At 47.9% G+C, this 70,710-nt stretch overlaps 5 protein-coding genes and 3 pseudogenes across 5 annotated transcripts; 7 read left to right on the top strand and 1 right to left on the bottom strand.

The window, feature by feature from the left end:
* The first annotated feature begins 177 nt into the window (after positions 1–177).
* On the top strand, positions 178–4,620 carry LOC120661005 (annotated as a pseudogene).
* A 6,930-nt stretch (positions 4,621–11,550) lies between these two features.
* Positions 11,551–12,532, top strand: LOC120661004 (probable E3 ubiquitin-protein ligase XERICO). Its single transcript, XM_039939684.1, has one exon. It carries the CDS (start codon positions 11,702–11,704, stop codon positions 12,185–12,187), a length of 486 nt encoding a protein of 161 aa, XP_039795618.1. The 5' UTR covers positions 11,551–11,701; the 3' UTR covers positions 12,188–12,532.
* A 12,520-nt stretch (positions 12,533–25,052) lies between these two features.
* Positions 25,053–26,062, top strand: LOC120658891 (early nodulin-like protein 1). Its single transcript, XM_039937025.1, has 2 exons — positions 25,053–25,421; positions 25,541–26,062. The coding sequence occupies exons 1-2, from the start codon at positions 25,193–25,195 to the stop codon at positions 25,966–25,968; spliced, it is 657 nt and encodes a 218-aa protein (XP_039792959.1). The 5' UTR covers positions 25,053–25,192; the 3' UTR covers positions 25,969–26,062.
* Positions 26,063–26,830: 768 nt separating this feature from the next.
* Positions 26,831–27,862, top strand: LOC120658890 (early nodulin-like protein 1). Its single transcript, XM_039937024.1, has 2 exons — positions 26,831–27,117; positions 27,256–27,862. The coding sequence occupies exons 1-2, from the start codon at positions 26,919–26,921 to the stop codon at positions 27,675–27,677; spliced, it is 621 nt and encodes a 206-aa protein (XP_039792958.1). The 5' UTR covers positions 26,831–26,918; the 3' UTR covers positions 27,678–27,862.
* Positions 27,863–37,457: 9,595 nt separating this feature from the next.
* LOC120662720 lies at positions 37,458–41,163 on the top strand (annotated as a pseudogene).
* A 15,432-nt stretch (positions 41,164–56,595) lies between these two features.
* LOC120662719 lies at positions 56,596–58,126 on the top strand. The gene is made up of 3 exons (XM_039941807.1): positions 56,596–57,058; positions 57,155–57,225; positions 57,338–58,126. The coding sequence occupies exons 1-3, from the start codon at positions 56,596–56,598 to the stop codon at positions 57,539–57,541; spliced, it is 738 nt and encodes a 245-aa protein (XP_039797741.1). The 3' UTR covers positions 57,542–58,126.
* Positions 58,127–61,991: 3,865 nt separating this feature from the next.
* Positions 61,992–64,927, bottom strand: LOC120662718 (MYG1 protein C694.04c-like). The gene is made up of 5 exons (XM_039941806.1): positions 64,735–64,927; positions 63,494–63,519; positions 63,240–63,359; positions 62,789–62,860; positions 61,992–62,431 (listed from the first exon to the last, which is right to left on the bottom strand). The coding sequence occupies exons 1-5, from the start codon at positions 64,925–64,927 to the stop codon at positions 62,213–62,215; spliced, it is 630 nt and encodes a 209-aa protein (XP_039797740.1). The 3' UTR covers positions 61,992–62,212.
* LOC120662717 lies at positions 64,645–65,265 on the top strand (annotated as a pseudogene).
* The last annotated feature ends 5,445 nt before the right edge of the window (positions 65,266–70,710 follow it).

Below are 70,710 nucleotides of genomic sequence, written 5' to 3'. Positions count from 1 at the left end.
TATAAAGAATGAAAGAATTGATAATAATTATCACAAAGACTAATCTATCCATACCCCTCACAAAACATCCTCCACTTCCACTTGTAAGGCGAAATAGTTTGACGACACTTTGGTGGACCGAAAAATTGATGAATGCAGAATGATTCCGCCATCTCGAAAAAAGTTTAGTCACCGCGCCTTCTCTACCCGCCCTCCGTGTACCCGCCCACCCATTCATCGTTTCCCCCTGATCCTCGCGCAAATTATCAGCAACAAATCAGGGTTTGCCTTCCATATATTTGCCCGCTCGGCGATTTTGTTCCATATATGTTGCCTGGGGGCGGCGGTCTGGCCGTCGCACGCGGGAGCCGCGACAGCCGGTGCTGTGGAGCAGACGCGGGGCAGCGGCGGCGCCCGGTGCTGGGGCTGCAACGCCGAGCGCTGTCGAGCAGGCGCGAGGTAGCGGCAGCGTCTGGCGCGAGCGAGGGAGCAGGCGCGGGCGGCGGCGTCCGGCGCCTGGAGCTGCCGTGCGAGGTATTCTATCCATCCGATCTGGTCTTCGCCTCCGCACTCGACATGCTCCACCTCCTGGCCTCACTACCTGCATTCCCATCCCCTTACCCGTACAGTCGCGGGCTTCCTTCCCACGGCCTGCACGCATGGCCGTACCCCGACCTGCTTCCCCACGCCTCGCGCCGGCGCGCGAGCGGCCTCCTCCCCGCGCATACAGGAAGTCAGGAACTTGACGCTCCTCCTGCAGAAGTAGCCGCCGCCGTCCTCTCCGCCGCCTCCGGCCAGCAGCGGGTCCCATTGCTCGGACCTGTGGAGGTCGACCTCATAGAACGCGGCAGGGACGAAGCCGGCGTCGGGCTGTCAGCCGCCTTCCTGGAGAGTTAGTGCGTGAGTAGCTCAGCCCCCTCATCGGTCGGCCGGAATCGGAAGCCCGACAGCAGCTGGCCGTCACCAATCGATGCGCTTGAAAGCAAATCAGAGAAGGCGGAGGCAATGTGTTTGGTCCCACATTCAGTGACCCGAACTGCAGCCTGAACCTCGACGAGACCTCCGAGCTCGTGAGGACCTCCTGCAACACAGTATCGTGGGTTTGCAATGTTTGATGATTTCCCTATTTAATTCCGAAATATTAGATGGGAAAAGATGAAAGGAAGAAGTATCTAAATAAAATATCTTGTTAGTGGTTGTTTTTAGTTTTTTAATCCCTCGAAAGTCTAGAAAGGGAAAAATTACTAATCTTTGCATGAGACATTAAAGAATTGTTTTTAACTAATTAAGTCATTTTGATTCTTTGCCTAAACCAAAATTACATACTTTAAGCTGCCTCCAACGCTGTATATGTGTGTTGCTGAATTCTTTGTTACGCTGTATAGTTTTGTCTTTGATAAAATACCTGTTTCCTGTTAAATATAATATCATTATTTGGTATAGTTTAATGAGGTGTTTTTATTCCTACATATGGGGATTATTCCTTTCATTTCTGCCAACCTGTGCTATTCCCTGAAGGTGTGAACCAGCATTATTAAGCTCAGATTGTACATTTGCAATTACCTGCAAACCAGAATACTGTTGTCCTATGAAATAGGGACACTTAGATAAGAATTCCAATTTTAGATCTGTAAAAGACATGTTCCAATAGATCTATTGTGTTCTCTGTAATCATGTGGCATCTACTGCTCTGATGTTTGCTTGCCAACAAGTTGCTCTATTATGAATTTATACACTGAATGAACTTTTTCCTGTTTGATGAGATGAAATCTATCCATGAGATTACACGAGCTTTGGTTTTTGAAATATGTGTCTATTTTAATATTTTCATTTTACTTATGTTGCAACTGCCGACCCAGTTTTACATGGCATTGGTAAGGCATGATAGATACCAAGTTTTTGGACTTGTATTATTTTGATTCCTGCAGCTGAATGATTCAACCTAGCTTTTGTAATGCAGCTGTATACAATAACTACTGTGATCCTAACTGGACAGACAATATACTATAGCCACATCTACCACCATCTTAAAGCGAATAAATCCAGGGCAACCAGCAAGGTGACTACCTTAAAATTTGTGTAGATAATCTGCATCCACTTTGCATGGGTAACTTTCTTAATATATTGGGAAAATAATGCAACAATCTGTTAACAATTGTAACACTGCAACAATCTGTTAACAATTGTAACACTGCAACCACATATATCTTGTACTTTTGGATTCATTTATTCATAATGTCTCACCCATAGCTTAGTAGTTTATTACTGCTCTTCATTGCTGTGAGGCGCTCCTGGTAGGACATTGCTGTCAGTTGTCTTATTAGATTATTCTTAATGAAATGCAAACATTTATTTGTTTTCAGGCCAGATTCACTTGATATTGTCGCAGAACTTAAACTACTACTGTAACTATCTTCTAAATAAATTCTCTCCACTTTTTTGGGGATCCTCATGATTTTCAGCCTTAGAAGCATCAGCGAGGGGATACTTCATTACGTGAGAAGCTTTTGGGTGCCAGGGATGGTGGGGCATCCATAAACAACCACCAGTCAGATGCTACAATTCCTATTCCAAGCTCACCTATTTTATGTTAATACGAAATTTGCCGAACAATACCATACTCCATGCAGCCCCATCTCAGACTACTACTATATGTAATGTTCTTGAGCTACCTCAGACTGCTACTATATGTAATGTTCTTGAGCTACTAATGTTCAAACAATGATAGATGTATTATTTATTTTCTTTACTTGTATGGTACCAATAGGCCAATGGAGTACTCTTAAGTGGCTATTGTGCTAGATGATGCTGTTTTTTCCTATTGCTTGCCGACTAAGAAATATGCAAACAAACACAAATTGATCAGGAGCATTTAACTTTTAGTCGATTTTACAGGTCAGCTAGACCTTTATCAAGGAGTCCAGTGCTAACTGCTGGTACATGGTTGGGCAACAACTGTGAATCATCAAGGACGCCTCCACAAACGAATGGCCAAAGGGAACCTTTAATTGGTGAGATACTGAGATCACTACAGCACAATCTGCATCACCTACTAGAATGAAAAATGCCCTCTCAGTGGTAAGTTAATCTGCGACCAACATTTTACTTTATTTCTTGAGGTTGGAGCTACAAAAGTGTTTATCAATATAATTCAGGTACCATGGCTGGGTCTTCTGTTCAGCATGTGTCTCTTGCACCTTTTAGTTGGAAACACACATAGGGAAGTGCCAAGTAGAACTGTCATACCATGGGAAGAAGACTTTTACTGTTTTACTGTTTAAGGTAAGCTGATATTTGCTTACCAGTTTCAAACTTGAGGGTTGTGGCAGAACCCGGTATCCAAAGCATTTTACACCAAATATATTTCTGACATAAAAGACCTGTAACTTGAATGACGATTAACATGACTAATTAATTTGTTCTTGCATCGCAGGATGATCAAGAACATTCATCTTTCAGCCATGGCAGTGGAAGTCAAATTGGAAGCTTTCTTGGTTGGGCAATGTCAATAATCTATATGGGTAGATGATTGCCCCAGATTTTCTTAAATGTGAGTCACCACAAACAATTGAAAACTTTTCCTGTTATAACACTTTTTTATGGAAAATACATTATTGGCACTACATTACCAGGATGGTTGTGCCCCATAGTAGCAATAGTTCAATACTTCTGTGGGATGATGGGCGGAAAATGTCTATGTGAGGAAATCCTAGCCAATCATTCACCTACATTCCTATTGTACATCTTATTTTCTTAATGGTTTCCTGTTATCAATAGATAGTTGTTCTAATTATTGACCTGGCAGAACATATTTGGCAGAAGAGAAGGAAACATACGCTAATTTGCCGGAGGAGAAAAAAAAGAAGCGCAAAGGCAAGGGAAAATTATCAGCGTCGGAAGGCTGAAGCCAAAGCATTGCACACGTCTCATAAACGTCTGGTGCAGCATATTCATATAAGTTGGTATTCATTATTTTACTGAAAGCGCAAATATTAACATCAATCAATAGTCCCATATGCTCTATTGGGTTCTACACTATTTGTTGATGTTGTCGACATCATTGAAGCAAGATCTATCATTGCCGATATTGAAAACAATAATCAATGTTAATTGCTGAGGATGGTACTTGAGGCTATATTTAATGCTCTTGTATACTCATGTTTATCTTCACAACAAGCATTGTTTGGATCCATATAGTTTGCAGTAATTGGAGTGATACTGGTCGTAGAACTAGAACAGGTATACAAGGCTATTGGATTTTTAGCTGATAACTGTGGTTTAGTAATTATTGATCCAAGCTTTCATTTGTGTGTAGGGAATTGGAACATCCCGAACGAGCTCTCGACGCAGAACTAGATTTAATACCTTGGATCAGCAGAGTGGTTTCAACATATTGCACATAATATTCACAAGCTAATCGCAAAGTATGATGGGTCTGTTCATAGTAAAGATGGGGACAAAAGGGCACCTTGGTTTCTATTTATTACGACTTGGACCAACATATAGATTCGTTCCTGAATAATTAAATTAGGAAGATAAGTACAAAAGTTTTTTATCCTATGTTTTGTATATAAGTGATAGTTTGCACTTTGCATTTATTATTAATTGAATGAATGAAATAAAATTTTATTGTTGCCATCCTCCATTTCGTGTAATCAATTATTTTTATATAGTTTCTTTAAACACGTGCCGCAATCTCCACTAGTATACGGAAAAAGAAAAAACATTGATCGGACCATCAACTGTAGGACTCCCTCCGCAGAGTCGACAGGAGCGGGTGGCCGCGCAGAGGCAGCCCGCCCCGGCGGCGCGGGGGACACGAGCGTGCGGCGTGCGCGCAGCGGCGCAGTCTAGTAGGTTCACCGATCCCGATCTCGGACAGGACGCATCCCCCCGGTCCATATTCAGGTTCGGAAGAAAAGCGCGAGCCATGTCGTGGGCCACGTGACCCTGCTGCGGGCGATGGAGGGCCGGCCCGTGCCGTCGCTGTGGCGCGCCTGTCCGGCTGGGTGCACCGCATGGCACAGATCGGCCTTGTGGCGGGCCCCGGGGCTGATTTGTCACGTGCGGTGCTTGCTCCCACCACTTGACTATGGCCCTGTTTGTTTCTGCGGCTCACAGTCGCGCGAAACGCATCGCGAACGCGAGAAACACGATTCCAAACAGGCCCTATAGCGATACAAAAACGCAGCCCCGGTCTTAGCCAGGATTTCGGCCGAATGCAAAGCCTGTGCTCATGGAAGCATCTAAACACACCTTATATATGTTTGTAAATCAATGTACTGCCTTCTCCCAAAAACAGATTGACGTTCACACCTTATATGCAACACTGAGATTTGAACTCCAAATAAAAAAAAGAAGAGAGTCCTTGGCCCATAATCTCTTGACATGTCATCTATCATCGTAAATTCTTAATTGGTTATGGATCATGTTTACTTAAGTAACATACTATATGTCATTCTAGATTTGTTTTTGTGTTTTCAACATAGTAGTCCACAAAAAAAGCATTATAATGTGTACAAGAAGTTATCTAACTTTTATTTGGGACAGGCCGATCATGTGTGGTGCTTGCTTCCAACATTTCCCGCTCCATGTAATATGTTTTCTCATAGAGTTTAGAGCAAGACGTGTATAGTCACCGGGGGCAAGACCCTTTGGAAGACACGTGACCCGGCAAAAATGCAAAATTTTCTTTTGATCGGCAATCGATCCGGCAGTGTTTGGTTTGGGATGAAAAAAATTCGCAAAAACATTTTGCACCTTTGACCAGTAATTAGTAGTATTAGATAATTACAAAATCATCTGCAGACCTCCCGGGTAAATTCGCTAGACGAATCCAATAAGATCTTTGACAGCATGATTAGAGCATAGTTACTATAGCATTACTGTAGCAAATCATAGATTAATTAGGTCATTAGATTTGTCACGTAAAATTACACAAATTTGTGAAAAAGTTACGTAAATTGACTTCATTTAGTACTCCATGCATGCAAGATTCTCTTTTCGTGAAATTTTTTTTTAGGGGTAACCAAACGCGGCCGCATGGGAACTGTGCCTTTGTGGCCAGGAGCCTAAATCGATTGACCACCTCTTGCTAGGATGTGAGAGTGTTGGTTCAAACTATTACGGATCTCAGGGTATCAGGCTCTTTTACCCACACTGCATGGGGAGCTTCTAGACTGGTGGTTGACTAGCAGGAAGTTGGTGGCCAAATCAACTAATCAAGCCGTAAGGGGTTTGACACTTTGTAGTCCTCACCACTTGGAAACTTTGGCTACAAAAGAACTATTACTGTAGCATTATTGTAGTAAAATATAGCTTTATCAAGCTCATTAGATTCGTCTCGCGAATTAGAATCCATCTGTCTAAAAAGTTTTATAAACAGATTTTATTTGATATTTCTAATTGATAAGATTTCTTTTGATGTGACCAGCCCCATGTGTGATCAAGGCTTTGTCTAGTTCATTTGGCCAAAATTTTTTGAAATGGAATCTTGCTATTTCTGATTACTAAATGAAATCTGTTAACAAAACTTTTTGCACGGATGAGTTGTAAATCGAGAGGCGAATCTAATGAGCCTACTTAATCCATAATTTGGATTAAGTAGGCTCATTAGATTCGCCTCTCAATTTACAACCCATCAGTGCAAAAAAAATTATAAATAGACTTCATTTAATACTTCATGCAATCATGTATATGTCCAAATGCATGATGTGATGTTTTTGGTTTTTCAAAAAAAATGATGTGATGTTTTTGGCCAATTTTTTTTTGGCTTCTAAACACGGCCCAAGAACATCATCGAGGAGGCTAGATGCTGTATCTCTGCCGGCATGGTGGACATAACGGTTTTTATTTTACCGAATGGTTAGTTATTCTTTGTCTTTAGAAGTAGGTCGTTTTTTTTTCTCTTTTGTGGTCCTATAGTTTTTGGTAAGAAGTCGGGTGCGTGTGCTGTAATCAAACTCCCACTTCTTCTTAATAAAATGTTTGCCCAGATAAGTTCTCGAAAAAAACATGTATAGTTGTAACTTTGTCGGTGTGATTTATACATGGTATATTCGTGTGTTTTGAACTCTAACATACGAATGTATGCTTTAGAACTAAAAGCGCGCTTTCACCAAAATTTGAACTATACGACACACATCATGCTTTTACACTTTAGCATCCAAACTCCCGAAGCCATTGCAGAAAAAATTGAAAAGTAACACCAATATTTGAACTCTATGAGACACGCATTATCTTACTATATTAATTGGAGGCTCCTTCGAAGCATCCACGTGAAGCCACTTAGGATTCTAGGTGGACACTCTAAAAAAATAGACAATTCCTAAAAATTCCCACAAAAATCAGAAACATCTGGCCATCCATCTAACTACTCTAATCATAATAGTCATTGGATTTGTTATCTTTTTTAATAAATTACCCACCTCTGTCATTATAAAAATAGACTAAAGTAACCCCCTAAATATATATCTAAATTATCCACCTCTGCCATTTAAAAAAACATAAAGTAACCCCCTAATCTTCGTGTAAATTACCCACATATGCCATTAAAACAATAATGCAAAACAGCCACTAATTTGTGTGTAAATTATCCAACTATGTTATTATTACAAGTTTACGTAACCCCTAAATCTAAATTATATAATTATAATAAAATATTAAAGCATATCAATGTAAAATTCTAAATTAATATTTCTATCATTATGGTATTATTATGTATATAAAAATGTTACCCATGATAAGTGAGATAAGAACACTAATTCATAAATAAATAGTTTAATTAAATATATATATCAAACACACATGGAGATGTGATGCAAAATGAAATCTATTGCAACTATATTATGAGAAATATATATTTTATAGTATGTGTTAGAATATCCAATAGATGGGAGTGCGTGAGATAGATAATTATAATAATTAGTTGTATAATTTATTTTTAAAATAAATATAATTAGCCCGTGTGGAAGCACGGGTTGATAGATTAGTACTTTTAAAATTCTGGATCCAAAACTATTATACAAAAGTGGAAGACGACACTGAGATTTGAACTTCATGGCACGCACCATGCTTTTACACTTTCACACCCAAAGCCATTATAGAAAAGTAGAAGGTCTCAAGCTTGGTAGCACCAAAATTCGAAGTTTAGCATCATAAAAACAATTAAGTAAAAGCCGAAATTGTGGTACGGAGAATTGAACTCCATAGCATTATATTTTTTTCGCTTTAGCTCGAAAACTAATAGCAAACAGATTCAAAATGGTGGTATCAAGATCTGAACTCTGACTTCCGCGTTATGCTTTGATATTTTAGCATCGAAAGTAAAGGGAACCTAACACCGAGATTTAAACTCTAGGACACACATCATAAGAACTAAAAACGTATTTGCGTAAAGTGAAAATCCCGCACTAAGATGTGAACTCTGAGCATGCATATGTTTCATGTGCTTAGCACCAATCGCATTCGCATGCGAGTGAAAGAATAAGGTGCCACCAAGATTTGGCTGCACGTATCGTGCTTGTAGCTTGTTCACGCATCGTTCGTCTACCCCACCCGCCGTGTTCTTTGAGCTGGCAATCCGAACTCATCCGAATCTCCTGTGACGTGGGGGCCGATGACTCGCAGGAGATCACATTTCGTGCGGCTGCCTTGCTGTACTATGTGGCTCTCTATCCCCTCAATTGAACGGCAGGGCTTCCAACTTCTAAATCTTTCTTCAACAAAAAAAAAATGAAGGGTTGTTGGTTCACATGATGAAAAGCATCGCACAAAATGTCAAAATCCAGCCGCAATTAGCTAGATTGCTCTCGACTCTCGAGCGTCGACGCCGTGGAGTAGAGTAGCACTCTGTCCCGGCCAATCAGACTAGGGACAAAACGGCCACGAGTGCAAGGAGGACCCAGCAAGTTGGGCAGAAAGCGCAGGAGGCCGGGGGACCCTGGCCTGGGCTTCACGGTCCTCGGGTTCTTCTTCCAGGTGCGCTGCGTGGCGCAGCGCCGCCCACGTTGACATCACCGGCCGTCCACACGGCCGAGATCGCCGCCCAAATCTCTCACTTAACCAAAGTCATTAACCACCAGAAGCATCCGCCCACTAATCTAACTAACCTTAATTATTATCTGATGATCCATCCCCACTCCACCTCGTTAAACTAATCCCACCCCCCCTACCGCTACCGCGCGCGCTACGCGGTCGCTCTCCCCTGGCCTTGCCGTTCACACTTCACACCGCCACGCGGGTTCGTCCGTTAGCCCGCGTGGCGGGCCAGGCGCCGATCGCTCCGCCCGCCGCCTGCATGTGCCGGCCCGGCCGGCCGCCGACGAGGCAGTCACGCACGGCAACCTGATGGATGGATGGAATCATGGACCCGCTCGGGATCAGGTCAGGCCACGGGATCGCGCGGCGCTTGGTCGTGTCCCCCGCGCTGTCGGGCGCGCGCTCCGACCGCGCCAGAGCCGCTGGCCCCTCGCCGCCGGGCAGAGCGCCAGAGCGTCGCCGGTGCGCGCGTTTGTTTCCATCTCGTCGTAATCCCCGGCAGATGATACGCTGATCGCTGTGCTGCGGTTTAGTGGGTGACGCACGGTCGCACGGACGAGCACGCTAAGAATTTTGGTTGGGGGACAGAGTAGTGGTGCCATTTGGGGACCCAAAGTCAAGCCGGCGGTAGTCAAGCTGAGACGCAAACGCCACACCTCGGTCGCACGTACTCGTACTAAGCACCGTGCGAGGCTGATCGTCCGGGATCTCCGTTCGCCTCGGCATGCACCGCCCCTCCTGCTTCGATCGCGATAGCAACCGGCCGTCCAGCCGCCTTCCCAATTTCCTCTCCTCCGTATATCCGCGGTACGTGAGGCGCTTCAACCCGTCGGGTAGTTTACGCGCTCACCTCACCGCCCGCTCGCCACCGCGATGGCGCGGCCGCGCACGCGATGGTCGCTTCTAAAACACGGATATGTCAGGGGGCATGCGTATCCTATCTCCGATACGGATATGTGCGGAATACAGCCAGGATACGTATCCACGCCGTGTCCGCGTATCCCAGTTTAATTGGGTCTGAAACTCACGATTGGAAACGTCTCAGCCCATTATTAGATATGGCCCAGCCCAACTAACCATCATCCCATTCTTTTTGACCTACTGCCGAGTGCCGACCCCTCCCAGCTCCCAGTCGCCTCCCTCACGCAGCCGCCACCCGCACGCGGCGTCCAGACTCGCCGCCCGCCGGCGACCGGCCTCCACCCTCGCCGGCGACCATCCTCCGACCTCGCCGGCGACGAGGAGCCCCCGCGACGGCGACGAGAAGCCCCGCATCCGGCCTCCAGGCTCCAACAACAAGTCCCGCGACGGCCCCGCCGGCGACCAGCCTCCGCCCTCGCCAGCGACGAGGAGCCCCGCATCCGGCCTCCAGCAACAAGTCCCGCGACGGCGACGAAGAGCTGCGCCGAGCCGGCTGCTACGCTACGCCCACGACCCCCTGCGATGGCGAATCGTTGACTGCAACCTTGCTCTGCTCGTGCCCCCCTGCTTATGTGAGTTCCTCTCCCTCCCCAATCCAATTTAGATCTGAGCTAGTGCGCCCTGCCTTATTGATTTTGTCCAATATTCATCGTCCAGTATGACATCTCCAAATTTAGAAACCTGTTGCTATCATGTTATTTTGAGTGTAATAGACCTTTAATGTCTCTATGTCGAACTAGAATATCTATTTTGTAATTTATTATGCACTATTATTATTTATTAAAAAAATAGCTAAAACGTATCTGCATATTGGGTTGTTTGGAAAATTGCTGTATCCGTATCATGTATCTGTATCCGTACTGCTTAGATGGTCGCCGTCCGGGCCCCTCCCGTCGCAGCGGGCGTAGCGTCCGAGTGGACGTTCGTCTGGGGAGACGGCGACGCCTCCGGCCAAGTTGGTGCCGCCCGACGGCGACCCTCCCCGCCCCCGGCCGCGGCGGCCAGCGCTGCCGCTGGCTGGCTGGCTGGCTGCGGACGTGTCTGCGGGTTGCCGCTTGCGGCCGTCGTCATCCTCGGTCCCGTGTTTGGCGTAGAATCCACCACCGCGCAAGATTTCTCAAAAAAAAACCCGTCGCGTGGGCGAACAAAAGCGCCGCCGATATTTCTTTCATCTTCGCGAGCCGTGATGACGTTTTCCTTTTAGCGAAACTTAGCTGTGGTGACGTTTCCAGCTGAGAGTTCCCCGAGACGGTCGATGTGTGTGTCCTGACGGCTCGTGCTCGTGGAGTCGTGGTACAAGCTCGGCCCTCGGCAGACCAGACGGGGGTTTGGATGGGGCCTGAATAATTCGGATTTCCCCTGCCCCTCACAAACCATGCACGCATTATTGGGCGCCACGACCCAAAGCCGCGGGGGCATTATTGGCCGCCACGAACCGACACATGTGGGATGTCCCCCTGCCGATCGGACGGCCGGGCGCGCGCGGCCACGCGGATCCAGCGGCGAGCGCGCCAGCCGTCAGTGCGCGGGTTAACGGCGTGCGACCACCCGAACAAGATAGCAGTAGCGGACGCTAGCCGGGCCGGCGGCTATAAATCCGCGGACTCCCTCCCTGACCCCTCGCCGTGTCCATCCCCATTCCTTCCGTTGCCCCCCACACCCCCTCGCGTCGACAGCCTCGAAAGAATCGGAAATTACAGCCCGGTCCCCGGATCGGATCCCCCCAAATCAGCCTCGGCCTCGAGCGCGCCGCTCCGCCGCGATGGGGATCTCGAGCATGCCGGAGCCGCGGGACAGCCTGCTGGGGTTCCTGGTCTACAACGCGGTGATCTCGCTGGCGGCGCTGGCGGGGCTGGTGCGGGCGGCGCTGGTGTTCCTCGACCTCGGGGACTGGGAGGCCGACGGCGCCGGCAGCGGGGACCGCCTCGTGTCCGCCGCGGGGCCGGGGCCGGCGGAGAGGATGCAGAGGGCCCTCCTCCGCCCGGCGCGGCTCGGCCCGATCCCGGGGGTCACGACGACGTGCGGCGCGGCGGCGGCCGGGGACGACTGCAGCGTGTGCCTGGCGGAGTTCGGGGCCGCGGCCGTGGTGAACCGGCTCCCCTGCGGGCACCTCTTCCACCGCGGCTGCCTCGAGACCTGGCTCCGGTACGAGCGCGCCACCTGCCCGCTCTGCCGCGCCCACGTCCCCGTCCCCGCCCCCGCCCCCGCCGACGACACGCCGGGGCTTCGCTACCCGGAGTGCGAGTGATCCCGTCCGGCGCCCGGCGGACTTCCCCACCCCCACGACCCGCCGTCGTAGCGCGCCCGGCTGTGTGCTGCAGGCTCCGTGTGGCCTTTCCGTGTGCGCGTAGCAAAGCTTAGGAGTAGTAGAGTTGCTGTTGCTTTCCTTTTTTTTCTCATTTTTTTCTTATTTTTTTTGCCCCCATCTTGTTGTTTCTGTTGCTGTCGCTGTAGCGTGTAAATACTCCAGTTCGCAGCAGAGTGTGTGGAGTGCTCCCGCGGCTGTGGTGTAGCGCTTTTTACGAGCTCTGCTCGTGTACATGCTTCTTCCCCCCAACCAGCAAAATATCGAGGAAAAATTCGCCACCGAAAAGCCCAGCTCGTGTCCATGCGAATTGCGGTTGTGCTGCTGCTAATCTCAAACCGATATGCTTGGTGATCGAAATGGCTGTTTGTGCAAGACTGTATTCAGGATTTTTTGCAGAATTCGGGTAAAGAGATTTTGGGCTGTCTTCGCTATTCCTCCTCCGGAAAAAAAGGGGAAGAAGGTACGGGAATCTTGTAGCGGCGATCCGGCCGCCGAGCTGAGCATGGACGGACAGGAAGCCGTGGCGTGGGGAGACCGACAGGGCGCGGAAAGGCACCGCAGGTTGGGCGTTTGTTTAGGAGGCGGGGCAGGTCACATGGCCCGCGGCGTGGCGGAGTGCGCGCTCATCAACGGCGCGGGCCCCGCCCGATGGCGCCCGCGTCGCCGATGGCACATGCGCTCCCCGCCCCCGAAAGGAACCCCTCGCCGCCGCAGTACATGCACCCTGCACCACCCGGCGGGCTCTGCTATCCTATTGCGTAGTGTATCGGTGTGCGAATCGCCCTGCTCCCCTTGGCAATTCTCCCGACCAAAAGACATCTAGATAAGCAAAGCGGAACGGCATGCTGCCAGTGCAAGCGGAACAAATTTCTGGAACGAAAACCGTTCAAATTTCGTTCAAAATCGAATGGAGGACAGGTGGACAGTGTCACGGTAGGAAGCACCACCGTGAACGCGTCGGATGGGAGGTTCGGCTTTGTCGCGTCGCCGTGGCCTTTGTCGCGTCGCGTGAGGATTGTTTGCTTCCGGGTTGCGTTCCGAGGGGATTGTCTAGCGCGCCGAGCGAGCTCGCATCCGCACAGCGGGTCAGGTCCTTGTCGCCGGCGTCGCGCGCCACCACCAATTATGCGCGCGCGCGCGCGGACAAGTCTGTTGCGACGTCGGGTTCAGACGAGACGGCTCAGGTAGTGGTAGTAGTAGTAGGCATCACCAGTTCACCACCCCTGACCTCCCAGTAGGCAGCAGCAGCGTCATCCCGGAGTTGGGGTGGCCTCATCCAACGACGAAGCGAACACGCATTTGACTGCGGGAGTGTGCGCACGTAAGCCGCTAAGCACAACGTGCTTCGAACGGGAGGCCGTGCAAAACGCGAGGGCGGATGGGCGGGGCTCCCGCAGCCCAGCCTCCCTGTCTCGCGTCGGCACGACAGGGGAGCCATCGTCCTTGTGGCTAGGGCAGAGGCAGCATCGATCGTGTCTGCTCATACTGCGGCGCCCGTGCGCCTCCGAGGATGAATGGGAACACGGCTGGCGCGGCGGCGCCCGTCGACCAGGGCCGGGGGAAAGAAAACGAAGAAACACGGCCGCGGCTAATTTTGGTCGTCGTGTCTCAACTCTGAAGGAGGGTGAGCAACCTTCTCTCTCTCCATTTTTTCTCTCTCGCGGATTGGAGTCGGGAACGAGTCGCCGTGTGCCCGTGTCAAACGCCGATGACAAACGCCATGTCTGTCAGGAAGCAAGCCAAAGTGATCCGCTCGGTTCCGGGCTTTCCTAGATACGACACGGCAGGACAGGAAAGGTAGCTTGATCGATGATCGGTGCGCATGGATGAGCTCCTGTTCGGGATAAGATACAAGGGTCACCCACCCACACACATCATAGGCACCTAGATGCAGACAGCAGAAGGTACGCACGGGTGAGGTGACGAAAAGCGGCGATGGATGACCCGGACGTCGGGCCTATCTCGCCGTGATGACTGATGACCCCGGCCGCCGGCGACTCCGGTTCAGGAGGCGAGTGCGCGACCGTGATGGTCATTGCCATGGGCCCAGAGGTGATTTTTTTTTCCCTTGGTGATTGGTTCAAGTTGAAAAAGAAAAAGAACAGATGTTCCAATTGAAGAGATGCCCTGCGCTCCAGGGTGAAGCAAAGATGCCATTCGCTTATCTTCGGAGCTCTATAACGGTGAAACTTAACCCGACCCCTTTCAAAGTTTCTAGATCGCGACAGGGCAACACTAGCTACTAATACTCTAGCTTTTTGAGCTGCACTGCTTGTCTTTTTTTTTTAAACAGGTGCACTGCATGTCTGCAGGACGTCAGCCGTCAGGATTCAGGTAACTGTTCGTTGTGCATGTTTGTGCAGGGTGCATTGCATGTATGCACCTCCCCTGCCCCCCCCCCCCCACAACCAAAAAGGTTTTTTTATTTATTTCTTATTTTTTATTTTCGTTTTTTACAAAAATATATTTTCGATTTTGAAATTTACAGGAATATACCCCGGCCGCCCCGCTGCCGGGCGGCCAGGTCCCGGCCACCCGGCAGCGGGGCGGCAGGGGTATTTTTGAAAAAAAATTCGCGGAGAAAATTGCGCGCAGGTCCTTGGGGGCCGGTCGCCCGGCAGCGGGGCGGCCAGCCGTAATTTTTGCAATTTAGTCCTTTTCGCGAAAGAATTTCACATATGTGCTTTTTTTAATTTTTTGCAGAAATATACCCTGGGGTCGGCGCCGTAATATGTGGCGCCGAGATAACACGTCTTGGCGCCACAGATCACGGCGCCGAGGTGCCACGCACGCACAAGCAATCTAGTGAATCTTCGAACTTGTCTTTAATATTTTCGGACCTTTTCAGGAGACTAGAATAATGTGAACCACACATCAAATATAACGGTAAGAATTAAGAACTAAAAACTGCATTACACAATGTAAACCATAGGAATTACATCATAATACAATGTTAATGAAACACACATCAGACATGCAGTGGCATGGCAGAACCCGTTGCAACTACGGTAAACAGATTCTGAACTAAGCTAACATGTCTTAGGTAATTTAAAAAAACACAACAAACACAACGATGCAGCATGTCACTAGCAATAGGTAATCCTAGTAGCCGTACACCCACGTAGCAAACTGCGTTGAGCCTTTTCCGCAGTATCCACCCATTGCAGGTGGTGCAGGCGGTGGTGCCGGAGGGGCAGGGCCCTTCTCCTTGTGACAAGGGCAGTTGCAGTAAGAAATAGTGCATGGTTCATCCTGTGAAGCGGCAGCATTGCTGGTATCATCATCTTTGTCGACTTTGTTACCCTCGCTCACTTCCTCGTAATGGTTTATCTTGCATTCCAGATCAAAGATCTTTATCTGGAGGTACTCGATGAACTCCTGAACTGAATCAATTGGTGCAGGATCGACCCACTTGGTAAAACCACCGTTTTCTGGAACATCTGAAGACTGCAAAATAAATTTCATGTAAGATGTCTCAATGAATATAAAGAAATAAAACAACCGAGTATTACCCATGCGTGTGGGCATTTGAAGAAACGCCGACCGCCATCCATCCCGTTGGTGCACATCTGCACTAAGCAGTCCTCACCATGTCTGCATTTTGGCCACGGTTCTCTACGGTTATCGTATTGTCGAAGAAGAGTTTCATTGGTAAATTCACTCTTGTGCTGTGGCAGAAACTCAAACACTGGTACCTAAAGGAATTAGGTCCAAGAGGCCCCTCCCATATTATGGGGTCTCCCTTTCTTCCCCATTTTTCTTTCCCAAAACCGTACTAATTCTTCCCGCTAGACCCACCTCCAGACATTGGGTATACAATGAGCTTTGGTGTTTGAGTGCTGCCGGGAGTTCACAAACTTCGGAGTATTTATAGGCGCACAAAGGTCTGATACCCGGAGTGTGGAGTGTAAATGCACCTGAAAAGCCTACATGATAACACAGTGAAGAGGCTAGCTGACCGAACACTGAAAATGCTAGATTCAATTCTCGAACTGACTACTCGATGTATCTCTGTGCATCCAGAGCATCTAAGTGCATGCAGACTCACAGCACTGCATCGCTGCCGCTCGGTCGATCGTGTCTAGATGCCGCCTTCCCCACTACACGCCACAGACCTTCGCTATAGAATGACAGTTCTGTCATCCTCGCCCGATAGACTGCTTTGAAGGTGAGCTGGTGTGGTTGCCGTGTTGTCACATCTTTTTGAAATGGTGAAAGAGCACTACTATTGGGCTGTCGTCTTTTGTCACGTTTGTCTGGGCAAACAATGCGACATATGGGAAACCCGTGATCGCCGTGCTGAGCAGTGGCAACCTGTGATCTCATACTCGCAGCTAGATACACTATGGTCCCTATTTTGAGTTATACGAGCTTGTCACGAAGTTTACTCTGTATGCGGTAGTCGTCATCATCGTCAGCGGGATCTCGGCCGCTAACTCCTCCCTCACCTAACTTGTCCTTCATTAAATCACGAAAAAAAATTCGCAAGAACTTCCCTTATTTCACGAGCATTATGGAACCCACAAACATAACAAGTTCACATCAATAATATCTATAGAAACAAATGACAAGTAAACTACCATAATCATAAACAACCATAATTCGAAACAGTCCATAATAACAATAGAGAAACAAGTGCCAACAACTAACCACCCCTACCATTCCGACCTCTCTTACGTTGTGCGTGTACGTGATATGTAGGGTAGCTATGACGGTCCGGTGGCCTCACGTCTCTGGCAGGACGGTGTAACAAAGCCACAGGTGTATGCAAGATGAGATCATCGTCCTGGGCAGGCGTAGCAAACAATCGTGTAAAGTCATCGAAGGAGGCCGCGTCGTTGTCTTCAGACCACCCTATAGATCACAAAAAAAAAATTAAGCAACATTCAATAGGTGAATGCAATTCCGTACAAATTATACTACGTTCCCTGTGTTCCAGGTGGTGGTGGTGAATAGGAAGAAGCTCCTTCATATCCTCCTGGTGGCGGCATAGGGTGATACGAAGACGGCCCCGCTCCGGCTGGTGGCATAAATAATAACGTATGAGCCTTCGACAATAAAACATAAGCAAATAAAATTATGCACCACATATTTACCTGAAGTCCCTCCAGCTGGTGGCATAGAGGTAAACTGGGTTCCTTGAAATGGAGCCCCTTGCGAGGCACCTGGCCTTCCATAGGACTGAGAACCGGGGTACCCGTACCCTGTGTGGAGTCGAATTTAAATACTGCATATAAATATAAGGATCGGTAAATATCACACCATACCTTCGTACTGTCGGTGGTATAAGGGAAGCTGCTGCCATGCGGGACCACAAGGAACCGACGTCGACGCTTGCGACGATCCGTAGGAATCCTCATACTCCGTCCGCGTACCAAAGGCCTGAAGGATGCCTCGGGCTCTATCACATTGAGTGGTCCAGGCCTCGAGTTGTGCCGGCATGCTCATCGTAGACCCGCCATGAATCCTCATTACATTCAGTGAGCAATCTAATTCAAGCAACCTACAGGCCTCGAACTGCAACCAAAATAACTTAGTATACAAATCTTAAAAGATCGAAAATGCCGTCAACATTTACTCACCGCCCCAGCTAATGCCTCATCCCTGTGTCGTGCATAGCGATCCTGCGAAGTCGCAACATGCGGTTGTGTATGCATGTCAACATACGTGAAACGACAACGAGTCTTTGGTTCGTACCAAGTCAGGTACGCCCGAAACGAAGGCTCAGTGTGTGGACCGGTATCCTCAGCCAACTGCTCTCCTGCATCATCCCACGCAGCCACCCATGGTTGTAATCTAGTGACCCACATTGTCGAGAAAAAATGTCCAGCCCTTGATAAACTGCACGTTAAATAGAAATTAGTTTCACATTATTAGTACATGGGGACTTATACATTTTTGTTACCTATGATCGTGGCGCTGAACACGATCCAACGCTGAAGACACAGGGAAAGACTGACGTCGACCGAACTGCCTCATGACTCTATCCGGGCAGTGGGCCTCAACTGCAACGTCGTACACCAAAGCTGCAGTAGTCATCCATAGGCCCTGGTCCTGTGTGCACACCGAAGATATCCCAAGCGGTGCACGTGCGGCTATAGCCGAAGGACTGTATGACTCCCACACAATGTCTTCTGGGGTCAATCAATCAAATTCGGCAACAAACTCAGGATAAGACCGCGCGGGTCTGTACATGTGTCCATGTTTTCTGCAAAAATAAAAATTATGTGTCCATAAGAAAGGTATTGAGGGAATAATGTATGACCATAGTATGCATAGAATATAAATTTTTATCGGGTCCATACCTATCGAGAGTACCAGAGAGTCCCCATGGTGGGTCTGTTGTCCTCCGTGTCACCGTACATATCCGGCTTGTACGGTGACTGATCAATCATGGGACGACCGATAGCAATCCTCTCGTAAGACCAAAGCTGTAGCAGAATTGGGCACCATGATGGAAATCCAACAATAATAGATTCACAAACATACACCTAGGCTATGCACCTGAAAATTTTCCAGCGGAATACACATGCAAAGAGTATGCTACCACAAAATTTTTAGGATTTTTAGACAAACAGAACAACAGATACAAAATAAACTAGATTAAACACAACCTAAAATTTTAGCAGGGGTAAAATTGACATTTCACATGCATGAGTATTTTTTCTCTGTATATCTTGATTTAAGAAACCTAACAAAATTTAGTTTGTATTTTTCTGATTTTTCTATGATTTTTAATTGAATTTAGAAGAACTAAAAAAGAAATAAACTTTTGCCTGCCCTACCGCATTTGTCGTGCCGCGGGGGGGGGGGGGGGGGTGGGGGGGGGGGGGGCAGCGCACCGCATGCCCGCATGCCCACGCGCAGCTCTTTCTTGACGCGCCCTCCCGCATGGCTCCCCCGACGGTGTGGACCCCTGTTGTCATTGGATGAGAGGTAGGGCTGGTATTATACATGGCCATGCAGCCCGCAGCCTGTCGGCACGGCCCACAGCCCGGTGTTTTGGCCCGGCCCGAGCACGGCCCGGTGAAAAGGCCAGCCCGGTGATGGCCCGGCAAGTAGCCTGCTAAGAGAAAGAGCCCAAGACACATAGGCAAGAAAAAGAGCCCAGCTGACCTCACAACCCAACCCAACCTTATCCCTTCCTTGGCTCCCTCGGTGTCGGTCGCAAGTTGCGAATCGCAACTTCCCTCACAGCCTCACCACGCCGACGCCGCCCGCGCAGCTCCCCTCCCCCGCCGGCCGTCCCTCACACAGCCACATCCAGCGTCTTCGTCTTGTCCCTGTGCAGCTCCTCGCCTTCTCTCCTCCCCGCGCCCGAGCAGCAGCAGCGCCCCGCCGCCATGGCGACCGTCGCCATCTCCCGCGCGGCCACCGGCCATGGCCAGATCTGCGTCAAGTGCTTCGCCCCGCCCCGCCCCGCCGCGCCGACCATCCACGCGACAGCTCCGCCCCGCCCGCCGACCTTCGTTGCGGCGGCTCCGCCCCGCCGGTCCTTCGGTGCGAGCTGTGGCGTGCTCGCAGGCGGCACAACGGCCGCTGTGCTTTCGTGCCGGCCCGACGGCCCACGGGTCGTGCCTTGGGCCGACGGCTAGGCACGAGCATGGCCGCGGCACGGTGGCACGGTGAGGCACGACGGCGTGCCGGCACGGCACGGCACGACCGGGCCGCGGGCCGGGCCGTGCTGGCCCGATGGCCATGTATAGCTGGTATATTAGACAACAGATGGAAGCGGCTCTCCAGATTGTGGGCCCATCTCGTCAGAGAGGAGCACTTAACAGCAACTAATGGCAATGGCAACCACGAGAAAGGAAAATTAAAATAGTGGCAATGAAGGGAAGCAAAGAACTTCAAGGGTGTTTTGAGGGAAGTTCTATAATTTCTAGTGGCGTTGATGGCCGATCAAGTCGGCTGGGGTCCAAAGGCTGGCTTCCTAAACAACGTTTAGAAAGAAATTGCTGGCCTGTATATATGGTAGTACTACTAGTAGAATGTAAATATGCATGGTATGCGTGCGAGGGTTTCCATTTATACCCAAGACCCGAATACACGAGCCGGAGCCATGGCCGCCGGGGGGTGCTTGGGACTATTATAAAGTCTGCTGCAAGTGCCACGCCCGCGGCGGCGAGCGGCGAGCGGCGGAGCAGCTACGACTGCTGCTGCGTGTGCTGGGGCTGCGACGACGACTGCGACTGCGGCTGCGACTGTTACGGCGATTGTGACGTCGGATGGTGCTGCGAGATCTGCTGAGACTAGAGGCTCGTCATCGAGTTGTTGCATTGCATTGAATGAACGGACGGAGAATGCCAAGCGTACGTGCAACAACGATACGATCTGGCATTGAATGGACGACATCGTGGGGAATCATTTCGATAATAATCCGTTTGATCTATTTTACCGAGAAGATCTACGGTTCGAATCCGTATAGCTCTAATATATATGTTTTTTTTATGGATATCTAGCTTCTGTTTCCTTTAGTATAGTTTGTTTCCTTATTTGTTATCTAAGTACTTGTTGTATGGGCTCCGACGTCCTACCGCGTGTGTGAGCGTGGGAACTTGTCGGGCTCGCTATTTTTTCTTTTGAAGGGTGTTTGGCTTGATACTTTGATCCAGCAGGCGTAATGCTTGATTCTTCTTGGCGCATGGCTTTAGCTACAATAACCAGTCTAAGCAAAGTCTCGATTTAAGAAAAAGAACAGTTGATTAAATTGGCGCGATGAGAGATTATTCGGACTCAAGCAATTAATAAGCCAGGGCCGTGTCGTTTCAGAGCCCCTTTCACTCTGCCAGGAACTTTTACATGGTGGCTGCTTGGAGACATCACCATCACATTGCTCGTTCTGCGCTCCGCTCCCATGGCGCTGCCGCGGCACGGCGGGTAGCCATTTCCGGCAACAGGGTCACATGCGCGCACGGCACGCGGAAGGCGCGCAAAGGGCTCGGCGACTGCCCGCTGCGCCATCAGTATCAGACTATATCAGTGCCAGCAGCATGCTAGGCTATGTAGTGTAGCCAGCTCGCCGCGCAAGGCAGCTTCTTCGTTCGCGATGCTTCGAGCTCCTCTCAGCTTCGCTCCCCACCTGGTCTCTAGCTAGCCAGTACTCCCTGCGATCCGGCGACCACTCGTCGCCGGGATGGCAAGGACGGTGCACCTGGGGCACCTCGGCGCCTGCCCGACGTGGCTGCTGGCGCTCGTGTGCGTGATGGCGGCCCTGGTCCTGGCCGCCTCGCTCGCCTGCTGCCTCTGTCGTTGCTCCGGCGGCGCCTGCCCGCCAGCCAGCGATGGCCACGCCGCCGCCCAGAACGGCGATTTCTGCTGTGTGTGCGTCGGCGGCGGCCCCGGCGACGACTGCAGGGTTTTCCTTACCGGTAAGTAAAAAAAAAAAACTAGAGCTCAGCGAGAAACGTGTTTATCGGATTTTTCGAAAAATTCTCGGATTCGCCGTTTTGCTTTCGGACGAAATTTAGAAAAAAAATTCCTCAATTTGTGCAGGAAGTAACCTAGATTATTCCAAACAATTTAACAACAAAAACAAGTTACAACAATGCATATAAATGAGAAATATATAAATGAGAAATATTGCAACAACAGACAGTCTGTTCAACATGGCTGCCACCGCCGTCATGGCTTCCTGTGGAGTCGTGGAGAGACCGAGGGAGATGGGGAATACAATATGGACAAGGTTTAGTGTTAGTAGGCAGCGGGGTGGTCTAATATTAGCCTGCACCAATTTGATTTGGGCAGGGATTCGAAAAGGGCCGAAAATTTCGGACGGTAAGAAAAAAAACTGGACCCTACCGAGAAACAGGATTTTCGGTTTTCTCAGAAAATTCTCGCCGAGAAAATTTTCCCTGCGACTGCTACGACGACTGCTGCAGTGAGTGCTTCGCGGCTTTCCTCGGAGCGCTGATTGATTATTGATGATGAGGTTGAGGACTTGAGCATGCTCCTGTGCTGGTTTGTTGGGCAGGAGCTGCAGTCGTTAGAGCTCGTTGTCAGAGCATGTCGTGCTTGAAGCTATCACCGAAATTAAACCATCGCCTAGCTTTAATTTGGTTCATATCTCATGCTTGTTGCTGGACTCTGTGAAACCAATCTGTGTGTGAATTTCCGTACCTCATGGTATCTTTTGAATTCTGATGGACTGATCTGCTGAAACACTTGTGAAAAATCAAAGAGCGCAGCACATTACGTGTGTGTGACTAGGCAGAGTAACTAATGCAGCAACAGACACTTGAAAATGAAAAGGTCCAGTTTACACCATCGAACTATCGCAAAAGTTCGATTTACAAACTTCAACTACGAATCCGGATAACATAAACCATATAACAGTTGAAACCGGACAAATTTGACCTCTTAGGTGGTTTTCGAACATGGGTTTTTTCAATTTGTGAGAATTAAAAATATTCAAATTTAAACTAAAAACTTCATAAGTAATTTATTTTAAATTACGAAATTGGTATAATTTTTTTCTAAAAATGTAACCTCTTTATTGGCACTATACTTGTTAGTTATTCAGATTTAATTTTCTTATATTTATAATATTTGGTTGCTTGTAGTTATGCCTATTTTTTTTAAAATAACTGAGATTCAAATAGAGCAATAATAGATAAGTTACATTTTCAGAAAATGTTTGTACTAGTTTCATATTTTTATAATTTAAAATAAATTAGTTTTGATTAATTAGATCTAATTAGATTATTTTTGTACCAGTAGTAGCTGGTAGGGTTGTTGGTTGTCGTGCCACGCTGCACAACGGCACAAGTATGGTCGTGCACTCTTCGTCTCCGACTCTGCGAATGCAACGAGCTGCATGCGTCCCGGCCCGGGCACAGGCTCACAGCATTCTTGGTCGTCCAATCGAAGGCCGCGAAGCCACGAGGGTGATCTGCATGCTCCTTTGTCATGGGAAACCCTGATCGATCCCATACTAGCCTTTCTGAACGGCCACGGCCGGCCGACCTCATCCCTCTTGCATTGCATTGCATTGTGTCGACGAAACCAGTTGAACAGCTGCTGGGTCGGTGCGGCGAGAAATGTTGAAACAGGGCGCAAGAAAAAAAAGGTTACACTTGAGGGCCCCTTTCACTTTAGCCGTCCTGTCACGGCGATCTTTAGCAGACTCGTCGATGATGGAGCTTCAATTCACTATCACATGCCCGGCCACTTGTTCCGTGGTGTGGTATGGGCTGGTATGGCACTGGCGCACTGCCGCGGCATGCCTGATTCAGATTTCAGCAGCAGCAGCCAGCATGCAGGGTGAGGTTGCCATGTTTGGAAACGAGGTCACATGGACCGTACCCTAGCTAGCGCGAGCACCGAAAGCACTATATGGAGCCTTCGCCACAGCGATCGACCGTTGCTTCGCTTTTGTCTCGTCAGTTGTCACGACGACCTTTAATTACGAGCTACGACCATACGATAGTTTCCAAATCCAACCTCACCCTGGCACATCCACACCGAAGCTTCTCGGTCCGGGCGTCAGCCGTCAGGTTACGGCCGCGTCCACCGTCGGGGTCACATGCATGGCACTATGGCAGCGAACAAAGACGAAAAGCACAAGGGCTCGCTCCGGCCGATCGATCAACCACGCACACGGCTCGCGTCGTGCTCACGCAGTAGTTTCAGTTCCGGTTTCGTTCCCGTTCCGAGCTAGCTAGCGAGCTGAAAACCCCTGGCCTGCGTCCTCCCTCCCTCCAGCTCTCCGCCGTGCGCCTGTCACCTGTGTGATAGATAGAGCTCGACCATCGCGGCTCCTCCACAATGCCAAGGCTCCTCCGCCTCCTCGAGCCCTCCGGCGGCGGCGCGGCCAGCGACGACGACTCGTTCTGGCTGGCGGCGCTCCTCGGGGTCCTGGCCGCGGCCTGGGTAGCCGCCGCCGCCCTCCTCCGCGCACGACAGCGGCGCGGCTGGGGGGAGGAGGACGCGGAGGCGCCGCCGCGGGACCTGGAGATGGCCGTCCTCTGGGACGACGCGGAGGCGGCCACGGGCGGCAGGCTGCTGCTGCGACGGCGGCGCCAGGCGCTCTGGTGGCGCTGACCGCCGCTGCATCTTCTACTGCCGCGAACCGCGTCGCCCTTCGTGCGCATCCAATTACTGTGCGGCGCGCGCCGATCGACGAGTTGTTTGACAGCATGACTGTGTGGTCTAGGTAACCTCTCTAGCTAGTGGGTTAACCGTAGGCTGTTTACTTCGGTAGTGTTTGCGTTTCAGTTCGTCGGATGAACAAGACGGTCGAAAGTGTGGGTTCGGTGTTTGGTAAGTTGTTTTTTTTCTTACTGCTTGTTGCTACTGGCATGTGAATGGCTTTCCTCTTTCGTAATACCAAGTCATATGTAAGTGATGTGTTAGCAAAGTAACTAATAACGCGGTGAATTCTAACACAGTTACGGGTAGTACGACGAACCAGACTTCACAGTCGTGTATCCACATCTTGGTCGAGTAGGACTCGAATAATTCACAATCCATTCCCGATCAGTAAATCCCAACAATACCCGCAGCTAAAAAAAATTACCATACTAGCTAGCTGCAAATTTCACAAGAGCAGAGAGAAGCAGGCCATGGCAGAAGGTAGAAAAAGGCCTCCGGCCGGGTAGTAGGGTACAGTAGTTGTTGAAGCTGCTCTCGATGGCGCGTCTCTCACACGCAGAGGTCACGTAGGCACGCGGATGCTCATCACCTGCAGAAGCGCTTTTTGGCTTTGGCACACCAACCGGCCGGCCGGTTTGCTAGCCCCGTGTCGCGTCCCCGAGACCCTGCCCGTTCCGGCCGGCCAGCCGGTCAGTAGAGGTAGACTGAAACAGCGAAACCCTCTCATGTGCAGAGTTCAGACGTCGTAGTCGCAGCAGCGAAACCCCAAATCGCAAGTTCGCAACTCAGCACTGCTCGAGCTCGGTGGCCTGCGACGGTGAGGTCGTGCGTACGTGCTCGATCCGCCCGACGATGGCCTGGCCCCGCTCCGCCGTCCTCCTGCTCGCAGCCTCCTGCGCGGTCCTGCTCGCAGCCTCCTGTGCCGTCCTCCTCGCGGCCCCGGCGTGGCCGTCGCACTCGCGGCCGGCGGCGGTGTACGGCGTCGGCGACCAGACGGGGTGGGCGGTGCCCCCGGGCAGCGCCCCCGTTGCGCTCAACGAGTGGGCCGCGAGGCACCGGTTCCTTGTCGGCGACGTCCTGGGTATGTAACCTCCACCTCACGACGACGCTGACCAGCCGCAAGCCGGTGTCGAGCGAGCTAGCTTGTAGCGTTCTTGGTTCCGTGCGTGATCGATGCGGCGCGCCTGATCTGCGTGTCAGATTTCAAGTACGCCGGCGACGACTCGGTGCTCCTGGTGCGCTTGGGCGACTACGAGCGGTGCAGCGCGGCGAGCCCCCTGCGTCGGTTCGCGGACGGCGGCGGCGTCGGCGGCGGCACCAGGTTCGCGCTCGCCCGCCCCGGGCTCTTCTACTTCATCAGCGGCGCGCCGGCGCGCTGCGAGGCGGGCCAGCGCATGGTCGTGCGCGTCGTGGACGCGCACGCACGCCCCTCCCTCATCAGAGCCTCCCCGACGCCGGCTCCGGCGCCGGCCACGGGGACCCAGCCCTCCGGCGACACGCCGCCGTCCGGGCACCGTCGGCTCTCCCTCGCGCAGAAGCAGTTGGCGGCGGCGGCGATTGGGTTCGGGGCCGGATTTATTTTGATCTTCTCTATCGTATGGCTCTGTATATGTTGCAACAACAAATAGAACTTTATCCCTGTCTTTAATTTTGTGCTTTTGGTACCTGCTGTTTGTTTAAGACCTGGGATGAGTTCTCTGAAATTCATCTATTCATTTCTCCCCCTCTTCGGGTGAGTATGCAGTGAGAATTATACTTTTGTAATTTTTGTGATTAAAATTCATATTGTTATGGCAAATAATTCATCAGAGTCAGATCACGGTTTTGAAAGGAGAAAGAAGTGGAAGAAAAAAAAAGTAGATAGGCTAGGATGAAGGCGTTTAGTGATCAAGAAAGAAGTCATGTCACAAACTTGGTGCTTGATCTCTAGCTAAGTTGGGACAGGAGTGTCGAACCACTTTAGCTTGGAAAAGAAGAAGTGAATGAATTACCACTTTATCTCAATGGTGAAATTAAGAAGGAGAAAAAAAACCCGGGATATGTCTGGCAAGGAGGCACGCGCTGCTGCAGAAGTTCAAAGTTGTACCTCTCCCAACAGGTGCAAACCATGGAGCAAGGGGCCAAAGCGCTCGTGCCCCTGTTCTTCTAATTCCAGCTCTTGCTCTAGGCGGTGTAGATGCCCGCCTACGAGCAATCCAGCGCCATTTTTGGCTGTGGAAAACATTCAATTGCAAGCCGTCAGATTTAGAAGCGCCACCATTGGCGTTGACAGCTGATAGGCTCATTTGCTGCCAAAAAAAATGATGCTACTCTTAAGCCAAGAGGTTTTTGGTTCAATATTTGGTTTCTAGCTAGGCCAAAACGCCGTAATTAACCAGGTCCTAGGTGCACGGAGACGTACGTGCGTTTCGGCTCAGTTTCCCCGCAATTTCTCGCCCTCTCCGGCCCGCTCGGACTCGAGACGCGCCACTCCCAGCTGCTCAGCTCAGCACTAGTTGGGTGGTCTCGAGTTCGCGGTAGCCCTGCTCCAGTGCTGCAACGCCCGCGAGATCGTGTGTGCTCGACCGACCTGCACTCGATGGCCAGGCTCGCCGTCTTTGCCGCCTCCTGCGGCGTCCTCCTCCTCCTCGGCGCCTCGTCGGTGGCGTCGCGCGCGCCGACGGTGTACGTCGTCGGCGACGATGCCAGGGGCTGGGCGGCGCCGCCGCCGGGCGACACCACCCACGCGCTGAGCAGGTGGGCCATGAGGCACCGCTTCCACGTCGGCGACGTCCTGGGTAAGCTCCACCAAGTCCGCATTAATTCTTGAGAACGACCACTAATTCTTGAGCATGATCACTGGTTTTGAGCGTGATCGACGATCCATCGATCGATGGCGGCGTATTGATGATGTTGGCTACTACGTTTCGTTTCAGATTTCAAGTACTCGAAGAACGACTCGGTCCTCCTGGTGCGCCGCGGCGACTACGACGGCTGCCGCACGGCGAGCCCGGTGCGCCGGCTCGCCGGCGGCGGCGGCGGCGGCGGTGCCGACACCAAGTTCAGGCTCGACCGCCCGGGGCTCTTCTACTTCATCGGCGGCGTGCCGGCGCACTGTGAGGCGGGGCAGCGCATGGTCGTGCGCGTGGTGGACGAGCTCGGCGCTCCGACGCCCGCCCCGGCCCCGTCCCCGGGGGGAATGGACGAGGAGCCCGCTCCGCCGTCCGGGGACCGCCCGATACCTGTCCCGTTCAAGCTGTTCGTCGCGGCGTTCGTAGGGTTTATCAGCGGATGCTTCCTCGCAGGGTTCATCGTGTGGTTGTGTATGAACTGCCGCCGGCTCGTCGCCGCTAGCTAGAACTTGGATTGTTTTTCCTGTAGCTAGTGCGGTACTGCTGCTCTCTGATTGAATTCCTTTTGTCTTCAACACTTTCTGGTAGCTGTTGCTTCTTAGGATATGGTAGGTTCACTTCTCTGAAATTGTCTTGTTTTCCTACCTTTCTGCACTGTGTTTACTGTTTAGAAAAGGGTGCTTCTTCTCTGAAATCAGTGATCTCCAAAACAAAGGGGAAAACCTTAACGATCGCTGCACGACTAATTCTACTATGGCATTTCTACGAGGAGACCGTACGTTGCAGTTGCATGAACCAAATAATTAAATTTAAATTTTATGACTTATTTCAACTCACACTTTAAAACTTGTTAGAGCTTTTTTAAAGGGAAATTTAGAAATGTTGTTAAAACTTGTTAGAGCTTGATAATACATGATGAAGGGCCACTTTTTGAAATAAAAAAGAAAAGCAAAGAGAAATTGAGAAAACAAGTAGACTAGGTCAAGTACGGCGACGTCACAAACTTTGGATCAACATCCCCAAGGGTCGAGGTTTGAGATGTGCTATGTCAGTGGCGAAGCTAAAGCTTGACATCGGGACCCGATGAAATTCTAGAAATCCTATACAAATTATTGTTCATCACCGATTTTAATGCTACTGATCCCATCAAAAAATAACGATGACCCCGGTGACCACCATGGCTGGCTTCGCCCCTGTGCTATGTAAGGCGAGGGACCACTTTGGTTTTCAAATAAAAAAATGATGGTGAAGTATCATTTGGAAAAAAATGAAAAGAGAGAGGTAAACATAGTACCATCATTGCGAAAAAGAATATATGTGTACAGCCTTCTTTATAGCGTGCACCTACTATGCAGCAGAAATTGATGTATCCGGCTAAGAGTCACTCTGAAGCCTCGCGTCGCTTAAAAGCTGTGTAGTATTTCCCAATAGATGATGAACCAGGGAGCAAAGGGCCGAAGAGGCTCGTGCCCCTGTCCTTCCATTTCCAGCTCTCGTCCTACGCGGTGGAGATGCACGCCTAGATCAATCCAATGCCAAAGTGTGTGCAGTTGTGGTGTCAGTGGTGACACAGGGACCGGGAGTGCTGAATCTGATGGAAGTTGTGACAGAAGAATCAAAGCCTTTTTCTCTCCTCTAACAGTCACAAAAGTTCCCATGCATGCATCAACGGTGAAGCTGTAAAAGAAGCTATGGCGTTGTTTAGCTCATTAGCTTCATGTTGAGTTTTTTTATTTTTATTTGTAGTAGTATAGTTCAATATTTTGAATCAGTATGACAAGTACTGTTGGTGCACGACATGAGGTCGCTGCTGTCCCATTTCTGTTGATACCTAAGCTGATCTTGTCCCAGCTAGCATAGATAATTTTTTATTCAGATTATTGAATGTAGTTTTTTTTTTGCACATGTGAGGTGAACCTGCACTCCTGCAGCAGGCGGAAGGCAAGCCAGTAGGATGCAGATAGATTTGTACACCCTCCATCCCATAATAAGTGTATTTTTTTTGACTTCCAGACATCATGTTTGATCATTTGTCTTATTTAAATTCTTTGTTTAAATTATAAAATAAATAACTTATTATTAAAATATTTTTAGTGATATAATAAGTCAAATAAAATAAATAATATTTATTTAAAAATTTTGAATAAAACGAATGGTCAAACACGATGTCTCGAAGTAAAAAAACACTTATCATGGGACGGAGGGTGTACGTCGCAAGGAAAGCCATCTCTCTGAGGTCTGAGCATGGAACATGCTCACTTTTCAGCTGCAAGAGCGTGGCTTCTCAAAGGTGGGATGGGGATAAAAATCCTATCCAAACGGAAAAAAGAGTTCAAAGGCTACTACACTCCCAAAGTACAGCAGCAGTGAGCTACTGTCTACATGAAGACAGGTAATCTCAACACCTAAAACCTCGACCTAATGTGTCAGTAACTTGGTATTTACATAAGCAAGCAATCTTCAACTGCAGATGTTTTTGTGCTTCATTTGCATAGATATGTTGAGTGCTAGTGTGCTGCTGCTCCATCAAAACACTGCACAAAATTAGGTGAGACCAAGAGGCGGGGGAAAAAAGGTGACTGGAAGTTTAGCAAAAGTCCCAGTTTCAAACGTTGCAACCCCAGTAAAGCCAAAAGGTCCCGTCTGACCAGCCTCTGGCTTGTGGGATCGGACGGTCAGTCGGTCGGTCACATAGACGCTGATTGTTTCTATCAGCTTTTTTTAGCCCCTTCACATCAAAAAGAAATTTACTATTTATGAATATCAAATAAAATTTTTTATAAATTTTTTTAACATATGTGTGCTAATTTGCGAGACCAATCTAATGAGTTTAATTAATCTATAATTTGCTACAATGATGTTACAATAATCATTCAGTAATTATGGATTTATATATCTCATTAGATTCATCTCGCAGTTTAGTCTCATGACTCTGCAGTTAGTTTTGTAATCATATTTTATTTAATACTAATAAATATCAAAATTCTTTTTGATGTGACATAGTCTAAAATTTAACCTGTGGAACCAAACAACCCCCATAGATATATATCCTCCCACGCACAGCTCACAGGTTCAGTAGGTCACGCACCTAGCCTAGCGCGAGCACTCGGCACACCATGGCAACAAGCCCTCGCGTCGCTTTCTTTGTTTGCTGCCATCCTCGCCCTCCTCGCCGCCACGGCGTCGTCGTCGCCGGCGGCGGCCGTGCAGCGTGACGTCGGCGACGGGATGGTGCGGGCGACCACGGTGCCGTCGGCCGGCAATGGCACCGAGGAGACGCTCGCGCTTCCGCGTCGGCGACGTCCTGGGTGAGCTCTACCTCCGGACTCCGGCCTAGATCTGTCTGAGGAGCAAAAACCGCCGATTTTTTTCTTTTTTTGGCTCGCGTGTTCTTGGTTCTTGTATTATTCCAGTACATTTCCTTTGCTATACGTGACCGAGATGGCTTTGCGCGCGTGTTGAATTGACTCGCGTTCGCGTGTTGTGCGCGCAGACTTCAAGAGCTGGAACGGCACGGTGCTCCTCCTGGCGCGCCGCGGCGACTACCAGCGGTGCCGCGCCACAGCGAGCCCGGCGATGAGGCGCTTCGCGGGCGGCGACACGGAGTTCGTGCTGGACCGGCCGGGGACCTTCTACTTCGCCAGCGCCGTGCCGGGGCGCTGCGAGGCGGGGCCGGCGGATGGCCGTGCGCGTCGTCGACGCGCCCTTCGACGTCGCGCCGACCAGCGGCGTCGACCCCGGCACCACTGCTCCGCCGGCGCCGGCGCCGACCGTCGTGTTCAAGCTGACGCCGTCAACATGGCTGTGGTTCGCGACCGTAGGAGTCTTCACCGCCGTCCTCACCTGCGTCACGCTCATCTGCCTCAACGAGCGAAGAACTGAAATGCGATGCACTGATGTTCATCCAGCTAATAATTTTGTACTAGCCTATCAACCCGTCCTCCTGCACGGACTAATTAAAATTAATATAAAAATGAGGTCAATAATTATAATTATGTATCTCACGCTCTTTTTCATCAATTAAATATTCTAATACATACTCTAAAATATATATTTATCATTATTTAATTACAATATATTTTATTTTGCATCCCACCTCCACATGTATTTGATATATATATTTAGTTGAACTATTTGTTTGTGAATTGGTAGTCTTATCTCTTCCATCATACATAAATATATGGTGACGCATCGTGGGTAGTATTTTTATGTAAAAAATAATATTAGTAATGATAGAAATTTTAATTTAGATTTTTATATTGATAAATATTTTATTATAATTATATAATTTAAATTCAGATTTGAGAGTAATTTAACTTCTAATAATGATATATTAAACGATTTATATGCAAATTTAGGGGGCTATTTGTATTATAATGACATAGGTGGGTAATTTATACGAAGATTAGAGGGTTATTTTAGATTTTTTTATAATGGCATAGGTGGGGTACTTTAGTCTATCTTCATAATGGTAGAGATGGGTAATTTATAAGGAAAGATAACAGATTCGATGACTATTATAATTAGAGTTGTTAGATTGACAGCTATCTAGGTGGCTTCATGTTGAGACTTCAAAGGAACCTCTAATTAGTAATAGTACGATAAGATAATAACTTTTTCAGTCTTAAGATTTGTAAGACTAATCTTTCAAGGAGGGTGTGCATGCGCATTTATAGGGAGTTGGGCAGGATTCTTATGGTCCAATTACGGAAATCCTAACGATTACTTGAGTGATTATTATCATCCTGCTCGATCAATAATCGATTCGTGTTCGTGCGCTTCTTTTTGTTTCTAGCGTCCTTTTATATTGTTTAGCCCGGCCCATCATCGAATATAACACCTGGCCGGGCGCTTCTTCGTTTCTTTTGTTATTTCAAGAGGGTGTGACTTACATTGCATGCATGATCGCAAGGTATTGTGTTGTGGATAGCAACAGACCAGGGTTAATAGCAAACGGTATTGTATAGGTCTATATATGTGATGTTACAGCACCGAAAATTCATTTATAATGGCATAGGTAGGTAATTTAGATACATGTTTAGGGGGTTATTTTAGTCTATCTTCATAATGATAGAGGTGGGTAATTTATAAAGGCACCCGCAATGGGAGGTAGTAAGGGGGTAGCAAGAGCTTCAAACGGGTAAGATACATTGTGGAGATGGTAGGAGGAGCATGTATTAGTTCTGACCGTAGAGCACTACTACCGGGTACTAGCGAATAAAAAAATTTGTTTCTGACATCACGTCCGCTCCCAAGCCAGACAGCTGAGAAGTCAGCTCTCACATGAGCCTGGATTGATGATTTTTTTATTGCGGGGCCCAACTTAAACCGGGTATACATTGTGTGCATGTTTGGATCACTACTACCACCTGCTGCTGGTCCCACCTTCCTACCACTTGTGTCGGATGCATATTGCGGCTGCTCTAAGGAAAGATAACATATCCGATGGCTATTATAATTAGAGTTGTTAGATTGACGGCTAGATGTTTTTGATTTTTGTGAGAATTTATAATTTTTTTTATTTTTTTAAAGTGTCCACTTAGAATCCTAGATAGATTCATGTGGAGACTTCAAAGGAGCCTCCAATTAGTAATAGGAAGATGACCCGGAAATGCATTCCTGTTCATGTTCATTCCTTCACTCGCTGTTCCGACCATCAAGGCTGCAAACATTACGGCCTACTAGGATAATGTAGCGGTATTCATTTCTGCAAAATCCGAGCAAGAATTTGAAAGCAAATTTTCTACTTGAACGCTGATCCATTGACGACCCGGGATGACTCGATCCGGTTCAAAAATCCGCGTAGAACGAAGCCGCGATAGGACATGAACCCTCGCAGAATGCAAGCCACCAGCAGGAGGATATTGCAGCTGCCTACGTCGTAATTCGTTTGTCGAAATAATTAAAGGGATTCAAGGAGGAGTCATGGACAACGGGCAGTACGTGCAACAACTAAGGCTGTGTTTAGATTGTAAATTTTTTTTGGGTTTTGATACCGTAGCACATTCGTTATTATTTGACAATTAATGTCTAATTATGAACTAATTAGGATTAAAAGATTCATCTCGTCATTTATAGTTGAACTGTGTAATTATTAATATTTTTTAACTGCATTTAATGCTCCATGTGTATGTCCTAAGATTCGATGTGACGGATACTGTAGGAAAAAATTTGGGAACTAAACAGGCCCTAAAGCAAACACTTAGTCCAAGAGTTCAAAGTGAAGTAGAACAGGTCGTCACGATAGCAGTTTCCTGAAAGATGCAGCTTCATTGCCGTCGCATCAGGCGCAGCCAGGTGATCTGTTTTGCCAGAATGGAATGTGGCAAGCCCGTGAACATCGAAATTACTCTTCAGTCCTGCATGTACTGCCCCAGGCCACCAAGCCACCTACCACACGACCAAGTTTAGGGGTGAAATGTTAGTCGCGTTCTTTAAACTTGTGTTCACCTCATGTTTTAAAATTTTGGCTGTCACGTTTGTTTCTCAGTAGCGGGAGCTCAGCTAAGGCATAACCAAAGCTGAGCGCGTTGCGCCCGATATGGCCGTGGCGTGCGGGATGCCGGGATGGCGCGCGCATGCAGGGAGGTCGTTGGATCAAGCCATGCGATCGACTCTATAAATAAGGCGAATGGAAAAAACAGAAAAGCTGCTCGGTTGTTGGCAGCACAAAATTACCCTCGCCACCGTGCTCGCGTTCTTGATCCCAGCTGCAGGTTCGTGATCATCGACGGAGAGTTCTCCGGCCGGCACACCCACAATGGCTAGAGCTCTCGCCTCCGTTGGTGCGGCAGCCGCGGCCGCAGCCGGCTTCGGGCCGCCGCGGCTCGTGGTGCTGGGCTTGGTTCTGGCCACCGTCTGGGCCATCTCGCTCGCCGTCTTCCTGTGCGGCCACGGCCACAGCTCCGACAAGAAAATCGGCGTCGACCCGCGGGAGGAGAAGAAGAAGAACAAAAGCCGCAGCAGGAGGCTAAGAAAGCTAAGCCGCGGGAGAGTCCAGCTTCGTCGACATCATCCAGCGGCGGCGACGATAACTATGACTGTGATGAGTGATGACATCCTCCATAATAGTTTTTCTAGACAAGATGCAATATGGCCATTTTAGATGTAGTCTGTGTCCCTTAACTCTTTTCAGCGTCTACTGGTTAGAGTGATCGAATCTAAGATTTCTAGTTAAAGTGGTCCAATAGAAGATATTTTTAGATATATCAATGTATAGATCTATTTAATCATATAGAAATATAATTTCATTTTCTCAATTTAATTATCGATGGTTGTACATAAAAAATAATTATTAGCTATTTTTCTATGAGTAATAGTAAATAAAGATAGATAAGAGAAAATTAAGGAATAAAAATTATTTGACCAAATCTTAGGATAGGCCAGACCCACATGGCTCACCCCTGATCCGCCTCTGATTGGGTTACCTTCTAGTCAGTTAACTATCTGGTGACATTGGTTTCTGTGGTAGTGTAGCACCCGTATACGCTCGTCAGATGACATCTCTTTGTCGATTTATTTCACTGTCGCGTGTGATTTCATCGACCTTTATGAAGTGTATGTATGTGTACTTTGGTATCATTTACGGCCATGTAATCACCGATTCCATCAAGCGTGCACTGTTTGCGGCTTTGCGCTGTCGGCCGGTCTGAATTCCCTTTCGTGTGACGTTGCTCGTGAGGCTATATATTCACGCTCTGAGAAATTGACGAATCAATTGAGCTGCAAGATCAAGCTATCTCGAGCAGTGTACCTTTTTTTTTCAAAAGACCCAGGGATTCACGGCTTTAATTAATAAAAAAGAAGCTGTTTACAAAAATACCTGAGTCCATAAGGAATCAACTCACGTTTTTTTTCGTCCATGTCTGAGCACATACTTCGTTCGTCCTGAAATGGAGAGCATTTTAGATTTCGAAATTTGTACTCAAATATAAGACATTTTAGATTGAGAATAAACCCAACCATCTTAATTGTGTATTATTTTTGGATTTCTCCATAGAAAGACGTGCATGCTCCCATATAGGGGGAGGTGCATGAGAAAGAGTATACTAATTTAGTTAGCATATTTTTAATTATCCAAATAGAATCTCAATACTTAGTAATTAGGGGTACAATAGTCTTTTCTATGCAGTCATAATCTGTTCTAAAAACTTCATAATGTCTTATATTTGAGGACGGAGGGAGTACTTTATTAAGAGGGGAATTGATCGAATTAGAATGGGCCCCACAATACGGGAAAGCAAAAAAAACAATAAATTATTCGCTAGGGGTTCTATCAACTAGAGTGGCCAGGTGTTTGGCACCAGCCGAGACCCAAAGCCGTGAATAGACCTGATCACGGGCCACCCGACCCAACCCGTTTGAAAAAAACCCGATCCGACCCAACCTGTCCGAAAAAAACTTGACCCGATCCGACCCGATCAAGTGGTGGGACGGGAACAGACCGAAATATTTGACTCAAAACTCAAAAAAAAAAAAAAAACAAGCCAACCTAAAAATTACACACAAAATGCGTCCAATCCGATCCAACCTAAACCCAACCCGATCTGACCATATCATAGGTTGGGTGTAGGCCAACATCTTTTATCCGAAATCCGAAGTGATCCGACTCGAATTCGATGTGACTCGACGGATGATCAGGTAGCCGTGAAGTATCTTTAAATTCCTAGATGATCCTGCTTGGCGTCTTCACTTCATCATTGAAGATTCTTCGGTTTCGTTCACACCAGAGAGACCAAAACACCAGAATCGCTAGGGGGCGAGGGCACTTGAGCGCCATACTCAAGTGACATACATGTGGTTTTCGTAATTTTCAAATTGTTTATGCTAGTCTGATCTCATTCGATCACTTCTAAGAGCAAATATAATAATTAATTGTAAGCAGATCGGATGCTAAGATAAAGAAGAGAGAAGAGAAGCGGACTATAAACTTACAACCGATTTCGACACAAGAACCAATAAATTTTGTAACAGAGATAAGTGAGTTATATATTAATGATGAAGAGCTAAGAGCAAAAATTATAATTTCGCTGCCTGCCGGCGGTAAGAGAAGGTTGGTGCATGCAACAGTAGTGGATCTCGTATCATTCAATGCTTTCTATGGACTCTGCAGGAACCACCAATATGAGCCAGGGACGGGAGAAAAAGCTGCAGCAGCAGCACAAGTCACCCCCGCTTGAGCTGACGTCTCGCCAAATGCCCGCATCCTTTCTCTCCCTTCCACGTCGGATTCAGTCGACTCATCGCCACCCATAATACTTGCTCTAACTACTATATAAATAAGCTAAAAGATAGATTGCAAAAATTCTTATAAGTAGCGGCCGGCTGTATCTTTATATGAGTGGCCTGAGAAATAGGCTGGTAGCAGTAGCAGTAGCCGGTTGTATGCTAAGCTAGCTATAAGGTGGTTGGGATATTTTTTTATTCAAAGTGGATTTACTGGATTGGATACACGGCTGTCTGTCCTGTTTCCTTTTCGCTTTCGGGCTGTAATTAATGGGGCCTAGTTCAACAGGCCTGGCCGAGTTCAAATCCCGAATCAAACTCAGGTCCAATAAGCAAAATCCAGGTCCAATAAGAGAGGGGGCCAAAACCCAAATTCCTCTCGACTTGAATTCGAAAAGCAAAATCCTCTCGACTTGAAGCCAAGCCTGTTTGGTTTCCATAAGTCAAGTGACTTATTAAGTCAGGTGACTAAAAACCAAGTGACTTATAAGTTGGTGTTGTTTGGTTGTAAATGACTTATAAATTATAGCTGTTGTGAAAAAGGTGTGATCCCATATGAAAAAGAAGAAAAAAAGAGTGACTTATAAGTTTTAAGTTGGGGTGTACCAACTTATGACTTATAAGTTGGGTGACTTATAAGTTGGAGCTATTTGGCAAAATAAGTCACTTTTTTTACTTTTTTACTTATAAATAGGTGTCTTATTTGGAACCAAACAGGACCTAACTAAGGCCCTGTTTGGTTTCCATAAGTCAGGTGACTTATTAAGTCAGGTGACTTATTAAGTCAGGTGACTAAAAACCAAGTGACTTATAAGTTGGTGCTGTTTGGTTGTTGAGGACTTATAAATTAGAGCTGTTGTGAAAAAGTTGTGGTCCCATATGAAAAAGGAAGAAAAAAAAGTGACTTATAAGTTTTAAGTTGGGGTGTACCAACTTATGACTTATAAGTTGGGTGACTTTTAAGTTGGGGCTGTTTGACAAAATAAATCTTTTTTTCTATTTTTTGACTTATAAGTAGGTGACTTATTTGGAACGGGTCTAAAGCTGTCGTGGCGGCGGCAATGGCAACGGGCGGCGGCGATGCGGAGTTCTACCTGCGGTACTTCGTGGGGCACAAGGGCAAGTTCGGGCACGAGTTCCTCGAGTTCGAGTTCCGCCCCGACGGCAAGCTCCGGTACGCCAACAACTCCAACTACAAGAAGACACCATGATCCGCAAAGAGGTCTTCGTCTCGCCCTCCGCGGCCCGCGAGGCCAGAAGAATCATCCAGGAGTCCGAGGTCTGTTTGCAGTTTCTTTTCCTCGGTTCAATTTGCGGTCTGTCTACTAGGGTTAGTGCTTGCCTGCTCGGGTTTGTTTGCATTGATGAAAAGGCAAAAGGTGAGGAGAGAAAATGCGAGAATTGACTGGTTAATCTCATCCCAGGTTATGAAGGAAGACGACAGCAACTGGCCTGAGCCGAACCACATTGGGAGGCAGGAGCTCGAGATCGTTATGGGCAACGAGCACATCTCATTCACCACCTCCAAGATTGGCTCCCTTGTCGATGTTCAGGCAAGCAGTGACCCCGGTGGCCTACGCATCTTCTACTACCTCGTCCAGGTTTTACCCTCAGCTGCTTGCCGTACGTGTCTTACATTTTTTTTTGAAACGGGTGTCTTACGATTTCAGATGCAACTAACCTTTAGCTAGGTGAAAATACGCGCACGCATATACATGCAACATAGTTGATGTGCCTGAATCCTGATAGCCTGATGCCACCTTTAGACGATGATACTTATTCTTAAAATTTAAATTGAATAGAACCAGCAGTAGGTTGACAATGTATATGTGTGCCAATGATTGTTTAGTCATGATAGTTACAACTGGCACAATTCAGGGAGCGAACTCTGTTCTAAAAAAAATCTCGATTTCAAGAAACTGTGGTCTGTAGTTTCATGTTATCCCAAAGCATGTCATTGGACTGAATTGTGACGGAACCGCCAAATTAAAACTCCAAATTAAACATAATGGCCGTCATTTGAACACATCGAACGCATTAACTTAATGGCTTAATTTGGCGATCCTTTCTCAACCCACGGCCCGATCGAAACAACACCGGTAGTCCCGCGCGAAGGCAAGCGCAGATGGTACAAGCACAATAAACATTTGAAAATATATAAGAGTGACATACGATATTAACAAAGAGTTTTACAAACCGAGTTCAAATACACCAATAGTTTACATAATCTACATAAACTAAATAGTTTACAAACTATACAATAGGGTAGCCAAGTTCAAATAGAAAAAGCCCACAACTATGCTAGTGTTCTGCCTCTTCTCAACCGGTCTGACCGGTCTGCATGGGAACTCTACGTAGACACCGGTCACACCGGTCCCACCGACCGGTCAGACCGGTCTGAACAGACAGAGAAGCTGCACACATCGCCCACACGCGTGCAACTGGCCAAATCCCTAATCTAGGGGTCTCGCTTCACCACTTCCCACCCCTCTGCATCACGGCGGATAAATTTGACACAGCAGGGACAAAAGTCAATGCCCGGGTGCCCTGAAACAAAAATATGTGGCAACAAACCCTGAGCAACTAATACTCAGCAAGACTTACCCGACCAGTGGGTATAACTTAGCCCACATATCTAGACATGCAAGGCATTTTGGCTGGTGGTTGGTTTTGCAAAATAAGGCACTAGAGGTGAGTCCTTATTTTCCAGATTTTAACTTCCATTTATATTAATAGACTTACTAACCACCTAGGATTTGAAAAACTACAACAATCAAGGTGAGCAAACCATTAATTAAATAATATCAGCCCTCATTACATCTCATCTCATTCTTATTCCATTTCCTTTCTACGATGTGACCAAGAGATCAAGGCTCTCATAACCGCGAGACACGGCGAATCGATCCGATTTAACATTGCAAGGTGGACCTAACCAACACGGCACGCAAAAACCCCGTCGAACCCCACGCACCAATATTTCCCCTCCCTGTCTCGAACTACTGAACCGCCACACCTGCATATAGTCAGCCGAGCCCTACGAGAGATCACCAAAAGTAAACATATGCATCCCAATTCTCCGCGGCCACTTGACTCGCCCTAAGGGGTGGGTAGAAGTTCTGTACTTTCGAAGCAAAGTAGTACTCGGCTTACCGGTTTCGACTACCTCCTACTCCCAGCATGCAGCTAGTACAGTTCAATCCCCGATCAGCACAGCCGACAACGGAACGGTCCTTAATCAACACAGATGGGGCTACTCCTTCCCCCATCCGGTCTCCCATCCCATATCTTCCATCTCGAATATAATGATTCATATACTGTAATATAAAGACATCCTATATCTCGCGAGTGACAGAATTATCACTCGACTTCTAGCGAGCCCTATTAAGCATAGCAGTGCTAACGACCTATTCATACTAGTATAAGGCCCAGGAAAATCTAGGGATCATGCAACTAAGGTTCCAAACAACTCCTACAACTTAATGCACAAGTAATAGATACATATATAGGTGTCATAATTTAAATTAATAGGTTGTGCACCGGGGCTTGCCTTCTGGCTGCTGCTCAGAATTGGAGTGAGTTGGGCCTTGGGCCTGGTTCTCATGCCTCTCCTCCTGCTGAGCCTGCTCTAGCGGCTCCGCCACCACCTCGTATATCACCTCCTCCGCGGCGGCTGCTATATGTGTGCATATGCATATGATATGAGAATGCATGCATGATTTATAAAAATTCTAAATAACCAATACCCAAATTAAATTCCAACTATTTGCACCAACACCCACTCATCACCTCCTCTCAGCCAGGGCCACACCGGTCAGACCGGTCCCAATTAAATCAATCCCGCCACCGGCCAGACCGGCCCCTCCGACCGGTCAGACCGGTCCTACCCAGACCACAAACTAGAATCTAAGTCGCGGCTAAACTAGCCCACAACTTTCAAATCCCTTCTAGGCCCTAATTCAGAGATGCATATAGATGATCTTGACCCAAGAAAATCGACTAAAACCTTCCAAAAAAGTGGATTCACCCAACCCTAGGTGAATTACCTTGAATGAGTTATCTAGCCCACCAAATCTAAATTCCTTCTAGGCTTTAGTTCAGGGATGTAAGTGGACACGTTTGACCAAAGGAAATCAATTAGAACCACCTAGAAAAGGAGATCAATCCACCCAAACTTGATTACCTTGAATGACTTCTTCCCCACGAAGAACTTGGAATCCACAGCACCCCAGGAAGGAGCACGTGGAGGAGATGATCACCTACACAAATCCGAAGCTCTCATGGCCTCGAAATCAAGGGAGAGGGAGGATTGAGGAGCTTGGGGCTTGGATAGGGAATGAGAGGGAGAGAGCTCGGGGAAAGAGTGGCCTGAGCGTGGTGAGGATGAGTGAGTTGTTGAGAGAGAGAAGAGTGGTTTAAATGATGTGGGCCCAAAACCCACAAAACAGGTTCAACCGGTCAGACCGGTCGCCCCGACCGATCAGACCGGTCCGACTGAACTGAGCCAAGAAATTTGATCAGTGAGTTTTATCATTTAGTTTTTTCTCAAAACTAATGGCTGTGCTTAGTCTTAATTATGGGTGGTGTTACATGAATGTGCTTAAATCCTTTTTGGAACTTGTATTTTTGCAATGCACAGCAGCACATGGCATCTACATGAGATCTTCGTTTCTAACTTCTTTCCCCAATTTCTCGCCTGCGTAGGATCTCAAGTGTTTTGTGTTTTCGCTGATCAACCTCCACTATAAGATCAAGCCAATTCAGTCCTGAGCTACATCCCTTGCCTAACTGTGTTATGGTACTGCAAGTTTAGGGATCCCTGTATCATGTACGATCCCGTAAGTGACATGATGCGCTCGGAGCACTGGGCGCAACCACTCCACACTGCCTGGGCTTCTTGTTGGTATTGTGCTGACTGCGAGTTCCATATTTGTGCTTTTTTTTCAGTTGGGTGGATTTTATTAATAGGATGAGCTAATTAAGGTCATTTGCCACGCGATTCTTTTGGGTTTGTTGATCCAGTTGCTTACTTAATAGGGTACTAGTATTCATTTGCCAAGTGCTGGCTTCTTGTAAAGGTATCAAGGAACATTTTCCTCATTCCTGCTATGAAAGCTTGGTTGCTGAATCGGTAATTATTCTTCTTGTTTTCTTCCTTTTCTGTGCTTTTCTGTTGTAACTAACCTTTTCCTTATTTCCTTTTAATAATAATTTCACAGTATGGGCATCCCCCTCCATTTTCCTGGGAAAAAAAGGTAGAATGGTGGTCACTACTACAAAAACGTTGATTTGTCCCGGTTGGGAAATCTTTGTTGTCCTGGTTTCCCAACTGGGAATACCAGTCCGGGACAAAAGGGGGTGTCCCGGGTCTGGCAACCGGGGGACAAAAGAGGACTTTTTGTCCCGGTTGGTAAAGGTGCTGCCAGCGCCCACGTGGCTGGCGCACCCTTTTGTCCCGGTTGGTGACAAAAAGTCCATTTTTTCCTGTTTTCCTTTTCTCAATTCTTTTTCTATTTCAATTATACTTTTGCATTTCAATTAAACTTATGTATTGGAATTCAGTGTGTCTGATCTCCACTAATATATATATATATAGACACACACATATATATTATTGGAGTGCTTATATATATAATACATACATACTCATAAATAGAAATTTAATACACACACATATATATTTACATAGGTATATTCGTTCTTAATTACATATATACGCGTATATTATCATATTTGCTGCGATTGTCAATATTAGATAGTCCATCATAGTAGAATTCGCCTTTTGGATCGAGGACTTGCTGAACAATAAATCCGGACAATTGTTCTTGAATCGCCATAATCTTTTCCTCCGGTATGAGTTTATCGCGCATCTCCTCGACCTATGGAAAAAGGGGATAATTAATTTCGACTAATTAAAATACGAGTTCAAATATTAACAAGTTTTTTACTTACTTCCTCCTCCCAATCTGTCCAGCCCTTTGGAAGACCTACCAGACCATGGATGTTCTCGCATACATAGTATGCGCATAAATTAGTGCCTTGTTTCTGCCTCATACACTTTAAGAAAGAAGAAATTATCAGGTATTTACATGAATATATAATAAAACTAATGAATCGTGCAACGAATCATCCAAGTGCGTACCGCAAAATCTGTCTTGATCTTCAATTCCTTGTCAAATTTGCCTGGATGATTTTTACCTAATTCTTTCCAAATCCTGTGCATGATTAGAACAATTATAGTCAAGTAACAAAGTGATTCAAATTATCGGTCATCGACGGAGTAGTGGTAGAATTACTTTTTCATCATGTTAAGAAGATTTTCGTATTGTTCTGGAGGTCTCCTCAATGAGTCCATAACCACGAGTAGGCTCTTCTCGAGAATTATGACAATTAGGACCCAGTGTTTACTGCAAGATTATACGGAGGCAGTTCTTGGTAGTTAAGGATTAAACAATTCGATTACAGAATAGAAAGAGTTAGACGGAAGGAATCACTCACGCAAAGTTGTAAGGAAACAATATCATTTGCTTGTTGTGATGAACGCTTATGTACTTGAACAAGTTTTGTTATAGCTCATCGGCAGTGTCGCGTAGAATCCTCCAATTACAAGTAATTGGGTCGATGAAGCCGAGGTGAGAGTATCACTTTCTCCTGCAAGTATGTATCTACATTCTACATGATACCGAATAAATCAAGATATCAATATGTTAAGATCATGCAAAACAATACGTATGGAGAGTAAAATATTTACAGAACCCACAAGCCGACCATAGAGATGTCGAGGGCCTCCTGATGGAATAGTTGGTCAATTTCTTCCCAGTTTATCCACATAATGGCCTCCCCCCGTAAGAAATCGTCATCTTTAATTTTTGCGCCCTGCATGAAGATGCAATCGGCCATCGCACGCATGTAGTGCTGGTGCAGCTTATACATTTGCGTTGGAAGCACGGACACTACTTTGGGGGATACAAGAGTTTTGCCGATCTCATACGTCCATTTGACGACCACATCGGCCTTTGGAATATGTTCTCCCCCTGCAATCTGAGCCGTCGTCAGGTTTGATTCTTTCAAAAATGTAACAAAGTCTTGTTCTTGCGTCGTCTGTTCCACTACGAGAGGCTCTATTGATTGTTTCTTTTGGGCTCCGAGCTGTGGAACGTCGGACGACGACGACTTTGATTGTCTCTTCTTTTTTCAGTAGTTTTGATAATTGTGCGTTCGTAGTCTGAAGGGGGGTCTCTCGGAATGAATTTTCTCTTATTTGCTTCACACATTCCCTTAAAAAATTTCAAATCTATCGGATTTATCACTTTCTCGGGCTCCGGCTTCGGCTTCGGCTTGAAGTGCTCTTTAACTCTTTCTTGAGTTATCCGATCGCATTCTTCAATGCTCATGTCCCAGGGTTTAATAGGAGCCTCCTTAGTTTTCTTCTCATTTTCCTTCTTCTTTGGAGGCTCCTTAGCCGGTGCAGCTACCTTCTTTGCCGGCGGCCGTTTCTGCTTCTTTGCCGGCGGCGGAGGGGGTGACCATGAAGGCGACGGTGACGCTTGAGTGTTCATCGGCGCATGAGATGATGGTGATGGAGAATGTGCTGGTGAACCTTGCCGAGACAGTGCTGCCCTTGGGGAGTTTTGCGGAGATGCCGGCCTTGGAGAGGCATGCTGAGATGCCGGTCTTGGTGTTTGATCATCCGACTCGAGTTGTGCCCTTCTCTCCAGAAGGACAACGATCACCCCCACCGGCGCCACTCCCTCCAGCTGCTGAAGCCATATTTTACTGAAAAATACCTTTCTTTTCCACAAAATTATAAATTCTTACCATTACAATGCAAAAATTATTTACTATTACAATTACAATGATCAGATTAATAACTCTTGCAAATAACAATGAAATCATATAAAAAACGAAATGTATCATTAATCCTCAAGAAATCTCTAATTAATTGAAAGAAATCTCTATAACTTCTAATTACTTTGACACCCTTCAGTTCCAGGAGTACACTCTTTTCAATATCCAGAAACCCTCTAGAAGAAAAATAAACCTTTATTTTTGAAAATGTATATGTCAGTAACTTCAACCCTGCGGTGATGACACTGCCTTTCGGGGGGACACGGTGCGGTACAAGGATGTCACCAATCAGCCAGTCGCAGCACCAACATTTACAATTAATAGGCACATCACTTGGCATAGGCAGCATGCTCGTTGATATGCTCTCAGTACAACAACGGCCATGCTGACTGCGTCAAATGTTGTCTTCTTATCAATCGGAAGTGCTGGTGATGCGACCAACCGATTCGCGACGTCCGAATAGCGCATCGTGTATCCCCGAAAGGTAGTGCCATCACCGTTGGATGGAGATTAACGACGTATACTTGTTTCAAAATAAATATTTTTTTAGCTTCTAGATTGTTTCAATGTGAGCTTGAATAAATACATCACTAGAGTGTCAAAATAATCCATTCATAATACAAAAAATTCTAATATACTCATTTCATTAATTCATTCATGAATACAAAAATCAACTATCCACAATATGGTCATATATACAAGTACATCATATGAAGTGTCTACACTCATTCTAAAAATTTCTACTATCCACATACTCATCTAAATCTAAAAGAAAATCACACCTACATATGCAATCTAGCTAAATGTCCAAGAAATGAGCTAGCTACATATTTTCTCTATTTCTAAAGCATGAAATGAGCTAAACAAGCCAAGGAAGAAGAGAAAAACAAGCCCCAAAACCTTTAGCGCCGATGGATGGACGGGGAATCAAAGATCTTCACAAATGTGGTGAAGAAATGAACAAGAACTCCTCTCTCCCGAGCCAAGAACAGCAAGAAACAAGTGAGCTGAATGGCTCGGGCGGGGGGAGGGGGGACGGGATAAGGGGGCCAAGGCCTTTTGTCCCGGTTGGAGACACCAACCGAGACAAAAGGGGGGCCTTTTGTCCCGGTTGGAGCCACCAACCGGGGTAAAAGGCCACCCTTTTGTCCCGGTTGGTGCCTCCAACCTTTTGTCTCCAACCGGCTAGCCGTTAGACCCGGGACAAAAGCCACCTATTGTCCCGGACCCAAAGGCTGCCGGGACAAATGGTCTAGAACAAATGCCTATTCTGTAGTAGTGGGTGCACCGTTTGATTAGTCACTGATTTCGTTTTTTTTTTGAAAGAAAGACTAGTCATCACTGCCAAGTTTTGAACACATGTGCACAATAAAGCATCTGTATACATTTGGCGAGGAGCTGCCAGAGGCCCGGCCAAGCTGCAGCTCCAATTTGGTGACAGCTAGTCTGCAATGGCTTAAAACAGTTCATCCCCTTCTACGCCAAGCTACTTGTGCTGCACTAACAGAGCAATTCAGCCCCAATACGTCTGTGGAAAAATGAGACTGGGGCAGTAGCTAGAGATTGATCGGAGAGACCGATCGGATGCGTCAACTCCACGGTTCTCAAGGATTAATTTTTTTTAGAAGAAAGGGGTTTTAGAAGAAAGGGGAGCCCCCCCCCCCACCCACCCATTTCAAGGAAACAAAAATGGCACAAGTCGTTACAACAGTTTTGAATATAGGTGGCCAAACGGGCGGCCCGGCACGAGCCTGCTTAGGCATGGCCTGTTTAGGCACAGCCCGCTTAAGCACGAAATAAATAACGGGCCGTGCCGTGTTTGTCCATGGGCTGAACCGCCGGCTCAGGCACGGCCCGAAAATGATTTAATCGTGCCCGGCCGGCCCGTTTGGCTCAGCAGCCCAGCAGCCCGAAAATATTTAAATAGGATTTGATAATGGAATGAGCTTGTATTTAAACGGGTTTATCATGCTACCCATTGGGCCGATCGGGCCGCCTATTTTCGGGCCGTGCCTGGACGCGTCCACAGGCCGGCAGTGAGGCCTAGGCACGGCCCGGGTATTAGGCCTGTGCCGCCCGGAGCCCAATAAAAATCGGGCCCGGGCCGTGCTCAAGTCGGGCTAAATTGAGCCGGGCCTCGGGCCCATGGGCATCGGGCCAAACGGCCAACTATAGTTTTGAAGCGTAATCTAAGCACGCCCCTGCTGGTTCTCATGGATTAACCGTAGAAGCATAAGCAACGGTGGTCTCTATTGCACTTTCTTGTTGACTTGTTGTCAGGTTAATCTGGTGGTGTTAGCTTGATTCGATGGGAGAACTACGGGAGTCAGCATTCTACACGTATGCAAGCTCGGCCAATTGATTCCACTGCCATTTGTAGTATCAAGTTTATTGTGCAAACGTTGAACCTATTGGCACTGGAATGCGCAACGTATACACTGTCTGCATCAAGTGTGTGCACTGAGTTTTTTTGTTACCGTGGCGGTATCTGATGATCCCATTTGCCCCGTTGCTCTTCAGGCTATTAGCACCCTGTCAAACTGGGTGGTCAGCAAACTGTGACACTGTAAAATCTTTCCTTTTTAAGTAAAATTCATAGTATGTCCCTAAAACTTGTGAAGCAAGTCCCTGTACTCCCGAAATGCATTTTTTTAACCCACCACATTCTTAGTTCGGATTCCATCGTTCATCCAAACAGACGCCGATGCGGCCCTCCACGCTGGATCCCAGGTGGCTCGGCGCGGGTAAAAATAGCCAGTGGCCCCTTCCGCTCGGCCCCTCCTCCCCACGTGCATTTGAACTGTGCGTGTTAATTACTGTGGCTTAGGTCTTGTTTAGATCTCAAAATTTTACAATAAAAAATATCACATCGAATATTTGGACACATGCATGGTGTATTAAATAAAATTTATTTGTAAAACTTTTTGCACGGATGGATTGTAAACTGCGAGATGAAAATCTAATGAGCCTACTTAATTCATGATTTGCAATAGTAATGCTACAGTAACCATCCACTAATTATGAATTAATTAGTCTCATTAGATTCGTCTCGCGATTTACAACCCATCCGTGCAAAAAGTTTTGTAAATAAACTTTATTTAGTACTCCGAAATAGTAAAATTCTCTTTAAAAAATTTACGCCAGTAAGATGTAAACACACTCTTAATTGAACAATGCAGAAAACGTATTTTGGGAATGAGGCTGCAACAGCCAGCAGGTCAAGTGTGCCTTGTGATGCATTGCTAATTCAATATAAATGCCTGTCATGCCATCAAGACTACTGATGACATTGTTGCAACATTTGCACCTCACATGCAAGGGCCTCAACCAATTGATTGTTTCATGGCATGAATAAGGCCAGGAGCTAACTGAAGCCCGGCCAAACCTGCAGCTCCAAACAGATGAAAACCACGCTGCTGTAATGGCTCAACCGTCCATCCCTTCGGCCTGCAGCTACTTCACCTACTTACTTGTGCTATTGTGCGTGTTGCACAGTGCAGCAGCACTAATAGAGGAATCAAAACTAATTACAAAGAGTTGTAAAAATTGTAAAAATGAAATCTTTGCACATTTGAAATATTAAACATAGACTAATCACAAAACTAATTATAGAACTCGTCTATAACCTACAAGACGAATCTAATGAACCTAATTAATCTATCATTAGAGCATATGTACTGTAGCAATTACTCCAGCAATTTAGTGTCTAATCATAGCCTAATTAGGCTCATTAGACTCGTCTTGCAATTTGCAAGCAAACTATGCAATTTATTTTTTATTTCGTTTAGATTTAATACTCTATGCAAATAAAATTCTCTTTCGATGTGATAGATTTGAAATTCGAATTTCACAACTAAAGAAGGCCTGGCCCCAATACGCCTGTGGCCTGTGGAAAAATAAGGCCCGGTGGTTGGAATCTGGTGACGCTCCTGCTATATGTAGAGAGAGCCTTGACACTGCGCGCATCCGATCCTGTGCCCTTGAGCCGGTCTGCGTTCTCTAGATAGCCTCCGGTGTCGAGCTTACTGTTGCTTCACGATGGCACGAGCTCTCGCCTCCGGTGCTTCTGCAGCCGCAGAGGCCGGCGCTGGCCTCGGGAAGCACCCGCCGTGGGTCGTGTTGCTCGGCTTGGCCCTGGTCTCCGTCTGGGCCATCTCGCTCGCGGTCCTCCTCTGTGGTGACAGCTCGGAGAAGAAGAAGGCCAAGGCGCCGCGAGCGGCGAAACCTACGGCGACTTCATCGACCGCATCGAGCGGCGGTAACGACGCCTTCTTTCTTGCTACGCTAGCTGCAGGAGCCTTATCTAGCGGCGGCGGCGGTGGGGTTTGCGGTGGCGGCGGTGGCGGTGCATGTTGCGGCGGCGGTGGGGGTTGCGGTGGCGGCGGTGCCGGTTGCTAGAGCCTAGAGGTTGTCGCTCTCGTCAGCTGGGCTTGCTGTTGCAGACTTGCAGTGCAGGAAGCAAGGCGAAGAAAGCCATGTGCAGATCACACATGGCTGTTCTGCGGTTTGTCATGGACTCATGGATTAATAATCTTAGGATTTAAGGGACTCGCGCTTGAGCATGCATGGATCTGTTAGTAGTTGTTGATCACTATAGCTGTGAGGTTTTTATGATCTCGTGCTATTAATTAGCTTGATGTAATGGAAGAAGCCAGTAATCCTAATATCCTATGTATGCAAGCTCTGTCAATAGATGGATCCATCGATCAAGAGCTAGCTATACAGCTAGGTTATCTAGGTTGCCGAGCACTGAGAGCAGAGGTTATTACGGTTACTGTTTGATCTCGCTGCTCTAGTGATCTCCAAGTTCGATCCGCCTGCTGTGCGCCACGGTGACTGCTGCGCAGTGCTTGGAAATGCACATCCATGTGGGGAATTGCTAGCTGATCTGATTCTGCAAGACGGGTCAATCTTTCCTGCTTCTCACCTCACATGCAAGCAGGGTTTACGTTTCCGTCGGGAAGTGTTTTCCCGCTTGAGTCCGGGAACGGGAAACCGGCCGGTTCCCGGTGAAAACCGCCAGAAACCGGATGAAATGGCACTTCAAATTCAAAAATCGGGAAACCGGTTTTTCCGACCGGGAACCGGTGTTTTCTGACCGGGAAACCGGTCACAGCGACCGGGAATTAAAAAAAACAGGTGTAGTGAAGCCAAATTTTACAAAGAAATGACTCCATTTGAACAATTGACATGCCGTAAGAAATGACTCCATATATAATGTTTTAATGTATATAATGGACATAGCATTGCATAGTTAGTACGAACAATGAAAATTTTGGCAGCATTTCAGTGCAAATTGAATACATGACATGGCACAAACATATATAAGATACATATATACATGTCACACACATATATAGACATGTCACATACATGTAACCATCATTATGCACCTAACATTTTGATAAGTACTACCACATATATGATAAATCCTACCACTAACATATCATCTCCTACAATATCAACAACTAACTTACTAACACATACATGTACCCATCATTATGCACCTAACATTTTGCAAGATAATGTATAGTCCTCTAGCACTGTGTCATACACACATGAATTTATATGTGTATGCTAGCTATTTGTACGAGGGTATATGGTTCTTATGCAACACAATGATTATTTCAAATAATTATTGTGTTGCATAAAAACCATATACCCTCATACAAATAACATGATGTGTATTTGATGATTTGTATGGACTATGGATATGAAGTTTGGATGGACTATTGTTGTGATTTATGGACTACTCATGCGAACACAACATTTATATGTATATGAACTTCTATTTATATGTTTATCTCCCTGTCAATGATACATAAATGCTTGATATATACTTTGTGCAATGCTATTTACAAAATTACGGAGAAATGTTGCCAAAATTTTTAATTTTCCCCTCGGCCGACGGCATTTCCCGGTAAAAATCAACGGAAACCGGTCGGGAAACAACGGTTCCCGCTCGGGATGCAGCGGTTACCGTTCATACAAATTTTTTTGAAAAATTTAAATTTGGGCGAAATTTTCCGGGAAATCCTGGCGGTTTCCAATCCCGCCCAGTTCCGGGAACGGGAAAAAAACCCGGTTTCCGGCGGTTTCCGAGCGGGATTGTAAACCCTGCATGCAAGCGCCCAATGTGATGCTGCGGAAAAGCTCAACTTAGATGATACTAAAATGCATTTCCATCTAACTTTAATTTGTTTTTATGCTATTGGCCATTGCTCTGGCTGTGTGCCTAGTTTTCTTCGGTTCTAAAAATCTTGATTTCAGAAAACTGTGTGTTGTTTGAATATGACATATTTGGTGGAACGTCGACGTGTTTCTTTTCTATCATTTTGGGAATAATGCTTTGAAACTTTTTTTTCTAACGAGGTACTCCCTCCCTTTTAAATTATAGGTTTTTAATATTTCTAGGTGCATAGTTTTTGTTATGCATATAGATATAGTGTATGTCTAAATAAATAGTAAAATTTACGCACCTAAAATACCAAAACAACCTATAATTTAAAATGGAGGGAGTCTCTGTCTTATATATATTACCTCTGTAATTTGCACTCTGGGTATTATCAAAAGAAACAATCAGTCTGCTCCTCATCAACGTATTCAAACTTAGCCACTTTAATGTTTCTATAAAACATGTATCTAGATCGGACTAGTGCATGCATGTGAGTACTCCAGTGTAGTCTCGGTTAAGACAATGAAACCGAGTAGGACTAGCACGCTTGTGAATCATCCACATATAAGGAAAGCCACGACACCCATGAGGGCAAGCCGTTCCATAAGCTCTCGTAGTACTCTAGCCTCCGGTACGGTGTTGATCCGTGTGTTGCGTTGCGCGCGGTTCACGATGGCGCGACCCCTCGCCTCCGTTGCTTCCGCACCCGCAGCTGCAGCGGCCGACCTCTGGCCGCTGCCGGCGTGGCTCGTGGTGCTCGGCGTGGCGCTGCTGTCCGTCTCGGCCATCTCGCTCGCGATCCTTCTCTGCGGCAGCAGCTCGGAGAAGAAGAAGCAGAAGAAGACGACGGCGGTCAGTAAAGCCAAGGCGACGCGAGCGGTGGCGACGACTAAGGCTTCGTCGACGTCGAGGGCATCGGCTGGCGGTAACGACGCCCTCTTTTATGCCGCGCTAGCTGGAGCTGCGTATAGCGGCGGAGGGGGCTGTGCTGGCGGTGGTGGCTGCGCTGGCTGTGGCGGCGGAGGAGGCTGTGGGGGAGGCGGCTGCGGTGGTGGCTGTGGCGGCGGAGGAGGCTGTGGGGGCGGCGGCTGCGGTGGTGGAGGAGGCTGTGGCGGCTGCTAGAGGTGGTCGCGTGCGTCAGCTGGCATGCAGTTGCAGTGCGCTTAGGAAAACATGGACAGGTTGTTGAGCACTAGTATAATTTGTAAGGTCAATGATCTCTTGCTATTAGCTTGATGTAATGGATGCTGCTGGTAGGGTGGCAAGGTAATAAATCACCTGTTACAGTAAAAAGAAAACAGAGACAGACTTGCATTATTGTCACTTTATTTGGACCCGAAACCAAAATGCATGTTCTTTTACAGAAATTACTAGAACTTTATTACTCAACGTGCTCCTGGGCGACTTAGATGCTTGTTGCACGGTGGATGTGGGAGGTAATCAGGTAAAGTTGCATTGTGAGTTGTGACCAGGTTGAAGAAGCAAAACTTGCTGAATCAGCTCCTCGCCCGATAGCGACAAGTACAGACGGTGGTACATCAGCACTGTCCCGAAAACACGACTTTATTTTGAAGGTTAACCAAAGACCCGACTGGACCCTGGACTACGGCGAAACGAACCTGCACGTGCCTCAATTGAGTGGTGGGCCCGAGTGTGCCATGCGAAGCGGAACCAACCACCACGGGTATCGGACTAGGAGGAGAACCTGGTTCATGGCCGTCCGGGTTGGGGGGGAGCCACCGTTTGCACCATGGCAGCTGGCGCGCCGGAGGAAGGGGAGGCAGAGGCGGCGCTAGCTTTGTTCTAGCCGCGAACCTTGCGGTTCTCTGCTTCTGCTGTGCGGCCGCGAGTCGGCGTCTTTGTTGGGGCTTGGGGAGTAGTACGGTTTTTCACAAGCGTGCTAGTCCGTGCGCGAAGCAATGGGCGAAGGCGAGGTGAAAGACGTTCAGAGGATCCATTCCCTCGGCCCGTAGTGTCTGGCACGGCCCGGCTCGATTAGTTCGTCAGCACGGGCGGCCCCTATAACGACCGGTCCATATAAAACATCCACTGGTGGAATGTGAGGCATATATTCTCAAAATAAAGGAGAGGCCAATTATTGCTAATTTAGCTAATCTACCGATGTATAACTGTGCTAATATCCTCCCTCCGTGTTGGTAAAGTTGGTCATTTTGAGTTTGTTTTAAGTGAAACATTTTAAACTTTAACTATAAATAAATTCTTTTAGATATGAAAATATGAAAGTGGTGTAAATAGATTCATCTTGAACTATAGTTTCGTAAAAATATATATTAACCATATTTTATAATATTTTTATAGCAAAACGATAGTGGTCAAAGTTGTTTTTGAGACAGTGTCGATGTCCAAAACGACTTACTTTACCAATATGGAGGAAGTATTCTTTTTTCCTTCTAGAAATTTGCTATAGAGATCCGCTAGTCCACACCAATCTACATAAATATACACAAATCCTTCTCCCATCCCAGACGCCCGCATTGACACCCTTCTCATCCTCACGTCGCGGCCACTTCCTCCCCTCCCCTCCCCTCCCCGCGTGCTGGCCGCCCCATGCACCCCTCCTCCCCTCTCGGCCTCCCCTACGTCGCGGCCGCCTCCTCGCTATCAGTGTGGCACCCTATATGGCATCACGACAACCGCCACCCTCCTTCCCTACCCGAGTGGCGGTCAGACGGTGCAACCAGGCCCGTAAATCATATGGCGCAAAACGGCGCGACGGTGAGGGGCTCCTAATCAGCGGTTACCTCATCTAAGTGTAGGTTAATTAATTTTTAATTTTCTATGACCTGTCAAGTGCATGCTACATATCACTAGAGGGCCTCGAGTCGCGGGACACATCTGTACTTGTATTCAATCGATGCAAGAGACCGACGCAGTACGACAACAACATGATCGACGAATAGGCGATTAACGACTTAGGGCAGCCGCAACCGGCCGTTAAGGCCTCTCTATAGCGAGTCCATGTCACCATTTCCACATAAAAAACAAAGAGAGAGAAGACTATGGCCCTATTTGCTTCCGCTTATAAGCGGATTCTGGATGAAAATAATCGAAAAGCCCACCCCAAACGCTTTGATTATTCTTCGATTCTTGGAGCCGCTGCTTACCAGCAAAGCCAGAAAACAACGTGAGCCCCGATTCTCCCCACCGGCACCCAAAACTCGCGTAGCCCATAAGCGACTCGATTTTTCCTCCACTGTCCTTCTCCCCCGACTGCCCTCCTCGCCGCTCCTCGGTGCGCTGCCGGATCTGAGGATGTGTCAGCAGTGCCGCCGGCTCCTTCGTGTGCTCGTGCCGCCGTCCCTGTCCTCCCCCCTCCCCAACCGAAGCAGCGCCGCCTGCAGCTCGCTGGCTGAGCGCCGCCCTAGCCCCCAGGGTTTTGCCGAGGTCGCTGCAGGCGAGCCCTCTCCCGCCGCCACCTGTGCCATCTGCGTCATCTCCCGCCTGTTGCAGGCCTGTCGCTCCTACCCGCCCTTGCTGCCGTACCACCGCCCCTGGTGCAGTGCGGGACTTCGAGGCCGGCCGGAAGCAGCTGGCTGGTGCCGGAGCTTGAAGCCGCCCCTGATGGAGGTTCGTGGATTGGCAGAATGCGTGGGAACTCGTGGAGGGAACAGAAGAAGAGAGGGGCAGGCATGCGTGAAGAAGAGATAAGGATAAAAAAAATGAGTTTATCATTTATGTACTTGTAGTTTAGAAATTAGTGCTACTACATATATTGGTCTATTTGTGATATTAATCTATTTGATCTAATTATATAGTCAAGATACTCAAGAAATATAAGAATTATTGAATTCTGCTCGTATTCAGCAAAAGAATGAGATATCATCAGCCTCAAGGGTATTTTAGATATTTTACCACTCAACTCAGAGAATCGGATCAAAATAATCAGGATTCTCAAACACCCAGGTTATCCAGACACTCGATTCTCCAGACAGCTGGCTTATCTCAAAATCATGATTCTCAGAAAAAAAAATCCAGAAAAGCGGAAACAAACGTGGCCTATGTCGCTACATCAAGCGAGAGCCGATAGCACATTTCCCAACACACAGCGGGTCCCACCATGAGCAATTTTCCACGTCTCTCTCCTATTGCATCCTTCCGGCCTTCCACTGCCTACCTATCTGCTCCGCCATGGATCGGAGAAGCTAGACGTTGCCAGTGCCTCGCCGCGAGCTCGCCGGGCTTGAGGACGTTGGCGGGGAGGTGGGACCAGGACTCCAGGAGGATGCGGATGATCATCGCCGGCGGCCTCCACCACAGCCGACCTCGAGGTGCTCGTCGAGGTCAGCGGGGCGAGCGCTAACCAGAGCTTATCGGCAAGAGGCAGGGTGGGACGAGGCATCAGGGGCAACGCGCGGCCACGGTCGCAGGCGAAAGGCAGCTCGGGCGTGGGGTAGGAGCGGCCGGCGGGCGCGGCATCGGCAGTGCGGGCTCATAGCTGCTGGGGGGCGTGGTGCTGTCAGCGCACGGCCGGAGCTCCTGCCTGGGGCACGCGAAGGAGGCGTGGGTTGCCGAAGCTCGCGTGCCACCGCCGGAGCGTGGACAAGCCGGCGGCGCCGAAGCTTGTGGTGCAACACCAATTTGCTGTCGCACAGATGCACAAGCAGATGAAGCCATGAAAGGCGTGGGATACGAGCGGCCGGAGTCAGAAGGTGGAGGTGGCTGCCGGCGTGAGGGAGATGGGGAGATGAGGGAGAGAATAGAGGAATAGGATGAAGATTAAAAAAATTGTAACTCGTAGGACCCACTGAGTTGGAATATAGCCAATCTGTTGGGTGGGTAATCTATAGACACTCTCTGTAACTGAGTTGGATGAGTTATAGAGAGCTGGCTCTCTACAATCATTGCGGGTGCCCTTAGCATGAGGTCAGGTCCAGGTCAAAGCACTACCTCAAATTGTTACGTAATGAAGTCTAAATACATTTTGGTTATATGTATTTTCTAAATCTAGGGGATCTCATTTTGTATTTCGCATGCGTCCATCGCGCACTGGGCCTAATAAAACTTAGGTGGGTGCAACCATCGCGCGTCCTCTCCTTCCGTGCTTTGTGCCTGCAGTGAGTGACGGGTCTGTTTAATTCCCAAAAAAATTTTATGCTTAACTTCGAACGTTTGAGCACTAATTAAGAGTATTAAATGAAGATAACTGACAAAACTCATTCTATAAATCACGGGTGAAATCGTGAGACGAATATAATGAATCTGATTATGCAATGATTCGACAATGTCGTGCTACAGTAACAACCTCTAATAATATATTAATTAGACTTAATAGATTCATCTTGCGATTACCCATCCATCCATGTAATTAGTTCTATAATTAATCTATATTTAATACTCTTAATTAGTGTTGTAAAATTTTCCAAAATTTTTTGCCCAAAACTTTTTTGGAATTAAACGCGCCTGGACCAATTGGATTGATGACATGACACAATCTAAGTCGTGAGTCGTGACGAGCCGTCCGTTTAGTTATGTCTCGAATACCGTGATACTGTTTAATAAAAGCTCTAGGTGGAGCCACTCTGTTGAGCTGGGTTGTTAGCCAGCCACCAATAGTAATTTTCTCTCACACCAAAGCAGCATCAGCCACCAACCAGTAGTATTTTTCTCTGACAACAAATCAGCAATAACTATCAGCCACAGCCAGCCGAAGAGAGTGAAGCAGTCCAGAGTAGACGCGTACGTACCCCAACTCTCTATTTAACATTCAACATGGCGAAGAGAACCTTTCATACATGAAGCAAACAACGTTGCGTGGCACAAATGTATGCTTTTATGTTAGAGAAATGGTCCGTCGCCTGCCATGACTAGGTAGTCTCATCTGCGCCGCGTACTGCCGCTGTTGCGTCTACTAGAAAACAGACCATCGGCACAGACCAAAAATATCACTTGCTGTTTCACCCGGTACTAATATGAGCATCAGTACCGGGTGCAACGGCCAACTGGTACTTTTGATCTGGACCAATAGCCCAAAGTATTCAGATGAGCCTTTGGCACCAGGTCATGGCACAACCCAGTACCAATGAGTAAGAGTTGGCACCGGTTTGTGCCAGAACCCGGTACCAATGAAAAAAGATACCTTTTAGTACCGGTTGATGCCACCCACCGGTACTAAAAGTCAAGTTTTAGCACCGGTGGAAACAACCACCCGGTACTAATAGATGGTGCACGGCCTCTCCCATTCCAGATATTTCTGGGCGTCCTATCTCTACCGCTCTCATTTATCTTCCTCTCATCTCTCTACCTTATCCTCTGGAGTGCTGGGAGCGCAGGCAGCCGCTGCGAGCCACGCCGGCCGCCGCGTGGGTGCAGGAGTCCGGCCACCGGCCGCCGCCGCGCGGCGCTCGGGCCTCCGCCGGTCGCCGCCGCTGCGGGGCGCTCGGGTCGCGCTCGGGCCTGCCAACGCCTGGAACGCGCGCGGCAAGACCGCGGCCACGGCGGCCGCGACGCAATCGGCAGTAGCCAGGCCTTGGTTGAGCCGGTGGGCGCGCGATGTGACGGAGAGCCATCGGTCCTCAACGACTCCGCCATGGAAGAGCTCTGATTCAACGAGAAAGGGTACCACTACTACCATGGGCTCAAACTCCACGAGGACGATGGCTACTTTCAGTTCCAGGATTTCAGGTAAGCACTCTCCGATTCGCGGTGCCATCGGTTCTCCTGTGAGTGTGCTAGAAACTTTGATCAAAGCTACTAACTAATCTTTCTCCCACACTCCAGTGCTGACTACCTGCTCGGAGAGGAAACTCATTTCTGTGCCATTTCTTGTCCAGAGAGCAGCTTCTCTCAAGGTACCATACCATAGTACCATGGCCCTTGTGTAAACAAGGATGCGTGCGAGGAATCTAGCACTAGTTCAAAAGTTTCTAGAGCTCATGTTCTTACTTTATCAAGTAAATGCAGAAGAGCTTGGCTGCCTCTCCGAGGTCGACTTCGCCAGTTTCTGGGCTCTGGTGGAGGAGGAGGACGCGTGCCGCAAGAGCGAGGAATGTCCGAGAAGTGGACCAGGGAAGAAGCAGGGATTGCCGTTCGAGCTGGTGTCCCGGTATTTCTCCATGCCAATCAAGCAGGCGGCGCGGGAGCTCGACGTTGGGCTCACGGTCTTGAAGCGGAGGTGCAGGGCGCTCGCGGCCTCCGCCGGCCGCCGCCGCCGCTTGGCGCTCGGTGCCTCCACCGGCCGCCACTGCGGGGCCCTCGGGCCGCCGCCGGCCGCCGCCGCACGTGAGGATTTTTTCCTTCTTTTTTGAAACTTTTCTGAAATAGAGATTATATGGATTGTATTGATTTAGAAGTATTTGTGTTTGATTCTTTGAATGATTTGTGGGATCTGTAAATTTTGTATCGACTGATTCAGTATTTTGTGGTGGATTCAGTACTACCTGTGAGGTGCAAGCGTAACAGGAGAGGATGACGGGGCATGTGAGCGGAACGGCATGGGGATATTGGTACCGGTTGGTTAGCAACCGGTACCAAAGGGTACCTTAAGTACCGGGTGTTTTACCCGGTGTTATAGGCAGTCACATTAGTCTCGGTTTGGTAGTACCGGTTGCAAAACCGGTACCTAAGCTCATTTTCATCCGGTAGTGAGTGATGGTTCTTTCTCTAGTAGTACTATTCCATCTCTAATTAATCGTTAGCAGCTGCATGCTGCTTTGATCCCGATCGAATTAATTGCTTTTGCCACGCCCAACCTCTCCTTTTCCAATAAAGACATAGTTATATAATTATTGGAAAGTCACTGAAAATACATTTGACCTTTCAATTTTTTTTAAAAAAAATGTACTAATAGCTTATAGCTGATTGCCACGTCCAATCGGTCGTCGATTGTACGTTGGTTCCCCGCAGTTTCCCGAGCCACGGCGGATCGGAGGTCCCGTTCCTGGGCCGGGTCGCGCGCCGTACGCGTCCTCGGCGCACGTACAACTTCAACGATCGAAATAGTTGAATTGGTCGCCAACTTCTACTCGTGTTTGGCTATGTGGATACATACGTATACCCGATGGCTTTGAGCTGTATAAATAGCCTGGCTCGGCGCGTCCCGTCCAGCCATCCTGGATCCCGCTGCATTCTCTAGCTAGCCTCTGAACTACCTGTGTGTTGATCGTTCATAATGTCAGGCAACACGCCGGTGATTGTCGTGGTCGTGATTATCGTTGTAGTCATGTCGATCATCCTTCGGATTCTCTGCGGTGATTGCGGAGGCGGAGGAAGAGGCGGCAGAGGCGGACATGGAGGTGGTGGTGGTCATTGGTTCCACGGTGGTGGCAGCGGCGGCATGGATGATGGAATAACGGGAAGTGGCGGCGGTTTCGAAGGTGGCGGTGGAGGTGGCTGTGACGGTGGTGGGGGCGGCGGTGGTGGTGGAGGTGGCATGGGCTGCTAGAGAGGTTGCATCAGCTATGTATGCAATTATGCATGCAGGTATAGGGTAGAAGCTAGAAATATATATGATGAAGCCATAGCATTCTTACATGGGTCTATTATCGGTTTGTCCTTTTTACATCAAAGAATCCTTTCTGTATATAAATTTTGATATATTCCCACTACTACAAAAACGATTTGTAGCAACGCCTCGAATTTTTTTAGGGGCAGATCAAAAATTGATCCGTTGCTACAAATGACATGAAGTTACTATAGCAGCTGATCCGCCCCTGAAAATATATTTCTAGGGGCGGGTCACCCCATCACCCGTCTCTAGAAATGAGACCATTTTTAGAGGCGGGTGATGGGACCACCCGCCCCTAGAAATGTCATTTCCAGGGTGGGTTGTCCTATCACGTGCTGCTACAAAGTTCAAACAGTGAGCGAGCGCCGAGCAGATTAAAAATTTCGAATCGTGTGAGCGGGCGGTGATGCAGGCATTAAAAAAGCTCTCTCTCTCCTCTCCCCTCAGCTCTCGCTCGAACTCCTAGTCTCAGCCTCGTCCCATGGCCGGCAAGAGCGCGGGCGCTGGGCCTGGGTGCCGCCGCGGCCGGTAGGGCCTTAGCGCGGCGGCCGGCCCGAGCGCCGCCGCGGGGCCTCGTCACGGCGGCCGGCCCGAGCTCCGCCGTGGGGCCTCGTCGCGGCGGCCTGGACCACGTGCGGCCTGCGGATGGGGGCGGCGGCTGGAGCACGGCGGTGGACCTGGGCGGTGGCGGCGCGACCATGGCGGATCTGGGCCGGGGCGGCGCGTGGCCGGGGCGGTGGCGGCAGCGCTCGGCCGGGCCGCGGACGCGGCGACGCGAGCTACGGCGGCGGCTGGCGACGCGGGCAGCGACGGCGGGCGGCGCGAGCTGCTGCGGCATCGGGCGGCATGTGCGGCGGCGGGCGGTGGCGAGGTGGCTGCAAGAGGCCCCGGCATGGCGACCGTGCAAGGCTGCAGTGGCACCTGCGCCGGCAGCGTCTCGAAGCTGCTGCCAGTGCTTTTTTTAAAAAAAATTTATTCGATCTGTAGGGGCGTGTCGTAGTATCACCCGCTCCTAGAAATTCATTTACAGGAACGGGTGAAAGCATGCCCCGCTCCTGTAAATGAGTTTTTAGGGGCGGGTACATTACCCGCTTTCTGCAAACGGCTATTTTTAGCTGCGAAAAGTAGGGGCGGTGCAAAACCCGCCCCTAAAAATACTTTTTTACCTGCCCCTGTAAGCTCTTTTTGTAGTAGTGTCCGCTGCTCCTTTACGAGCGTTGTTGTCTCATCTCATTAGCACTTAGTAGGAGTAAGAATGCCATGTCACTGATTCCGTTCCATCAAGTGGATGGAGGGAGCGTATGTCTGATTCTTTCTCTTCCGTTGGGTTCTTGTGGTTTTTGGAAGGCGAGGTACAGGTTTCTTCCTTACTTCCCAAATGCTGACCATGGCCTCGTTTAGTTGCGCCTGTAAATTTTTTGAAATGGATTTTTTGCACATTTGAAGTATTAAACATAGATTAATTACAAAACTTGTCTGTAAACTACGATACGAATCTAATGAGTCTAATTAATCCATCATTAAAGCATGTGTACTGTAACAATTACTGTAGCATTTTAGTGTCTAATCATAATCTAATTAGACTCATTAGATTCGTCTCGCAATTTACAAGCAAACTATGTAACTCGTTTTTTATTTCATCTAGATTCATTTTATATAATTTTGAACTAAATAATTTAAGAGTTTTGTTGGACTGTGAAGAGATCACTAGAGCCATTGCCCATTACGAGGGCCAGGCGGTCGGGCAGGGCGCCGACGTCGGCGTGGGGGGTGTGGCGGGCCGGTTCCTATATATCTTCCAGAAAATTATTTGTTAGTTATCTTCCAGTGTTTGAGATCCGTGCAGAGAAAAAAGAACGGATAAAATGAGAGCTCATGGACAGCCGCTCAGCGCATGGCTGGCTTGGGGACAGATGTCGACGTCGGGATGGCTGATGTGGGAGGGGTATTCGATTGATTTTTTTAGCCGTGAGACTTTGATCTTATATTTCTTTCAAATCATAAATGCGTTTTAGATTCCGTTTGAACCATGATGTTATTTAGATTTTATGCAACAAAATAAGATCCAATATAAATATATTTTATCTTTTTTTAACAATCAACATTTTGAACGCACTAATTCAACATTTTAGATTCTGTATTGAAAATGTTGAACCAGTTTATTGAAATTGTTGAACTGAGTTTAAATAAATGTTGGCTATACTATTTTAGGAACAAACAAAATACTAACATAGATTAAATGAAAAGATAAAAAGTATACCTGCCCATCGGCTTACGCTGACTATGGCACGTTGTGTTTTGTTGATTGTTGTGGACCTGTGTATGCATGATGCATGTCAATACAGACCTTGCATTGTTGGCTGAGCGATGATGCTGACTGCTGAGCAATTATGGGCTGTGGTGGGCTGTGTGATAGGTACCATCCACATCTTCCGGAAGATGAATAGGAGCCCTCGTGTGGCGGTGGCGTTGTGGTGGCGTAGAGGTTGGCCGCCCACCCACATGCGCCCGCCTCCCATGATCCCATCACCCCCTCCTCCCTCGCTGGCCTTCTCTCCGGCCTCTGCCGGCGCCGTCCGCGGCATGGCGACGCGTGCGGATGGCTTCCCTCAAATGGCCGCGGCCGCGCCGCGAGTGGATTTGAATAGAGGTGGTATGCAGAGCACGCCCAGCGCGCGCACGACGATTCGACGAACTCTGCGTCCGCGTGGTGTGCAATCTGCGCTTTCAACTCAGCAGCTCCTGATTGCGCTAATTGCCATCAGCGAGCAGCTTGCGCTGTCCAGCATCCCCCTTTTGTTTGCCACTTGTCAGAGTCATGTGTGCGCGACTTCGAGTGTGACCTCGCCGCGTTCCTCCTCCTCAGGGGTGTCAGGATCATCAGGGAAGGGAAGGAGGACAAGTACCATGATCCACCATGGCGAGATCCAAAGGCTCGCGCCGGGGCAAGGATGGTGACGGCGGCAAGGACGCGACGCGGCGCGGCAGGAATCTGAAGAGCCAGCGGCAGATATCCAACCGGAAACAAATTTCGCCATATGCTCTGTTTGTATAACAATTTCGCCTGTCAATGCACACACTATACATTATTGGCTGTACCAAACAAGGGCATAAATGAATAAGTTCCACCATTCATTTTAATAAAACTGCCGCATTCAAATCATCACCAGATTGCCAAAAAATCGATCTCTTCCGTAAGATGAGGATAACAGAAGATGAGGACTCATGTCAGCTACGCCAAAATTGCATAATGTGTTGCTGAAACTCGTGTTTACTAAACCAGCGCTAACATGGGTAAAGACTGTTACTGATAGATGTTTTGCTTCAAAAAATCAGCATTTCAGAGCAGCTCTTGCCATTTCCAGCGCGCCCTCGTAGGTCTTGTTGCCCCCGATAAAACCACTCATATGGACAAACACACAGCCGGGAATGCCAGTTTCGGCAGACAGTTCATCATCTCTCATGCCCCTCCACGGCAGAGCCTTTCGGCTCTCGAACCTGTCAGGAGCAACACCGACAGCTTGCACTCGCCAGCTCTGGCTCCTCACATCCTGCATTTATGTGGCAAAGTCAAATATGGCAATGGTATTTGAGTTCAAAGTAAACGTAAATAACAAGACGGGAAAATTTATTGCAAGTAGTTCCATTCTATTCATTAGGATAGGACCAGGGAGATGTTACCTTTGATTGTAAGATTGACTATAAAGCTCTAAGATCAGAGAAACAAGCAATACCAATTTAATACTTAACAATCAGCAACAAGTAAAAATAAGTTATCAGTGCTTTTTCTAATTGCTGAGAAATAATTAGGTCATGGATAAATGTAATCTGCTACATGGCATCGTAAGTGAACAAAGACGTGTCAAATTCATACTGAATTGTACTCTGAGAAGGGTAGGACTCCTCACCTGATACAGCACATACTTGGTCAGAGGATCAATCTTCAGCTCCTCTTCAAGCTCAAAAAGATGAAGCTTCCACTGTAATTGTAGGATAAATATTCACTTGTTCAGATTACATATTCAATATGGCAGGCAATCAAAGTTCAGAGACATATATGAGTATATGACTAGATTTAATGTTTATTTATAATTGGCGAACATAGGCCAGCTAAAGTTTGAACGTAGTACTCAAACCCATAATCTTTTTCCTTATCTTGGGTGCAACAATTTTCAAGGTCCCTTTTAGATGCAACGATAATATTCTGCACATGAAAGATTATAAAATAAAGCAACCAGACAGGTATAACATTTATGGCTTCCCTTAGTATCCCAAACTGAAGCAAAAAAAATTCAGTTGTGGATGTTGGTAAGATTCCAGATTGACGCGACACAGAAAAAAAAAGGGTCAAGATCTTACCGGGCAGAATCTATCCAAAACCATGATTTCTCCACTTGGGTCAACCTCCCCTCTTGAGAGCAAACACTCCAGGACAATAGATCTTGCAGGTAACCATGATTTAACATGAAAGCGAACACTCTGGCATTGAAGATGGATAGCATTGTCATATGAAACGAGGAGTGCTAACAAAACATATAACCTGACAAGAGATCCTTATGAAATGATGAAATAACACAATATTACAGTAAGGCATGAGTTGAAATGTCAAATACCTCCATAAATTCACTTCCAGCGAACACTCATGCGAGATGTTGATTGTCTGAGATCCGATTGGGATTCTGATTGATTTATCTAGGTTCCGATTATGATTCTGGTTGATTTTTCCACGTTCTAATTAGGATTCCGATTGACGAAAGGCTAGTCCAACTCGCGTATGGGATGAACTAAGACCCATATGTCAACGACACAAGACAGACCAAATCAAAAATTTAGGTGAAAACCTTACTCGCTTTAGTAATAAGTATAGATAAGGGAGTGTTAAAAAAAACCACCACGTGAGATAGTATACAAATTCTTACATTAATCTAAAAGAGACAAGGATTTGCACCGTCAGATTTTATGAAGATCTATTGGGATTATGAAGATTTAATGGACTTAACTAATTGAGGGAGTCTATGCCGAATACGATATTAGTAAATAGATAAAGTTGAAATTAGAAAATAAGATAACTCAATCAAGAGTCAAAAGTGATTAATAAATAGCTAATTTTGAAATTAAAATTGAAGAAAAATTATGATATGACTTACGAGGCCACTTCAAATACAATTAGTAAATAGATAAATTTAAAAATAAAAAAGTTAGACCTTAACCGAATAGTTCATATAGAATGCTTTTAGTAAATAGCTAAATCTTGATTTTTAAAAATAAAAATCAATACTTAACAAAAAATGAGTTACTATTAGTGAATAACTATCAAAATTAAAACCATATAGAAATTAGCATTTGACAAAAATGCCATATCAAATATGAATTAATAAATAAAATTCAAGAATTTAAAATAGAAAAAAATATTAATTGATAGTATAACAATTAAGGAGCAAATTAAAATGAAAACTAGTTTATTAATATATGGCCTAGCAGTGTGGTTGCAGTCGTCCGCGTCCCATTGCCGGTTGCTCTGTCCCCCGTGCATCCATAATTCTCCATTGCTGTTGTCGCACTGCGGATTCAGATCCTTTGCAGTCGGGTGGAGTGACTTCTCTCTACAGTCACGCGATATCTGCCGTCCACCCGCAATCTTACAACGCGTCCCGCGATGGCTCGCGCGTGCGGCTCTCCTGCCCGCATCTGCTCTTTCTCGCGGCTCTCCTGCCGTGACGGCTGGCTAGAAGCATGCTCTGCAGCTCCTCCCCGCCAGCGCCGGACCCCTCGCCGCCCAGCCTTCGGATTCTAGCCTCCTCCCTCCTTCCGCCGTAGCAGCTCGTTATCCTCCACGAGTACCGCCCGCGGTGACCTGCGGCGCGCCCAGCGCTGTCAGCGCTGTTGCCGGCGCCCTCAAGGCCCACGAGAGGCGGCAGCGGCAGCGGCGCGGACGGCGGGCCGCCCAACGCCCGCGTGGCCCCCGGCGGCGGCGGCACGGACGGCGGACCGCCCAGCACTAGCCGTCGCTGCACAGCGCCCAGCTTCCGCGCGGACCAGAACTCCATGGCCACGCTGCAGCTCTGCGTCGGCCGGCGCTGCCTAGTCTTCCAGCTCCTCCATGCCGACCGAGTCCCGAGCGCGCTGGCGGCATTCCTCGGCGACCGCGGCGTTCGCTTCGTCGGCGTTGGCGTGGACGCGGACGCCGAGCGGCTCAGCGACGACCACGGCCTGGCGGTCGCCAACGCTGTCGACCTGCGCGGCCTCGCCGCGGACGGGATGGGCAGCTCGGGGCTGCGCGCTGTCGCGGCCGCCGTCTTGGATCGTGAAGCCGCAGAGGGTGACCATGAGCCGCTGGGACCCTTTGATGGAACCCAGGCCAAGGATCAGGCACCAATCTCACTAATTTCAGAGATCAACGAAGAACACTCATGAACTCTGAACTCACTCTGTACTCGAGAGAACAGAGGAACACAGAAAGCGCTTTTTGGGTGCAGTCTCTAACCGAGCTGCTTTTCTCATTATATATCTCAACAAAGCTTACAACCGAAGGAAGCAAAAGAATCCAGAACGAGTGAAACACGGACGACATGCGCCACTCAGCTCCCATGCCGTCAGAACCCATGCTGTCTCTGTTCTTGAACAGAGCACACTGCTCACACAAAAGCAGAGGAGACTTTTCTCTAACTAGCACACACAAGTCAAAGCTAGATTACAAGTTAACTACTCCCCGATCATGTGCCAACAGTCGTGCCATCCCACGACCGCACATTACGGATCAAAACGCACGCACCTACGCACTCTTCTGCCCTGAAGACTCGGGCCTGGTGCTTATCCGAATAAAACTGAAGATGCTATTCCCTGAAAACGTCTTTCCAAACAAAACGGCTTCCCGCCTCTTGCTTCTGCACTTTCTGAACATTCAGACAAACATCGGCTTGAACATTCAGAGGCCGCCAACATCAAGATTAATCCAACATACTCCTCCTTAATCTTGGTGTGGCTCAAAATCACGTACACCCATCAAGTGTCGCATGGTTGCTAGCTTCACCACCGGCAACGCTTTAGTTAGAGCATCTGCTCGCTGATCTTCAGACCTGACGAACTCAACTACTATCTCACCCTTCTCCACACATTCTCTGATAAAGTGGTACTTAGTGTCAATGTGTTTGCTCCTCCCATGGAACACCGGGTTCTTCATCAAAGCAATGGCTGATTTGTTATCCACAAACACAGTGATTGGCTTGGGTTCTCTGCAGGTAACCTCTGCAATCAAATTTCTTAGCCATTTGGCCTGACAAGCTGCAGCTGCTGCTGCCATGAACTCTGCCTCACAGGAAGACAGAGCAACTGTCTTTTGCTTCTGAGAACACCATGTAATCAAACTGCCATTGAGAAAGAAGGCCATCCCCCCAGTGCTCCTCCTGTCATTCACATCTCCTGCCAAGTCACTATCTGAAAATCCAAATATTTCTTCTTCCTTCTGCTGTTTTGGGTAGAACAAACCATAGTGTGTTGTTCCCTTCACATAACGCAGAATATGCTTGACAACTTTCAGGTGTGCTGTGGTAGGTTTCTCCATGAACCTACTTGCAACTCCCACTGAGAATGACAGGTCTGGTCTTGTATGCAGTAAGTATCTCAGGCAACCAATTACCCTTCTGTACTCAGTGTCATCCACTGTTTCACCTTCAGCATCCTTGTGGAGTTGCATCCTTGGCTCCATTGGAGTCTTAACTGAGTTACAGCCACTCATGCCAAACTGAGTAAGTATCTTACTTGCATAACCTGTTTGCTTAAGACTGATCCCAGTACTCTGCTGTTCTACCTCAATGCCAAGGTAGTAAGTGAGTAATCCTAGATCACTCATCTCAAACTCATGCATCATCTGGTGCTTAAAAGCTCCAATCTGCTCTGTGTTGGCACCTGTGACAATTAGATCATCAACATAAACACCCACAATGATTCCATTACTGTTGTCTCCCCTCATGTAGACTGCTGGCTCTTGTGAGCATTTCTGAAAATTTAGAGACTTCAAACTTTTGTCAAGTTTTGTATTCCATGCCCTTGGTGCTTGTCTAAGCCCATACAAAGCTTTACTAAGCTTGTACACTTTGTCTTCCATGCCTTTTACCCTGAATCCCTCAGGTTGTGAAACATACACCTCATCTTTCAAGTCACCATGCAGAAAAGCTGACTTAACATCCAAATGGTGAATCTGCCAACCTCGATTTGCAGCCAAAGCTAACAATAATCTCACTGTGTCTAATCTAGCCACAGGTGCAAAGACCTCATCAAAGTCCACTCCATGTTTTTGCACATAACCCTTTGCTACAAGTCGAGCTTTATGCTTTAGCACTTCACCATTTGAGTCTCTTTTCAGCTTATACACCCACTTTAATCCAATAGGTCTGTGGCCAGCTGGGAGTGTAGTGAGTGTCCATGTTTGATTCTTTTCAATGGACTGAATTTCCTTCTCCATTGCATCCTGCCAAGCCTTCTGCCCAGCTGCCTCTTCATAACTGAATGGTTCATCAGTTTTAGCAAAGAAGGCATCCTCATCATCACCATCAAAGTTCAATTCAACTGTTGGTGCTTCCCTGAGAATATCTGAAAGCCTCCTGTACCTTGCTGGAGCTTCATCTGTGCTGGACTGACTGGAAGGTGATGCACCTTGTGCTGACTGCACTCCACTTGGCTGATTGCTTATTGGGTCAAAGCGTGTTGCTGAGCCACTCAATGCAGGTGATAAACCAGCACCTGTTGGTACTGGCGTGATTGAAATTGCACCTTCAGGTGACCCCTCAGCAGCTGCTTCAATAATCACTGGTGCTTCTTCTTGCACTGTTGCCCTCTGGCCATGCCCAACTGCACCTCCAGTAGTGCCATCTCCACTGCCTCCAGGTGACTCAGCATAGAACCAATCCTCAACCATGAACTCATCAGGTTCAGGCTCACCTCCTCCAGCATTCCATTGCCACTGTAATTTTTCTTCAAACACCACATCACGGCTTACAACCAGTCTTGCTCTCTGAGGATCAAATAAACGATGTGCTTTGCTCCCTTCCTCCACTCCTAGGTACACCATAGGCTGACTTCTTGCATCCAACTTCTTCAGATGAGAGCCCACTGTCCTCACATGTGCAGTGCACCCAAAGACTCTCAAATGTGCCAAATGAGGCTTCCTCCCCTTCCAAGCTTCAAACAGGGTCTGATCGCCCATTGCTTTTGTTGGCAATCGGTTCAACAAATAGACAGTATGCCTCACTGCCTCTCCCCAGAACTTGGCTGGCACATTCATTAACTTGAGTAGAGACCGAGCCATTTCCATGACAGTGCGGTTTCTTCGCTCAACAACACCGTTCTGCTGTGGTGTATACGGTGCTGTACATTGCCTTGTGATCCCAGCTGCAATACACACCTCAGCGAACTCTGATGACAGGAATTCACCACCTCGATCTGTGCGAAGCACCTTGATCCGGCGATCACACTCATTTTCTGCTAATGCTTTGAATCTGACAAAAGCCGAGCAGGCCTGATCCTTTGTCTTGAGTGTGTAGATCCACATCCACCTGGTACAATCATCAACAATTAACAGAAAGTACTTGTTGCCTGCAATTGTCGAAGGAGTGATCAGCCCACACAAATCTGCATGTAGCAGCTGAAGTGGCTCATCAGCTTGGTAGTCTGTTACTGCAGGAAAAGGCATCCTTGCCTGCTTTGCCACTAAACAACCGTGGCACACTTTGTTAGGATGAGAAATGAGTGGTACCCCAGCAGCCATTTTCTTCTCTGCCAACTTCTTTACTGACTGAAAATTAACATGCCCCAACCGTGCATGCCAGAGCCAAGCCGGGTCTTCCATTTCAGCCAGCAAGCAAACAGGTGATCCCAATCTCAGTTGTATTCGGTAGAGACGATTCTCAGAGCGCTGAACCCTCATAATGAGTTGCCATGGTTCCTTCTGAAACACCTCCAACTTCTCCTCATCCATCACAACCTTGTGACCACACTCGGTCAACTGCCCATGGCTGAGTAGATTACTACAAAGACTGGGTATGAAATACACCTGATGAAGTAGCCACTGCCCACCATTCTTACAGGCAAAAAGAATTGAGCCCTTTCCTTTGATGTGCACTCTGGAGCCATCACCAAATCGCACACTGCCTGTGATGCTCTCATCAAGCTCGAGAAAATTCCCTTTGTCTCCAGTCATATGGTTACTTGCACCATTGTCAAGATACCATACGCCTGCATCATACACATCTTGCTTCACCTGATGCAGTTCAGGACTGAACTTTTCTTCATTTAGGAACACTGCTTCCTGCCTGTCATGGTGCTCCTCCTCCAGCACTGCAAGCATCAGTGCTGGCTCTGCACCTTTAGTTTCTGCCATGTGAGCTTCGGCTTTCTTCTTCGGCTCTTTACACTGATTGGCATAATGGCCGTATTCTTTGCAATTGAAACACTTTATGTGGCTTTTGTCTCGTGGTTTACCTCCTGTGTTCCTGCCACCCTGATGCTCACCACGACCACCCCGGCCGCGCCCTCTTCCACGGTAGCCGCGTCCACGACCGCGTCCACCTCCATCAGAACCGCTTTGCTTGCCGGAGCTCTCGCCGCCCTCCTTCTTGTGCTGACCATCCGCGAGGAGAAGATGCCCATCGCCTGCAGCACCGCCTCCACCGCCAGCCGACACGCCACGAGTGCGCTCGTCATAGGCCTTCAACCGGCCCACCGCCTCCTCAAACTGCATAGTTTTGAGGTCACAAAACTGCTCCATCCCGGAGATGCAGTGGATGAATCGCACGGCGGCACGGGGACAGAGTCAAGCAGCTTCTACACCAAAGCCGCATTCTCCAAGGTGCCGCCGAGATTGCTGTAACGCACTGCCATCCCAGCGATGCGCCCGGCGAGCTGATCCAGCGACTCACCGTCCTTCATGCGCATGGCGTCGAACTCGCCCTTCAAGGCCTGTAACCGTGCCTCCTTCACTCGATCGGCGCCGACGAACCTCTGTAAGGATCACCGGGGTGTCCGACCCTAGAGGGGGAGGGGGTGAATAGGGTCGCTAATCGCTTTTCTATCCTAGGGCTCAATCTAATTGCATAAGATAAACCTAACACGTCCTACTCAAGCTAGTTATGACTAAGGTTTATCTATGCTACCCTCTACTTACCCCAAAAGACTTGCAACCTATAGCCAATCCTAATCAAACTAACTAGGAAAGTAAAGGTAAGCAAGAAAGAGTAAATGCGGAAACGTAATGCGGTAAGTAAAGCGGTAAGGGAGAGGATATGCAAACTCCCGAGTAGACACGGTCATGTAACGTGGTTCGGCACAAACGCCTACGTCCACGGGACACCGAGGCTCTTCCGATCACCGTCTTGCACTACGCCACCAAGGCGATGCCGGCAAGCAAAGGCAAGTGCGCACAAGACACCGAGTCTAGTGCACCGCCACCGTCTCTCTCGGTCACCCGGCCGAAATCCACTACGGAGCTTCTCCACCAAGGAGGGGGCCTCCTCTTCCCCCGCACAAAGTGTCGTTGCCACTCCACACCAAGACGGAGGGTCACACGACGGATCACAAGTTGCTTGCCGCAGCAAGACTTCTCTCAAGGGAGCTCTCGCAAGAACTAATCCCTAAACAAGCACTAAGCACTCTCACAAGTGTGCTTAAGCCTATATGATGTACAATGAAGCTCTATGGTGGTTGGAGATGTTCTTGGGTGTGTTTGGGATGTTCAGCAACTCCAGCACTCTTCAAATGGCCGGGGTGAGGCGTATATATAGGCCACCAAGTCTTGTAGCCGTTGCTCCAACGGTCAGCTGAAAATCTGCTGCCACCG

This window comes from Panicum virgatum, chromosome 2N (assembly GCF_016808335.1).
Source record: "Panicum virgatum strain AP13 chromosome 2N, P.virgatum_v5, whole genome shotgun sequence".
Taxonomy (NCBI): Eukaryota; Viridiplantae; Streptophyta; class Magnoliopsida; order Poales; family Poaceae; genus Panicum; species Panicum virgatum.
Note: the sequence above shows the minus strand (reverse complement) of the source record. Positions and strands in the feature narration are given on the sequence as shown.

Coding starts and splice junctions, on each gene's coding strand:
- LOC120658890 (XM_039937024.1), top strand. CDS start 26,919: ATGGCCAGGCTCGCCGTCTTTGCCGCCTCCTGCGGCGTCCTCCTCCTC. Junction 27,118..27,255: donor CCACGTCGGCGACGTCCTGG/GTAAGCTCCACC, acceptor GTTTCGTTTCAG/ATTTCAAGTACTCGAAGAAC.
- LOC120662719 (XM_039941807.1), top strand. CDS start 56,596: ATGGTGCACGGCCTCTCCCATTCCAGATATTTCTGGGCGTCCTATCTC. Junction 57,059..57,154: donor TTTCAGTTCCAGGATTTCAG/GTAAGCACTCTC, acceptor CCCACACTCCAG/TGCTGACTACCTGCTCGGAG. Junction 57,226..57,337: donor AGAGAGCAGCTTCTCTCAAG/GTACCATACCAT, acceptor AAGTAAATGCAG/AAGAGCTTGGCTGCCTCTCC.
- LOC120662718 (XM_039941806.1), bottom strand. CDS start 64,927: ATGGAGTTCTGGTCCGCGCGGAAGCTGGGCGCTGTGCAGCGACGGCTA. Junction 62,861..63,239: donor TTTTGGATAGATTCTGCCCG/GTAAGATCTTGA, acceptor CTACAATTACAG/TGGAAGCTTCATCTTTTTGA. Junction 62,432..62,788: donor CCAAGTATGTGCTGTATCAG/GTGAGGAGTCCT, acceptor ACATAAATGCAG/GATGTGAGGAGCCAGAGCTG.
- LOC120661004 (XM_039939684.1), top strand. CDS start 11,702: ATGGGGATCTCGAGCATGCCGGAGCCGCGGGACAGCCTGCTGGGGTTC.
- LOC120658891 (XM_039937025.1), top strand. CDS start 25,193: ATGGCCTGGCCCCGCTCCGCCGTCCTCCTGCTCGCAGCCTCCTGCGCG. Junction 25,422..25,540: donor CCTTGTCGGCGACGTCCTGG/GTATGTAACCTC, acceptor TCTGCGTGTCAG/ATTTCAAGTACGCCGGCGAC.